This window comes from Python bivittatus, unplaced genomic scaffold, assembly GCF_059951505.1.
Source record: "Python bivittatus isolate LINGU-HERP-01145 unplaced genomic scaffold, Pbiv_v1 ctg000080_np1212, whole genome shotgun sequence".
NCBI lineage: Eukaryota > Metazoa > Chordata > Lepidosauria > Squamata > Pythonidae > Python > Python bivittatus.
Genome location: NW_028277035.1, coordinates 65190213 through 65251160, shown reverse-complemented (window position 1 = coordinate 65251160; position 60948 = coordinate 65190213). Strand labels below are relative to the sequence as shown.

The following is a 60948-nucleotide window of genomic DNA, read 5'->3' as shown; positions in this document are numbered from 1 at the left end:
GCTTAAAGGTGCTGAAAAGTTAAGATTTTAGTTTGAAATATTATATTTGTTTTTGTTTCAAGACATAAAATAATGCTGGAGTTTATGTAGTCAAACCAAACTGAGCCACTCACTCAAGATTTATAGAAAAGCAAAAATCCATTAATGGAAAATGTGGGAAAAGCCTTTTCAGAGGACCTAATGAGCAGACTAAGTGAAAATCTGACCTAAAGACTTGTTTCACACCACCTTAAAACCAAACCAACCACATTATGGCTTATCACAATGTATAAAGTCAAGTGAACAGTGAATACAAACACCATTTCATGCTACAGTATTTTATTGCAGGTCATACTTGCATACGTTAGAACCTTAACTCCACTGAAAAAATGGGGTGAAATCCACAATCAAACAGTTAAGGATCACCAATTCCTGTATTTTTAAGACTACATCTCAGATATAGTACTGCCTGGCTAATTCTAGGCCAGATTTTCTCCACCTAGATGGGTTGGGGTTCCAAGTCAGCATGGTCAAAGTTGTTAATTAAAGTCCAAGAGAATTGGAGGACACCAAATAGTGGAATGCTGTTCTAGGGAGTGTAAGAAAGAAGTACTGTATGATGAAAACTTTAATAAACAATATGAATACATTAAGGAAAGAAACATCATTTAGTTATCACATTAATAAGACTTAGAAGATCCTGGCTAGGGCAGTGTTAGGCTTCAAGGTTTGGTGACCGTAGCGTAGACAGCAGATTTCCTGACGTTTCGCTGGCAACTGTGGCTGAAGATGCCCAATAGATATCAGCTGTGAAAGCCTACACCAGTAGATCCTGGCTAGTTCCACACAATTCTCTATATCCAATCTGACTTTGATACCCTAATTTTGTCATGCAGAAACCATCTGGACAGGTATGAATTGGCACTTTTCCTTCTTGTGGAAGATTCAGAATGCAACTTCTTCCACTCCTTCTGCCTAATTTTTCCCAAAAAGTCATTGCACTTTTTTCTGCCATGCCTCATTAATTCATCTCCCAGGTTGGTATGTAATCTCTTTATGAATTACCAATAGAAGAGAATATATGTAGCTCAGGGTTGAACTGTGGAGTCCTTGGGGTTCTCTGAGCTTGGTTGTTTGCAGACATTTCATTACCCAACTAGGTAACATAATCAGTGCTAGTGAGTGTGGGGTTTGCTCCCTGTTTATGTACAGTAGCTTGTCCTGCCAGTATTGGTGGGGGTGTGGTTTTCCCTTTAATAGTTCCTTGATTAGGGATTTGTTTTCTGCTTGATAGTTTGTCCGCTTGATTGTTTGTCTCCTCAATGGTTCCTTGATGTATTGTTTTCTGTTTGATTGTTTGGTGTTAATTCCTGCTTATCTGGGTGTAAGCTGCCAGAGAGGATGTGCTCTGGTCTTTTTGTTTCCTTTTTAGCTTTCTTATTGTCTCTTTTGAACGGTGTGTAAATGTGGTTTATTTCTATGTGTCTATTGATGGCTAATGTGTTTGAGTGCCAAGTTTCTAGGAATTTCCTGGCGTTTTTGGATTTAGCTTGGCCTAGGATGATCAGTTTCCCAGTTGAAGATATGGTTGAGTCTGTCCATGTGTTGTGAGATTAAAGAGTTTTCATCATGTCTTCTGACTGCTAGTTGGTGTTCATGGATGTGCTCTGCTAGCCTTCTACCTGTCTGCCCTTCATAATGGCTGTTATGGTCCTTACACTGGATGTTCTAGATGACTCCTGTTTTTTCTTCTTGGGCTACTGGGTCTTTTAGTTTACTTAAGATGTTTTGGAGGGCTTTAGTTGGTTTGTGTGCTACGGTGATACCATGTGGTTGTAATAGCCTGTTGGTTGTTTCTGAGATGTTTCTGATGTATGGCAGTGTTATCCTTTTCATAGCTTGTGTTGGTTGTGCTGTAGTGGGTTGAGTGGTCAGGCACCTTTTGATAAAGTTGTGTGGGTATCCATTTTCTTGGAAGATCTTGTATAAGCAATCTGTCTGCTGGGAGGATGATGATGGTTTGGTCCTTCTTTAAGTTTCTGAAGGCTGCTCTGTCCTCTGCTTTAAGTTGATTCTGATTCTGTGTTCTTCTGGTCTGTGGTATGATTGTCTGCCTTATGTTTTCTTGGGTCTCTCTGGCAAGTCCTGTGGTTTTAAAAGCTGCTTCTAAGATTGCAAAGAGTTCAAGCTGACTAGCATTGTCTATGTTATAGCTGAGGCCTTTCTGGAGGATATTGTGTTCTGCAGTAGATAGTGGCCGGCTGGACAAGGTGACTACCCATTCGGGTTCAGGTACCTCTTTGCTTCTGGGGCTTAGCTTGAGCAGTTTGGTTTGGAGTTTTGTTTTCCTTTTTTCAGATTGTCTTAGGGATGTCATCTTGATGGTGGTTGTCAGCATTTTTGCGTGTTCTGGGGTCATGGTTCCAGTTGCTCCTTGAGGTTATCTTTAGTGTGCTGGTATTTGTTTAGTCTGAGGTTTAGTCTGAGGTGAGCATCCATGATCATTAGCAGTATCATTTTTCAGCTGCTTTGTTGAGCTATTTTCCATCCAGCTGTGCAGTTTATTGGAGGTTTGTATCTGACACTGGTGGGCAGGGGGTGCTATTGTAGGCATTCATGTGAAAGAATAGTTGTTCCTTGGTGGAAGTTTGCCTATCTTCAAATTTCTCCCATTTGCATACTTTCTGAAGCATTAGACACCCATATGTGGCACCAATAGAATTTTTTATGAATTCCCTGTAGATTTGTTAATAGCCTCAGCATATCTGAGATCTGCACTCCTTTATAAGTGGGAGATCTTCCAGCTGTGCTTGGAATTACATTCCCCTCAAAAGAACAGGTATCCAGTTTAGTGGCATTTCTGGATCCGTATCTCTGATCCTCCAGACCAAGTCAATTGCCAGGAGTTCCTTTATCATTTTTTAGTAACGTATAAACTTGGCCTTTCTAAAAGCCAGTGACTATACATGCTGGTAACCTCCAGCCTGATTACGGCAATGGGGCTGCATTTGTACGTAGTCCAGAAACTCTGGTTACACAGAATTCAGCAGCAATTCTGGAAGCAGTCAAGGACATCATGTTACGCCTCTGCTAAAAGCACACTGTCAGCTGGCAAGTCATTTTCAGGTGGAGCATCAAGTGCCGGTTATTGCCTCTAAGTCCCTGAACAGTTTAACCTTCTTTTATATGATTTCACACTCACACACAAACACGTGCTTGAGATCATTTGGGGATATCTGCCTATAGTTGCTGCAGGCATATTCACTGAAGAGTTGCCACCCTGGTGTCTGAAGTATAATCTTTCCTTGTTGGTATTTTAGAAGACATTAACACATGTTAATGGTCATTTACTTTCATTTTTAATGTTTACTTGTTATTTTACTACCTTTATTAACACTTTAATTGTTTTATGGTAATTTTCATGAGATTACAGTAGTTGGTGGTATAAAAATATTAATAAAATAACAGCACGGTGGGAAATATTTGAGGACATTAAGTGTGCCATTCAAGCTGGAATCCCACCATCATCTGGTTCAACTGGCTTTGGCTTAATGTGTAGGGTAGACCCAGCTACTCTGATTTGTAAATCATGAGTTATGATTTAATGTGTTGTGCAAACCAGCAAACTGTACCCTAGTCAACAAAGCATGGTTAAAACACAAAATGTGAGCCCAGCCTCAGAGTCATCTGCAGTCCAAGTGTATAATCTGGAAAGAGAATCTGTAATAGACAAAAGCATGTCAACAACTTTTAATAATATTCAACTAAAGAAGCAGCTTTATTTCAATATATACAATGCATACATCTTTCTCAGAAGATATGCTGATAGTTTCTTCCTGTACAATGCTGCTGTCCTATAAGCCCATTACAACTGGGGAGACCCTAGTTTAAAGATGGCTGCCCTAGGAGATACCGTTCTGGACCCAGACTTCATTGCTACTTCCTTCACTTGCTCAGAACATCCACCGTGCTGTTTCTTTGCTCATACTTCCTTATTTTCAATCATGCGCACCACACTGAGAGGTTTACATACGAGTGCAGTGTAAAATGGATAAACAAACAAGCTTACCCCATGCATCCCAGCAACCTTTTATTATTTATAGGGTTTGTTTTATATAGCCTGACTTTTTCATTAATTAATGTAGGTATTTATGTTTCTCACTGTTTTTGGGTTTTACTCTAATTGTGAGCCGCCCAGAGCCACCCTCTGGGGGAGATGGGCAGCGTACAAATGTAACAAACAAACAAACAAACAAATCACTCCCCAGATTGACACCCACTGTCCCCTTACCTCTCCAACCACTCTTCCCCAACTTTTTAGCCCTTCCAGTTTAACTGCCCTTCTTCTCAACATGTAATGTTGGACAGGAAAACTGAAGATTCACATCACAGTTGGAAACCACTCTACTAACTGCTACAGGGAGCTAATCCTCTCTCCTGGCCTCCTCTCTCCTACAGCAGTTACTCTTCAGTGTTTATTTCTGCTTTTTTAGAGTTTGCCTCCTCTATTAGACTGGATGTCACTAAACAAAGTACAGTATATGCTGAAAACAGTATCAGAGAAACACTGACGCTTGCATTAAGCTTAAGACAGCACAGCACCATTAAGAAATACCTTCAGACGTGCAAACATAAAGGGCAGTGATTCTGACACACATTTGCCTGCTTTGCTGGAGACACAGCAAGCGCCCGTGCGCAGGTCTTTCGGAAACTCACAATAACTGGCTTGGAAACATTATTTAATCTCGAGCACACGGGGTGCGTAAAGGCTATGATGAAGGGAGGCCACTTTACACGAGATTAAATTTGGGGAGGCATTTCTAGGTGGAAGTATCAGTAATAAGGAAACATCCGAGGGCAAGGAACTCGGCAATCCGAGTTCCTCTGACGACACTACCCAGCAGTCCCAGCCGGTTTAGCTAATGGCGAAGGTCGGGCGTCATGAGCGCTCCACAGTCCTGGCGGAAGTGGGATGAACTGAAAGCACAATTTACGCAAATCGAAGTTTTATTTACCAGGCTCATTACTAGCAGAGTGTTAGGGGTATTGAGGGGGGTGCCCACTGAATCTAACAGAAGTTATTCCTTAATTATTGCTCTAATATCATGACGTTTGTTAGATCCCCATTTACCAAGGAGCATAAACCCATGCAAAGTGGAATTTCTATCTTAGTAAATATGCTTTAGTACTGAGCAGGAGAGCAACCCATAGCTGGCTTCCAAATCGCCATGTTCCCGCTTACTTCCACTACACCGCCGTCCTGTGTTTCACTGCGCCTCCGCTTCTTGAATCCTTCAGGATCCCCACCCCTCCCCGCTTCGGATCTGCCGTCCAGTTTCACGCAGAACTAACGCTTCCTGGTTTTCCACCCCGCCGCACAGACTCGACTCCTCTCCTGTGCTCCGCGCTCCGGGTTTCTCTGATCTTTTGGCCGGCTCCGCCCCGCGGCTCCGGTTTCAGCCGCTGCTACAGGGACCCCCAAGATGGAAACGCAGGGGCTGCCTGCCGCCGCGGAAGCGGCCCAGCCCGAGTCCGGCATCCAACAACATGGCGCTGGTGCGGCCGCCGCGGACGACGGGGCTCCCTCCTCAGGGCCTGCTCGCCGACCGCCTCAGCCTCGTGACTCTGCGGGGGCGGCGGCGGGGGCCTGGGGCCTGGACGTGACATTCCCGGTGCTGTTGCTTCTCGAGGGGAAGCTGCCGGAGCCGCCTACGCAGCCGCCGCCACAGCCGCCGCCGCCGCCTCAGCAGTTGCCGCCGCCGCCGCCGCCGCCGCCGCCGCCGGGAGCTGCCACCCCCGGCGGCGCGCCTGCCTCCGCTGCGCTGACCCCGGCAGCCGGAGGCCCCGGGCAGCAGCCGGAAAGTGACGCTCTACTGCTGGTGCTGAACTTGGTGCGGGGCGGAGCCTCCGGCAGCCCCTCGCGCGGCTCCTCTCAGGACTCCCCGCCGACGCAGCGGCCGCGGGAGGGCAAGCCGGGCGGCGAGGCGGGCGGAGAAGGCCCGGCCTCGGCGCCGCTCTCGGAGGGCAGCGGGCCGCAGGAGGAGCCCGGGGGCGGCCCGGGGCACTCCTCCTTTTCGGGCACGCTGACCATCAACAACCAGAGCCTGCTGGTGCGCTTCGAAAATGGGACGCTTAGCTTCGGCGGCCCGGCGCCGGCAGCGCCGCCGCCGCCGCCTCCCGCTCAGCTGAGCGCCGCCGAGCCCCCGGCTGCACCCTCCGGCGGACCTTCGCGGGCTCCGGCGCCGTATCCTCGCCCAGACTCCCGCTGCGCGGAGACCTTTTCCCGCAAGCAGCTACTGCGGCTGCATCAGTTGTCGGCGCGCGGCGGGAGCCCGGCGGGTGCGGGGCAGGAGGCCGGGGAGGCGGCCGCGACGGCAGCTCCCGCTGCCCCGGCAGGCGCAGGTCGGGCGGCGCGCCCGTTCAGCTGTCCGGTTCCCGGCTGCGCCTGGGCTTTCGCCACCGCCTACAAGCTGCGGCGCCACCTGCACTCCCACGACAAGCTGCGGCCCTTCGCCTGCTCCGCGCCGGGCTGCACGAAGCGCTTTACCACCATCTACAACTTGCGGGCGCATAGCAGGGCCCACGAGGAAGAGGCGAGGCTCAAGTGCGAGGCTTGCGGGCAGCGCTTCCCCAGCGCTGCCCGTCTCGGGGCGCATCAGCGGCGGAGCCACTTGGAACCAGATCGGCCTTACCGCTGCGAGTATCCAGGTAACCTAGACTGAACTGGGAAAGGGAAGGGTATTTTAAATCAACTGTTTATTCTAGTTACGCTACACATCTTCGGTCTGCAAAACGTGTGCATTCCAGTTAATGCCAGAAACATACTTTTTTTCATTATAATGTTGTAAATAATGATACATTGTATGATTTCGATGCCGTAATGTTAATATAATATGATTAAAAATTATTAACATTCTATTATTTAAAAAGCTCGAAGTATTGAAAATAAAAAGAAAAGTAAAAATTCTATCAGTATTAATTGCCATTTAGAATGTCATGTTACAAGTATAAACTTATTTAACTTTTCATCCAAAATTGAGTACAGGTAGTCCTCAGGTTACAACTGCAATTGAGACCGGGATTGCTGTTGCTAAACGATACAGTGTCACATGACTGCATCACTTAGCGACAGCAGTCCTGGTTGCTGTCGTAACCCCAGGATATGTGGGTTGTTAAGTGGAAAGCGGTGGGAGCCCCAGATAAGGAGTGTGGAGGAGGGCGCAGATGTTAAGGGTAGGTTGGCAGGGGCTGATGGAGCCCATGGGAGGGCCAGCAGAGGGCGGTAGATGGCAGAGGTTCTGCGGGCGGGCGTGGACTATGGAATGTGGGCAGGGGGTGCTACAAAGTATGAGATCCCTGGGTTCTCATACTCCATAGCAAGCTCCTCAGGAGAAAAAGCAGGAGCAACTTACTGGGGCAACTTGTGACCTTCCCTGCTGGTTTCCCCATTGACTTTGCTTGTGGAAGCTGGCAGGGAAGATCACAAATGGTGATCATGTGACATGACTTGCTGCAATGTCATAATCGCAAGCCAGGCACCTGAGTGCCTGGATTGCAATCGTGATTGTGGGGACCCTGCAGTGGCCAGAACTTTGAGGACTGGTCATAAGTCCAGTTTTTCAGTACCGCCATAACTGAATGGACACTGAATAAATGGACATGAGCCAAGGACTACCTGTGTAAGATAAAAAAGAAAAAAAACACTCCAATTCACATTATTAGTAGTATTACTATAACTAGTATTAGTTATATGATAATAGTTTCAGTCTTGAACTAATTACTTAATATTAAGATCTCCATTGTATTGTTACCTAGTGTGTGTGTGTGTGTAACTAGGTAACAATACAATGGAGATCTTAATAAGTAATTAGTTCAAGACTGAAACTGTTTTGTATAACTAATACTATGGTGTGAATTGCAGTGGTTTTTTCTTTTTTCTTTTTATTTATATGTTGAACTCTGATATTATCAGAGAAAATACCCATGAATGTTTCTCTCTGTGACCTTTCATATGAACTGACATCTTTCTGAACTGTGGAGGGCCTAACAGTGCAATCCTATGCATGTTGACATAGAAAAGAATCCTTTTTTGTTGAATAGAGTTTTAAATAAAATATACTCTTTAAAATAATTAAGTGATTTAACATAGAAAGTTTAAAAAAAAAGCTTTGTGGACTACCACAGCTGAATCCATAATTAATGCAAAGAGTACTATTTGGAAAAGAAAATACAATTTTGTAAAATGTGATGTGACTATTCTGACTGTAAGAGAGGAGAACATTCGGAAGTTTCTTACCTCTCTAGATTCTTACCATAATTTTACTTATTTGAACCCAGATCTACTTGACCTGAATCCAATATACTTTCCATTGTGGTACACTGATTTTTAAAATGATGTGTAAATTTACAATTCTTTGGAATTTTTGTCACAAGTCTAATTTCTAGTTTAATGTTATAGCAGTTATCAGGAGGAAACATTTGATGGGAATTGGTAATGCATTCTTTCCCATTGTAGTGTCCTCTGCAAATCCTGGATCTCCACTTCTATCATTTCTAGGTAGCATGGTGGCCATATTGCGGTAGAACGGAAGTCAGATAATAGATTCTTATATTGTAACTTAGGTGCTTAGAGCAGAATAAGTCTGCTTGCTCTAGTATGCTGTTTTCAAAAACATTTAACTGGAAGAAGTTGTAGAAGTTGAACGTGAAGACATTCCTCTATTGGCTGTTCCCAGCATATGGTGCTAGGAAGTAATCTGCTTTTGAAAATTGTGTTTTTATTTATCTGTATTGTTTTTACTATGCATATTTACCATATTGTTTTGAGCTACCTAAGCCACTTTGTTTGCTTCTGCTTTCCTGCTGAAACACAGTTCACTTTCCCTCTCTTTCTCCAGGTTGTGAGAGGACCTTCATAACAGTGAGTGCATTATTTTCTCATAATCGAGTCCACTTCAGGGAACAAGAATTGTTTTCGTGCTCCTTCCCAGGCTGTAACAAGCAGTATGACAAAGCTTGCCGACTGAAAATCCACATGAGAAGTCACACAGGTGTGAACTAGGACACTGTTAACGTTGACATGTGGTTGACTTAAAAAACAATTATGCTGATTGGATGGATGATCATGCCATCCTTAAAAACTGGTGATCTATTTATAGATAAGGCTTTAACAGTAGCTCGTAAAGCAGTTTGATCAGTAAAATCGTCAGTATAAAGAAGTTAATGAATATGAACTCTTTAATCAGATTAGGGATTTTTTTTAAATGAATGTGCTAATTTTTGTATTTGCAATTTTTGTGTGCCTTTTTTTCAGGAGAAAGACCTTTCATCTGTGACTTTGAAGGTTGTGGCTGGTCATTCACCAGCATGTCTAAGCTATTAAGGCATAAAAGGTAAATGTTCCAACTAATTGTTTTGAAAATCATTGACTGTACACAACCTATATACAAAGAACCTGCAGTTTACATTTTGAGAAGGGGGGTTATAAATTCAGAAATAGAAAATGAACATGAATAAATGCTCTTAACTTAAACAGACTTTGTTTAAATTGAGCTGAGGCAGTCAGCTTAGCTAAAACATTATTTTTGGAGTTCCTTGAAAGTGCTTTTAAAGCAAAGTTTTAAGTGTAGTAATCTGAGGGTTTAAAATCTTATCAGTCTTCAATCTATTGATTTGTGATTTTCTCAGTTCTGTGTACTTAGTCCTTGATGTTAATGTCAGTTTAATTACTGTTGTAGGAAACATGAAGATGACAGGAGATTTACATGCTCTGTAGAAGGCTGTGGAAAATCTTTTACAAGAGCAGAACATTTGAAAGGCCATAGTATAACTCATCTTGGTACAAAACCATTTGAATGTCCTGTAGAAGGTATTACTTAAACACTTGATTCTATTTCCTCATAGATTGCTTGTTATGTATAGAAGACCAGAGTATATCCAATTACCTAGACAGATGATCAGGATTGGATTGCTACTGAATCCCATGACAGGAAGGAAGATACCTTCAAAGCACAACATAGGTGGGAAGAAGGAACTAAATCTTTCTTCCAAAGGCATGCTTTTCTTTCCAAAACTATTTAATTTCAAGACTTCTTTTTCATTTTTAGGGATTATAGATGTCCACCAGTAAAAAAACAAAAAAAAAATTGGAGCAGGGGCAGGGGGCAGGACAGAGATTTAAATTCTATGCTATATTTAAAGTTTCCACTGCATTGGTAAATATCATCTTAGTTGGGTGGTGCAGCTATTTTAGTCAGCTTGGCTCAGAGTTATATGCAGGGTTCTCAGAAGCTTCTGAAACTGGTATCCCATTTATAGCTTTTGTTCTAAGATTCATAAGATCTCATTACTTCAGGAGTCATTTTTGCTGTCAATGCTTACCTTTCTCCTTCCTGCTCCTCTGTACAGAAATGTGGCAGACCCAATACAGTGCATACAACCAACTCAAACTGGCTTTCTATCCTTAGTAGTTTCTTAGCTTTGTCATCTGGCTGGGGCTTTATCTATAAATCATTGAAAATTGGAAGTGAAAATATCTGGGGAACCAAAACACTGAGGCCTAGAAGTAAGGGATTGTGAGGTATTGGTCTGCCTGCAATCTCACAGGAGACTTTATAGTACGGTTTGCATCTATAAGTATACATTATATTCATATGATCCAGTTGTTGTATATTTCAGGTTGTTGTGCAAAGTTCTCAGCACGCAGTAGTCTATACATTCACTCCAAAAAACACCTTCAGGATGTGGACTCATTGAAGATGCGTTGCCCTGTATCCAGTTGTAGCAAATTGTTCAATTCAAAGCATAGTATGAAAACACATATGGTCAAGCAACACAACTTTAGTGCAGGTATGAACTGCTAACTATAGAAGACTCTTGAGTTATCTGTGGATTTGAATAATGTATAGAATGTGTTATATCTAAAGCCTTTGCAAAAATATTACTTGATTTATTTATTTCACTGAAGCTAGTAATTTGGGGCTATGTGACTGTTTTGTTCTTTTGTAGGTACATGATGTATGTATAAATATGAGAAGGAATGTTTACTGTTTATTGATTTATAGAAAGCATATAATAAAATGAATAGGTTTGAATTATAGAACATTTTATGTCAACATGGTGTTGATTGGTTGCTGAATGTAGTAAGAATGGTGTATGATGGAAATAAAACAGTAATAATAATAAATAATAGTAATAATAAATGGAATGCTTAGCAGATTGTTCAGAATTGAGCAGGGAATTAGCCAAGGATGAGTGATATCTCTTTGAGTATTTAAGGATAAATGAATAAAGAAGAGATTGTAGTGATGTTAAGTGGTATTGTTTGGGGAAGTACGTGTGTGTGTACTTTCATAGGCAGACAATACTGTGTGGCAATTTTATGATAAGGACTGTGGATCTGAAAATTAATGTATTGAAGACCAAATTAGTTGTATTTAACAAAGAAAATGAAGTAAATGATGGCAGGTTATACTTAAATGGCAAAAATAAGAGCAAGTAAATGAATACTTGAACCTTGATAAAATGTTTATGAAAGATAGGAATATGAGTGTAGAGTTTTAAGTAGTCTGTTGCAAGGAATGAATGCCTATCAAAAGCAAAGTTGATTCTGACACTTTGTTATATGGGAGCAAGAACTGGGTATACTAGGAGAAACATAAAAGCTGAATGCAGTAAAAATGGGTTACTTAAGCGTGTGCAGTGAAACAATCATTTGTTTGGGTTGTTGCTCAAGAGTTTTCTCAGTTGGTACTACTACAAATGCCTTATTTGTTACTGGAAATGTCTTCTGAATAATTCATGTAGAAACTCTGTGTAACTATTACTCTGCGTGAATTGATTTTCTAGTTTAGCAAGCTGAGAATGACAAAAGCAGTGTTACATTTTGCCCTTTCATATGTAGTATAATATCACAATGCACATACAGAAGGGGTGGGGCTTATACCATAGCACTGCTAAGGTCTGCCCTTTTATATGTAGTGTGAGATCATAACACACATACAGAAGGGTGGGGCTTACACCATAATGCCTCCCCTCACTGCTGTGTAAACACTGCTGGCATGTTGACAGCTGTGTGAAAATCATTTTTAGCACCAACTATATTGCTAGGGATGTATAGCACATTGTTGAGATCTGAATGTTTACTAACAGGAAGTAAAGATGATCTGAAATCCTAGCAAATTAAAACTATAACTACCACAGCATAGTAGCATTGAGTTCTGGCACCACTGTTTTCTGCCAAATTTGTTGAAGGTAATGTTGGCTGCTTAGATTAGAAGAGGGAGTTATAGGTGCTTGGGATGAGTTTATGTAGCCAAGTTAGAGGGAAAGGAAACAGGTAAGACTTTCGGGATATCTGTCATATTAACTAGTTAGACTTATAAAATAAGTATGCCTATTTTGTTTTGTTTCAGATCTATTAAATCAGATGGAAACCATTGGTTCCCTCACACCCAGCAGTGAACTTGCCAGTTCAGGCCAAAGCGACCTCAGCAATGTAGATCTGGTGTCCCTTTTTTCTAGTGTATCTGGGAACTCCTCTGGAATTTCAGCTGATATGGCTCTAATAAACTCTGGAATTCTCACTATAGATGTTGCTTCAGTAGGTTCTACACTTGGAGGCAGTCTTTCTGTCAGTAGCAATTCCCTTGCTCAAACAGTTGACCCATTGATTTTAGTGGCTAGTAGTGACATTCCACACAGCCTGGATAGCTCTCTTTTATTGGGAACCACCACCACAGTTTTACAGCAAAGCACTTTAAATTTGGATGAAGTACAGACTGTGAATGCAGAAGCCTTAGGCTCATTAGCATCTTTGGCAACAAGAAGTTCCAGTCAAGACTTGCATGGTTTGACCTCTAGCAGTAACTTATCAGTAGACACAGCCACTTTAACCCCTTCCAGCAGCCTTGGTGGAAACAATACATCTGAATTATTAGCTCCAAGTAAAGCAGAGCAAACTTTGCTTCCTAGCCTGGATGTTGTGGAACAACAAGAAGGCAGTAAAGTGGTCACTCAGTTTGTGTTCTCCAATCCTTCAGGAAGTTACAGTGCACAGAAAGAAACTGATCTGAGCACGGTGACTGGCAGCTGTTTTCTGGTATGCAATAACTCTAAATAACTAGTTTTCATTAGTATCTTAGTTTTGAGGATATTGTCATGTGTGAGTCACTCTACCAGATCAAAAAAGGTATATGGAATGTTTGTATAATGTAAGTGGCATAAATTGTTTCTGCCTGTGAAAGTGATTCAGTGCTGTTACACGTTGTCCATCATATGAAGTGAAAGAGGATAGTCTTCTCCATAGCAGAAGCTTTGAAGCCAAAGCTTAGTGTTATTCGTTACTCCCTTCCCAAGCTGTTGTAGATATTTAAAACTCTAGGTAATGTTTTGGGATTGAATGAGGAAAGAGTATACTATATTCCATGCTTGTAGAAAAAGAAGAGAATTTGATTTTAAGACATTTTTTAAAGTGTTGCCATTGTTAGTCCTCATTTTCTCCCTCTTGCTATTGAAATACACTTTTGATTGTATTATTATCTTATTAAAATACACACTGATTAACATAGATAAAGGACTGTATGCAAAGACAGCTTGCACAATGGAGTGTTTTGCTTTTTTCTGCAGCCCCCTTTGAAAAATAGTCTGTTCTGGAGAGTTTTACATCACCAAGCAGATTTTGGTATTCTACGAAAGGAAGGGGAATTCATTCTGTCTGTGGACTTAACCAGTTGGATGCAACACAGAATTCAATATAAGCAGGGAAACTATTAGGGATTAGGCCATGCTGTTTGGGGAAAATAGTATTCATAATAAAAAGCTGCATATCTAACAGTCTGCCTGGATTTAGTGATGTGAACATACCTTTTTATCTCATCAGGAGAGTGGTGGGTCTGCAAGAACAGATTATCGAGCTATTCAGCTTGCCAAGAAAAGAAAACAAAAAGGAAATGGGAATGACATAGGTGAGTATTAACTATTTCAGTACAGTATATTATGTCTGCTACTGGACTGGATCTAAGGATAGTATCATGGTTAAATTTGGAATCCTAAGTTGAATAGGAGAGAGCCAGTTTGGTGTAGTGGTGAAGGCATCAGGCTAGAAACCAGGGGACTGTGAGTTCTAGTCCTGCCTTAGACATGAAGCCAGCTTGAGCCAATCATTCTTTTTCAGCCCTAGAAGGAGGCAAGGGTAAACCACTTCTGAAAAACCTTGCCAAGAAAACTGCAGGGAGTTTTTATTGAGAGTTTTTACATAATTAAAATACTCCAAGTCAAACTCTTTTGTGACAGGTATACACTCTTAATTTCTGTGTTTGAGAAGTTGTATTCAGGAAGTTTGAGAAGGGATCATACTCCCTGAAAATAACAGCTTTCTATCACTGAGTTTGCCTCGGAAGCTGCAGCTAGTGCAAAACAGGTCCCCCCTCCCCCCAAAAAACCCTATGTAGCAGGAACAGTGTTATGAAAATGCTGCACATTTGCTATTGATAAGCCCATGAAATGCTGTGATTTTTTAATTCTTGCAGGTATTTCCTGCAATGGCCAATTAGGTATATATATAATGGATTTGGGGATAAACATGTTTATTGCTGAAGATACTATTTTTGGTTTTTATATGCTGTTAGATGGTCATAGTCACTATGGTCAGATGGGCAGCCTTATAAATATGTACAAAATATGTACAGTACTGTGCAAAAGTTTTAGGCAGGTATGAAAAAATGCTGTAAAGTAAGAATGCTTTCAAAAATATATATTGTAATTGTTTATGTTAATCAATTTACAAAATGCAAAGTGAGCAAACAAGAAAAACCCAAATCAATATTTGGTGGGACCACCCTTTGCCTTTAAAACAGCATAAATTCTTCTAGGTACACTTGCACACAGTTTTTGAAGGAACTCAGCAGGTAGGTTGTTCCAAACATCTTGGAGAACTAACCACAGATCTCCTGTGGATGTAGGCTGCCTCAAATCCTTCTGACTCTTTGTGTAATCCCAGACAGACTCGATGATGTTGAGATCAGGGCTCTGTGGGGGCGAAACCATCACTTCCAGGACTCCTTGTTCTTCTTTACGCTGAAGAAAGTTCTTAATGACATTGGCTGTATGTTTGGGGTTGTTGTCCTGCTGCAGAATAAATTTGGGGCCAATCACATGCCTCCCTGATGGTATGACATGATGGATAAGTATCTGCCTGTATTTCTCAGCATTGAGGACACCATTGGTCCTGACCAAATTTTCAACTCCATTTGCAAAAATGCAGCCCCAAACCTGCAAGGAACCTCCACCATGCTTCACTGTTGCCTGCAAACACTCATTATTGTACCGCTTTCCAGCACTTTGGCAAACAGACTGCCTCCTGCTATAGCCAAATATTTTAAATTTTGACTCATCAGTCCAGAGCACCTGCTGCCATTTTTCTGAACCCCAGTTCCTATGTTTTTGTGCATAGTTGAGTCACTTAGCCTTGTTTCCACATCAGAGGTATGGCTTTTTGGGTGCAGTTCTTCCATGAAGGCCACTTCTGGCCAGACCTCTCTGGACAGTAGATGGATGTAGCTGGGTCCCACTGCTTTCCACCAGTTCTGTGCTGATGGCACTGCTGGACATCTTCCAATGTCAAAGGGAAGAAAGCATGTGTCTTCCATCTTCTGCATTAAGTTTGGCCAACCATTGCATCTACAGTCCTCAGTGTTGCCCATTTCTTTGTGCTTCTTCAAAAGAGCTTGAATAGCACATCTTGAAACCCCAGTCTGCTTTGCAATTTTTGCCTGGGAGAGATCTTGCTGATGTAGTATAACTACCTTGTGTCTTGTTGCTGTGCTCAGTCTTGCCATGGTGTATGACTTGTGACATGAAACTGTCTTCCACAATCTCACCTTAGTAGCAGAGTTTGGCTGTTCCTCACCCAGTTTTAAGCCTCCTACACAGCTGTTTCTGTTTCAGTTAATGACTGTGTTTCAACCTACATATGAAATTGGTGATTATCACCTGCTTGGTATAATTGGTTAATCATACACCTGACTCTAATCCTACAAGATCCCTGACTTTGTGCAAGTGTACAAAGTGTGCAAGTGTAAGAATTGATGCTGTTTTGAAGGCAAAGGGTAGTCCCACCAAATATTGATTTGATTTGGGTTTTTCTTCTGTTTGCTCACTTTGCATTTTGTAAATTGATAAACATAAACAATTACAATATATATTTTTGAAAGCATTCTTACTTTACAGCATTTTTTCACACCTGCCTAAAACTTTTGCACAGTACTGTATGTACTGTACCAATACCAGAATCGGTTGAAATTGATTGGGAGCATAAGAATACATAGCACATTACATAACAAAAAACAATATTCCAGTTTGCTCTGAAGGGGAGTATTCTTTAATAATATTTTATTAAGATTTTAAAGATACATATTTAAAAGTTAGAAATGAAAAAGAAAATTTGAAATATAAAGAAAAGGAAAAGAAAAAGTGAGGTAAAGTAAAAGGAAAAAAGATATGAAAAACAGATAACTTCCAATCTATCTCTGTTCTTAGAAATAATAAGGTTATCATAAGTGCTAGTTTTTAGTACATTAAATAGGAATAATTCTTTGTCTAAATATATCCCATTACATTTATAATCTAATCTTCAAATCCCCATATAAGCTTCATCCCACCTGCATTTTGCAAATAGTCCATCAGCGGTTTCCATTCTTTAAGGTAGTAGTTGTTTGAGTTTTCTTTTAATAAGCAAGTCAGTTTATCATTTTCTGCCATATCCATCAGTTTTAACAACCATTCTTGTATTGTTGGTAGTGTCTGGGTTTTCCAAAATTGTGCATAAAGAAATCTTGCTGCGGTAATCATGTATTGAGTAATTCTAATAAGATGTTTTTCTATTTGAAAGTCCATTATCCCCAACAGGAATAGTTCTAGTTTAAATGGGATCTGTATCTGTAGTATGCTCTGCATCAACGTTTGTATTTGAGTCCAAAATTTCTTTGCAATTTTACATGTCCACCACATATGGTAAAACGACCCCTCTTGTTGGTTACATTTCCAACAAACGTTGGAAATTGTCCCGTACATCTTTGATAATCTTTGGGGTGTCATATACCATCGATACATCATTTTATAGAATTTTTCTTTCATTTTTCTTTCTTTTCATAACATAAAGTAAATTTTAATCCTTTAGACCACATATTTTTCCCATTGCTGCATATGTATATTATGTCCAATATTTTTTGCCCATTTAATCATGCATTCTTTGACTTGTTCTTCAACCATTTCTTCTCTCAGAAATAATTTGTACATTTTTGCTATTAAATGTTCATCTCTTTCACATAATTGGATTTCAAATTCTGATTTATTCTATTCAAATCCAAATTCTTTTTTATCAATTTTAAATTTTTCTTTGTATTGCATATAAGAAAGCCATTGAAAGGTATATCCTTCTAAAACCAGTTGTTCTTTTGATTTAATTTTATATTCTCCTTGTTCTTTTTCTAATAAGTCTTGATATCTCATCCATTTATTTTTATCTCTTGTTTCAGTTCTATAAAAGGCTTCTTGTGTAGAGGTCCACATCAGCATCTTAGGGCATAAAAGTGGTCTACATTTAATCCAAACTTTTAATAGAGATCTTCTAATATAGTAATTTTTAAAGTCCACATTAACTTTATCATACCACAAATATCCATGCCATCCAAATCTCAAATTGTGATCTTCCAAGTTTAATAATTTTTCATTTCTCAAAGTGATCCATTCTTTAAGCCATACTAAACAGCAAGCTACATAGTACAATTTCAAATCGGGAAGACCCAAACCACCTCTTTCTTTCACATCTTGTAAAACTTTATATTTTATTCTTGGGTTTTTCCCTTGCCATATGAACTTAGAGATGTCACATTGCCATTGTTTAAAGGGTGCTTCTGAAGTCAATATTGGGATTGTCTGGAAAAGATATAAAATTCGCGGCAAAATATTCATTTTAATCACCGATATTCTTCCTAGTAACGACAATTGTAACTTTTCCCATCGGTCTAAGTCTTTTTTAATATCTGTCCAAAGTGGAACATAATTACTCGGAAATAAACCAGCATTCTTCGATGTCAAATATACTCCCAGATATTTTATTTTTTTCTCTATTGTAAATCCAGTTAATTCATTCAGTTTCTTCTGTTGGTAAAAATCCATATTTTTAGTTAAAACCGTTGTTTTTCGTATGTTTACTTTGAACCCTGCTAGCGACCCAAAGTCTCTCAATTTTTGCATTAACGATTCAATCCCATCCAATGGGTTTTCTAAGGAAATGACCAGGTCGTCAGCAAAAGCTCTTAACTTATATTCTTCTTTTTTAACTCTTATTCCCAAAATGCTGTCATCTTGTCTAATATCTCTAAGTAATACTTCTGAAATCAATATGAATAATAATGGAGACAAGGGACATCCTTGTCTCGTACCTTTTTGAATTTCACATGGTTTAGTAAAATCTCCATTAACAATTATTTTTGTGGTTTGTGGTATGTATATTGATTTAATCCATTTAACAAAGTTTTCCCCAAGTTTCATAAAATCCAAAACTTTAAACATAAAAGGCCAATTTAAATTATCAAAGGCTTTTCCAGCATCCAAAGATATCAAAGCTGCTTGTTTTTCATAATGTTGTTCCAGGTACTCTAATATATCCAGAACATTTCAAATGTTATCTCTGATTTGTCTTTTTGGTAAAAATCCTGCTTGATCCTGATGGATAAATTTTACAAGAATATTCTTCATTCTTTCCGCTAGAATTGTTGTGAATATCTTATAATCATTGTTCAATAAAGATATTGGTCTATAATTCTTTGTCAAAGTCAAATCCTGTTGGTCTTTTGGAATCAAGGTAATATGGGCTTCTTTCCAAGTTTCTGGCATTACACCTGTGTCCAAAATTGAATTCATAGTCATTTGTAAAGGAAGACAAAAGGCAGTTGACATTTCCTCTAATGTTATGGGATCATTAAGTAATTTTCTCTGTTGATCAGTAAGAATAGGTAATTTTTGTTTAGACAGATATCAATATCATCTAGATGAACATCTTTTTTATATAATGATGAGTAATAACAAAAAAAGGCCTCTTAAATGCCTGCATTGTCCATTGAAGTCTTCCCGTCGTGTTGTATTTTAGAAATTAATCTTTTCTGTCTTTGTTTACCCAATTTGTAAACTAGCCATCTGCCTGGTTTATTTGCAAATTCAAAATATTTCTGTTTCATAAATTTCAATTGAGTTTCTAATTCCTGTACCATTAACATTGACATTTGTTTTTGTAAAAATTTAATTTGTGTATTCAAAGTCTCATTCAATGGATTATTTCTCATCTCAGTCTCTTTATTTTTAATTTCATCTAAAATCAAATGCATCTTCTCTTGTTTTTTCCTCTTCAACTGGGCATTATATTGAATGAAATAACCTCTCATGTAAGCCTTACTAGCATCCCAAACAGTCTGTGTATTAGTGCCTTTGTTCATATTCAATTGAAAAAACTCTCATCTTTTTTTTTACAAGTATCAACTATTTCATTTTTCCATAAAATTGTCTCATTTAATCTCCATCGAAATGTACTCTTTTTCCCTTTAATAGTCAACAGGGTTATGATTTGAAAAGGTCTTAGGTAATATTTCAGCTTTAGTAACATCCATCATCAGAGTTTTAGAAATCAAAAACATATCTATTCAAGAAAAGGATTTAAATCTCTCAGAAAAATATGTGTATTCCTTAGAATTTCCATTTAAAAATCTCCAAATATCTTGTAAGTCCAACATGTCTTTCAGATCAAAAAATGTTTGGGGTAGTTTTCCTTGTTTAAGTCTCAGCCCCTTTGGGGACTGTTTGTCTTCCATTGGAGAAATCACCCCATTCCAATCACCCATAAGGCACCAATTCTCATATCGTAAGTCCATCAATTTGTCCATTAAGTTTTTATAAAATATCCCTTTATCCACATTTGGGGCATACAGTCCAACAACTAGTGTTTTAACCCCGTGTATACTAATTTCAACTGCCACATATCTTCCTCCGTCATCAGTCAAGATCAATTGTGGATTCAATTTTGATTGTATATACAAAACAACTCCTTTAGTCTTTTTTGGTCCAGCTGATATGAATTCTTCTCCAGTTTGTTTCTGAACCAAGTACTTAATGTCTTTTTTACAAATATGAGTCTCTTGCAAACAGATTATATTCAAGTTCCATTTCTTTAAAAGGTGAAAAATTTTCTTTCTTTTTTGAGGAGTATTTGCTCCATTTATATTCCAGGTTAAATATTTGTAATCCATAAGTATATTTGTATTAAAGTCTTTTATAATCCACTCCAGAAGCCCCAAGCTTTGTTAAATCCACACTAGTTTTGATATCTTTTGTAGTCTTTTCTTTTTCTTTTTCTTCTAATTCTTATGGGTATCGTGAAAGTCTACCTTATATTTTTCCAAAAAGGCTTCTGCCTTTAAAGTAGAGTTTATTCTAAATATTTGCTCTTTATACATAAAAGATACTCCTTCTAGTCTCTCCCATCTGAAAGAAATACCATGTTGCTTTAATTTATCTGTGAAGAAGGAGTAATCCTTTCTTTTTCTCAAAATTCTTAAAGGTATTTCTTTTAGAACAATCACCCTTTTGCCTGCGATACTCAGTCCATCATTATAGTGTTTTTTCACAATTTGTTCTCTTGTAACCTTCCGTACAAAATGAATCAATATGTGTCTTGGGACCTTTTTTTCTCTAGCAAAACGTGAATTGACTCTATAAATTTTGTCTATTTCAGAATCTAGATCTTGTTCCTCCATCTCCAAAAATTGTGCTAATGCGGTAATGATGAATTTTCTTACATCTTCCCTGGGATTTTCCATTACTGACTTCAATCTCAATATAAATTCTTTCTCCCTCATTTCTGCTAATGCAATAGCATCCAAATTTCCATCAATATCTTTAGTGGCTGCTTCTGACTTAATTTCTAACAACTGTACCTGTCCTTGAGTATTCCTGAGGTCAGTTGACAAATTATCAACCACATCCTTCACTTTCTGGACCTCATTTCTAAATTCTTGAATCAATTCCTTTTTTAAGTTGTCTATTTTTTCATTCATTTTTGTGTCTCTTTGGTCCATTTGGTAGCTTAAGGCAGCAATTGCATCTAATACTTTTTTCATGTCTCCACCCCCCTCAACCAGTTCTATAGAAGTTCTTGTTGATTCTCTTTCCTTTTCCTTATCCTTCTTCCCTCTTGAAGCCATTGTAGACAGTGCAAAATTCAATATCTTCAAAGAACAACAATTATAACCCAATAGCAACAGCTTTCTTCCAAGTTCTCTAACAACACAGCAGTTATAATCCCAGCTATAGAAAGCTGTTTCTTATTGTTCCCAAATATAGATAATAAAATATATAAACAATTCTCAATTCTCAAGCTTTTAAGTTCGACATGAAGAAAAAAAGAAAAAAAGGAAAACTCAACTATAGAAATCCAACAGCAGATTCATAGTCCAATATAAGTTTATAAGCAAGGAAAAGCAAAAGGAAAAAAAAAAAATTGTAATCCCATAAAAAGGCAAACCATTAACAGTTTGTAGAATCCTCTATTTAAATTCCATAAAAAGTTTCCATATCATAGCAAGGTCCATTTGTTAATTTCCACACATTACATTCCATGACAGAGAATAAAAAAGTAACTCACCAGCATCTGAAAGTGTAGTCCAGAGATAGATCTTAGATATTAATAAAACAAGAAAAAAAAAGTAATCCAAAGAGGAGGAGAGTAGAAAAAAAAAAAATTCCCCCTTCCTCTTCTAAAGTGATCTAAGACGCCGGACTGCAGCGCTAATGTTTCTCATTCGTGAGGCTCTCTGCATTTGTAAAGCACGATGTTTCCCAGCCGCCTTCGCTATTCTACTCACCGGCTTTCCCGTGGTGGAAGCCAGGAAAGGCAGGAGGAACAACATCCGCGGCTCTGTGGTTGATCTTCCGAACTCCCCCTCTCCAGGGGAGTATTTCAGTGGTCTTCTGTCCTCTAGACCCACTGCTGATCAAATGCAGCTCAGGTGCCCTGGAGCTCCGAGAAACGCGTCAGCGCGCTGCCCTGTCCGGGCGGAAGTTGAAGGGAAGTATTCTTATGCTCATGTAAAGGAAAAATAAGAGAAATGGGACATTGGCAGTCCAAAATGACTTCCTAGAAGACAGTTTTCTGAATAACATAGCAAGTCTCCCCCCCCCCCACTGCTTTGAAGGTACATGACATAGATCTAATTAATAGGAATGCAAAGCAGAATATCTGACTTTTGCATTAGTTAGAATGGAAGTTAAAGAAGTTGAAATAATTTACTGTGAAACTGTAGGATCAAAGAATGAGAAGAAACATGATAGATACCCCTTGATGCTGAAGGAAATGTCCCAGCTTATATCTTATGGAAGGAGGAAGAAAGGTGATTCTCTGTAATTCTTCCTTTCCAAGGCAGGTGAATGAGTATGGAAAGGAATGAGTATATATAATCTATCCTCATGTTCTCAAGGTCCTCCAGTTCTGTAGAGCTATTTTTAGAGGATGAAGGGAAGTGAATAGGTATGGAAATCACCCTTTCTTTTTCTGTGAACAGAACTCTTTGTATGCAGCCCCATCTATTAATATGCTTGACAAAATATTTAAATAATCTGCTCCGTACATGGTAAGAAGCGCATGTTTTATTCAAAATTGTTTACAGAAAATATTTTCAGATATCTAATGAAACTCACTTCAGAATACAGGTTTATATTATACAAATGCCATCTCTTATTTCAGGTTCGACTGACTCTGGCATAAGAAAAAACAAAAGTGATAAAGTGAACTGTTTTAGTCATGGAAATCGGTTATGCAACAGTATTTTGCCAAATGGAAGTCTAACAGTAAGAGACCCTTCAGCTGGCACGCAGTTTGTTCAAATTCAGTTGCTTCAGGTAAAAATTGGCGACTTAACTTATCTGCTTTTTTCAGGAACATGTAGCTGGGATATAATCAAAGTAAACTTACTTTATTATACAATATATTGGTAGAGATAGATGCTGGCTGGCTGGCTGGCTGGCTGGCTGGCTGGCTGGCTGGCTGGCTGGCTGGCTGGCTGGCTGGCTGGCTGATAGAACAAGCATAATATGGTTTGGTGCAGCAAACCCAAATTCTGCTTAGGAAATAATTGCAAAGTTTAAGTTTCCAGCCCCTCTCTTTTTCTGTTTTTTATCACATGACTAAATCAGTTTTACTATTCTTGTGTTTTTGGAAGTAAATATTTCTAATAAATATTTCTTTGAATTATTTCTTTGAAGGATACTGGTAATAAAGAACAGAAATATAAAAAGATGTATTTAGCAGTTGATAAAGTCAGGGAAAAGGGGAAAATGAGTTCAGGTACAATTTTGTGCTCCTTTGGAGAGGAACTGAGGGGCTGTAGGATTTCTCTACCTGTGAAGAGGGAAGTGTGCTACTAAAAATTTCTCTGGTACATTGCTGCAGTAATAAATGTACCATTGGTACATGGAATGTTAGAACCATGAACCAAGACAAATTTGATGTCAGATTAGAAATATCAAGATTCAGTATTGACATTATGGGAACCAGCAAACTTAAATGGGCTGGAATGAGTCACTTCACATCAGAGAAGCATCAGATTTTCTACTACAGAGAAGAAAATCATAGATGAAATGGAGTACCATCATTACTAATAGATGGGTGTCAGAGTGCTCAAGTGAAACTCCCTAAACAATAGAATGGTCTCAGTTTAAATCCAGGCCAAACCAATCAGTATTACAATGATCTGAGTCTTTGTTCCAACTCCAGATGCAGACGAAGCTATGAGGATTTGTAGTACCTTATTGACATAACACCAAATAATATGTCATATGGATTATTTGAGACTAGAATGCTAAAGTTGAAAGTAAGATAGCATTTGGAATACAGGTAGTTCTCACTTAACAACTGCCCTGTTTAGTGATAGTTTGAAGTTACAACGGCACTGAAAAAGTAACTTTATGATCAGTCTTCACACTTACAGTTGTTGTGTCCCTGAGGTCAGGTGATTGAGATTTAGGTGCTTTGCAACTGGTGGACGTTTATGACCCTTGCAGCATCCTGCGGTCATGTGATTGCCATTTGTGCACTTTACAGCTGACTTCTGACAATGGAGAATCTGGCAGTAAAATCACAAGTTGCAGTCATGTGACGTCTCGCTTAACCATCACAGGTGATTTGCTTAATGACCATGGTGGAAGTGAGGTCGTAAGTCCATCACGGTCATGTGTGTCTCGCTTAACTACCGCATTGCTTAGCAACGGAATTGCCGGTCCCAAATGTGGTGGTTAAGTGAGGACTGTAATAGAAAAAAATGGCTTTAACGTACAGGGATCAGACTCTGCCAAGAAAATTCAATGTTTATAGCAAATCATTTTATCCCATCTTATTTATATATAACTCAAGGCAGCAAACATACCTAATCCTCCTGCATATTTTTCCCCTGCAACAACTCTGTGAGGTGGTTTGGGCTGAGAGAGCGTGACTGGCCCAAAGTCACCCAGCCAGCTTTCATGCCTAAGGCAAGTCTAGAACTCACAGACTCCTGGTTTCTAGGCCAGTATCTTAGCCACTACACCAGACTGACTCTCCGGGTTCTTTTTTTTATTTCCAACAACCTCAGAGATGACCCCATGCATGGATATCACCAAATGGACAACACTAAAATCAAATTGACTGTATGCTTACTCTGCAAACAAAGATGGAGAAGCTCCGGAATGGACTCCCTTTGGCAGTTCATTTAGCTCTAACAATTTTTCCCTTCTGGAAGAAGTTGATTGCAGCAGGATAGAAATTTGATTAATAAAAATTAAGATGTAGTATTAAGTCAGTATTAGGTAGTGTTATAAATTGTGTGGCCTCAGTGAAAGTAGTTAGGACTCCTAATTGGAGTTATTAAAATGCTTCATTAAGTATAACGTGTTGCTGCTTCTAAGCATGTCCGTATGTTAGTAAAAAATGACCCGGTGGTTGCTGGGTGGGAGAATGCTGTTTGTAGATAGAAATTCACTTTCTCTCCTTTGTTGTTAGGATGATTCTCCAGGAGAAGGAGATCTACCCTTCCAGCTCAGTTCTCAGTCTTCCTCTTCACACTCTCAGCTGACAGTGGATTTACCTGTTCATATTCTTCAGGTACAAAACTTTCAAGGTGCAAATTGGATAAATGCAGCTTCAGCTCATTCGTTATAATAAAATTAACAGCTACTATAACTTTACAATAAGGTGCCTTCTATGCTTGGTTGTGTCTTTTAAATTTGGTAGGTTAGTATAAAGGAGAAGCAGACAGTACAAACATGTTGCAGGCTTTTTTAGTGAGAGGTCTTGCCAGTTCAGAAAAATTAGAAGTTTATTCCAATATACATAAAGTTAATGGATGTTGGAGAGTGCAGGGTTTGTGTAATCTAAGGAATATAGTTGATCAGTTGCTGTGAAATTCTGAACTTTTTAAAAACATTTTGCATTAAACAGGAGCCACACAATTCTGCTGAAGAAGATGCCAATTCTGATAATTCCCAGTTTACAGGAAGCACCATTAATCTACAAGACCTTGAATGATTGTATTGGAGACAGAAGCACTGGAACATTTGGATACAGAAGCATCCTGAGAAATAAGAGTCTGTTCCTGCTCTTAAAGAAAAAAGTGAAAATTGGAAGCATGATCACCTGTGCTGGCATGCTTGATGGTTATCGTGCAATGGAAAACTTGTTCAGTAAATTTTATTTGATAAGGTGTTTGGAGATCTTGGTATGTTCTGTCTTACAGTCAGGAAAACATACATATGGGGGAATTAGAGCCCTTCATTAGAGCGAATGTGCAGTGGTGATAGTCCACACTGATTTTAAGAATAATGATCAGAATACTACATAACAGTTAAGCTTAGCACTTTTTTCTTGATACAAGAAATGAACCCCTAATTACCTTTTGGGTTAAAATGAAGGAATAAACAGGAAAACCAATTATCTTTATTTTTGCAAACTGACATTTTAAAGAGATAAGAACATAAAAAATAGTACCATACTCAGGGATAGTAAAGGTTGAATTAGTAGAGCAATATGATTTCTTGCTCTTGCTATCTCTAATTTAGCATTGTACACTGAACTTTAGAAAGCTGCCTAGCAGATGTTAATTCTTATCACTTTGGTTATGTTTACAATAATATAAAACAGTATTGCCAATTTGTACGAAGTCACTTTTATTACATATACCCATCATGTGCATTTTTGCTCAAAAATAAGTCTTGCCAATTTCAGTAGAGCTTACTCCCAAATAAATGTGGAAATGATTACACTGATGGTCTGTTTACCATTTACATACAGACTATCTAATTGAGGAAAGAGCTTCCAGCTAGTGTCAGTTGCATGTAAGTAACATCTTGACTGAAATGAAAAGAACATCTTTAAATATATGTTTAAAAAAACCCTTTTATTATATATAATAGGAAATAATTCATACAGCCTTTTAAGAACAAATACTAAGATTTCAGCTAAGCAGAGAAAAATGTCAGTATTTTACAAAAAATTTAAGTCTGGAACTTAAACACTCTATTCATGAGATGCCTACATGGCATTAAAATTATGCCTATGTACAGCTTAGTTAAAAAGTTGTGTGAGCACTGCTGTTTTTTATACAAAGATATCCCACAGAGGAACACTTGTGAATTTGCATATTTATTTACAGTTAGGAGATGCACTAAAATTAAGGTCAGTTGTTTTGAATGTATGGAGAGTCAGCAACAAATTTCTCTAGATTGACCCTTCTCCCATCTCATTCTAAATTGGGTTCATATTCCTGAAACTCTTGCTTAAGTAAAACTACCTTCGCCCTATTGCCACTGAAACGTTTGGCAGCACTGACCGAGAGGAAGACTGATAAACAGCCTTCTCTGGACCTTAAACTATTACTGTGCAACATTTGGTGTAGTAAGGGACCTGCCATCCCTGCTTTGGAAGTCAGGAGCTTTAGGAAATATATTTCTTAGAGCTGTTGAAATCTGGAGGGAGGTGCTTGGGCCTGGTCTCTCTTCATATTATATCACCAGAAGGATAATACAGCTAGAATGGCTTTGGAAATACTATTTTCTACTGTGTTATTAAACCATGAATCATTTCTGTCTTAGATTATCCCTAATAGTAATTCCAAATTAAGATTTACCCATAAATAGAAATATACTTATTAATGCTGTGCCTTTTGAACTTCATTTTCAGAAGAATGTAGTTTGGAAGCATTTTATACAGATCACATTAAGATTTTGATTTGTGAATGTTTTTTAGAAAAAAAATCTTGACTGGATATTTTTCATTGTCTGTGTAAAACATTTACCTGACTAGCTTGACCTATTACTATACATTTACATTATCAAAACATAAATTATTTTTATTTCTGAGATAAAACCTTTAAGTGAAAAAGTGAACAAACTGCTTATTTCTAAAGCATTTTGTCTTTTCTTTCTATCACTGAGGTTCAGTTTTAAAGAAAAATGGGGGCATTTTGTCCTCAAAAATTGTCACCTCAAATAGAAACTCAGTGGAATAGTTCACACACTTACTGCGATAGTGATCCTCTGCAAGGTGAGATGCAAGCACACCTGGCCTTTATCAAGCGCCAGAGGCAGGTTTAGGTTAAGTAGGTGGGCCACAAGAAGCCTGCTCACCCCCCCCTTTCCCTTTCTTTGAGTAGAAATAGCTTTTTATGGTTTTCATAGGAGGTGTGGCCTATGTTTCCTTAAAAGCATGTCTGGGGCAGACCACTCAGTTCTTTTTAACCAAAAGAGGATCCCTAACTGGGTAAGAATGTGAACTGTATCCATCTAACGTGGTGCTTCTGTTTTACGGAGTCTTGCTTATTGAAGAATAAGCCATTGCTTCTGTTGGACAGGCAAATGTGTTCTTTTATGAAGTTTATATACTCAGTTTTAACTACCGTTGTAAATTCCTAATTGCTTGAGAGCAAGCCTCAGATTTATTCTGGCAAAGTCCATTGCTGGCAGTGGATATTTATAATCACAGTTAAAAGGACTAATAAAACCAATTAATGTCCAGTTTCTCCATTTCAACCTTTTTTGGGGGGGGGTTATGTCCATACAGTCTGCTTAATTACAAGAAATTTAAATCTGATTTTGAAGATTGAAACTTTTTAAAAGAAATTCATACATGTCACTGGTACATCCATTTTTCTAGCTGCAAGACTAGACTAGTCTGATTATGATATTTTGGTTCACTTTGGTAGACATTGTTTTCTATTACTCTTAATTTACAGGCAATAAAAACTGAGCAAAATTTGGATTTCTGGTTTACAGCTATGAACAGATTTCATCTATATTCTGATCTGCTGTGTGTCACTATATATAGGATAGAATAGCTTTCTCCTCAAATTTGCAGACTATCCACTGAAGCATTTTCTGTTAGTTTGTCACTTGCTTCGAAACTTCTTACAGCTTTCAACTGCTAAGTAAAGTAGTACAGCAGCTCTTCTTTTTCTTTATCAATCAGCCCCTGATCCTGATCTTCTTTCTCCTTGAATGCAGGAGGCTCAGAACGAAAAATTAATCTTCTGCCAGTCTAAAAAACGATCAGAGGGACACTTAAGAACAACTCTGCACATTTTATACTGAAATATGCAAATAAATTCATTTTGAACTAAGTATACATCAGTAAAAGCAAGACCAACTTCTCCTGACCGCCTTTTTTCTTGAGTACTGTTTTATCTCTTCCTTCCACAAAGAAGTTTCTAACTATGCTTCTTCCCTTCTGTCATTATTTTATACAATTTGACTACAGCAGAAAGAAACAAAGTATTTTCTTCCAGCAAGGAGTATTTACTACTTACTTAAAAATTTAAAGTATTTTTACCTGACTTTCCTAGCAGAAGATACTCAGCTAACAGTAAAAACAATTATACAGGTGAAACTCGAAAAATTAGAATATCGTGCAAATGTTCATTTATGTCAGTAAGGCAACTCAAAAGGTGAAACCAATATATAAGATAGACGCATTACATGCAAAGCGAGATATGTCAAGCCTTACTTTGGTATAATTGTGATGATTATGGCGTACAGCTTATGAAAACCCCAAATTCACAATCTCAGAAAATTAGAATAGTGTGAAAAGGTTCAATATTCTAGGCTCAAAGTGTCCCACTCTAATCAGCTAATGAATCCATAACACCTGCAAAGGGTTCCTGAGCCTTTAAATGGTCTCTCAGGCTGGTTCAGTAGGAATCACAAGCATGGGAAAGGCTGCTGACCTGACAGTTGTGCAGAAAACCATCATTGACATCCTCCATAAGGAGGGAAAGCCCCAAAAGGTAATTGCAAAAGAAGTTGGATGTTCCCAAAGTGCTGTATCAAAGCACATCAATAGGAGGTTATGTGGAAGGGAAAAGTGTGGTAAAAAAGGTGCACAAGCAGCAGGGATGACCGCAGCCAGGAGAGGATTGTCAAGAAAAGGGCATTCAAAAGTGTTGGGGACTTTCACAAGGAGTGGACTGAGGCTGGAGTTAGTGCATCAAGAGCCACCACACACAGACGGATCCTGGACATGGGCTTCAAATGTCGTATTCCTCTTGTCAAGCCGCTCCTGAACAACAAACAACGGCAGAAGCGTATTACCTGGGCTACAGAAAAAAAGAACTGGTCTGTTGCCCAGTGGTCCAAAGTCCTCTTTTCTGATGAGAGCAACTTTTGCATCTCATTTGGGAACCAAGGACCCAGAGTCTGGAGGAAGAATGGAGAGGCACACAATGCACGATGCTTGAAGTCCAGTGTGAAGTTTCCACTGTCTGTGTTGATTTGGGGAGTCATGTCATCTGCTGGTGTTGGTCCACTGTGCTTCATTAAGTCCAGGGTCAACGCAGCCGTCTACCAGGAGGTTTTGGAGCACTTCATGCTTCCTTCCGCAGACGAGCTTTATGGGGATGCTGACTTCATTTTCCAGCAGGACTTGGCACCTGCCCACACTGGCAAAAGTACCAAAACCTGGTTCAATGGCCATGGGATTACTGTGCTTGATTGGCCAGCAAACTCGCCTGATCTGAACCCCATAGAGAATCTATGGGGCATTGCCAAGAGAAAGATGAGGGACATGGAACCGAACAATGCAGCGGAGCTGAAGGCCGCTATTGAAGCATCCTGGTCTTCCATAACACCTCAGCAGTGCCACAGGCTGATAGCATCCATGCCACGCCGCATTGCGGCAGTCATTGCTGCAAAAGGGGCCCAAACCAAGTACTGAGTACATATGCATGCTTATACTTTGCAGAGGTCCGATATTGTTCTATTTCCAATCCTTGTGCTATTGATGTCATGTAATATTCTAATTTTCTGAGATTGTGAATTTGGGGTTTTCATAAGCTGTACGCCATAATCATCACAATTATACCAAAGTAAGGCTTGACATATCTCGCTTTGCATGTAATGTGTCTATCTCATATATTGGTTTCACCTTTTGAGTTGCCTTACTGACATAAATGAACATTTGCACAATATTCTAATTTTTCGAGTTTCACCTGTAGTTGCTTTTGCTATTTGCCAAACTAAAACTATGTAGAACAGCAGTAATAATTTCTGTACTACTTCATTCAAATACCTGATTTAATGTAAGTGAGCCTTGCCCTAGTCCTTGCTCCGGAAGGTTTGTAGTTTACCACTTTCTATGGTTTGTGATTTCTGTTCTAACTCTCAAATCACAGTTAGGTCCAGTATGTGACCTCAAGAGGCTGCTGCTTATGGAAGGCATGTGTGACCAAAAAAATCCCTAGAAAATCAGCTCAAAATGTTGTATTTTGGGAAGTACAGTGCTTCCCAAAATACAAAGTAAGATGTTAGAACTGATCTATTGTGTAGGTGTAAAGTTCTGTCTTGATAACCAGGGAGGACTAGTCTGCCATTGCTGGAATCTTCACAGCAGCTAAACTTGCATCATACCTATCGGATAGTAGCCTATCAGGGCTACTGTCCTGGTGCTGCTTAATAGGTGTGGTATTATTTATATATAAAAATAATTCTGCCTTTCTGGAACTTAGTGTCACTGACAGTGGCTAACAGTAGTTAAGATCAATACAAAGGGTCATTAAAGCAGTGAGACACATTATGAAGTAGTAAAAACCGAAAAAAAAGGTAAGTTCCTGTAGAGTGAAATCTTAACCAAGGTTAAGTTCCAACCTGGCCTCCCAAATTATGGAGTTCTAAAATTCAGGTGTACCTCTGATAGATTCCTTTGCTGAGCAACAACCAGTTAGTTTCTTTGCCTTATCAATCACATATTTGGTATAGTTGTGATATGGAAAATGATGAGTAGCCTCATATGGGCAATCCCTATGGTATTCTGGATATAAGTTGTTTAGGGCTTTAAAGGTCATAAATGCTTCAGATTGTGCCAGGAGGGAGCGTGCTAAGTGATAGACTGTATTTTCATAACGTGGTTTTACTTGCAAACCAGCTTCCCCCCTGCTACTTTCTACTGTGGCTCTGGTTTCGGAAGGCTCCAAAGATAGTCTCACATGGAGCACATTGCAGTTACCCAACCTAGATGTAACTAAAGTGTGTCATCATAGTGGCCCTGTCTGACTTTGTCAGGAGCTGACCCAGGTGGCATACTTGCTTTGGCTGGAAAAACCCTGATTCTTTGGAGAAAAATGATCTTATCCAAAATCAGTTGTATTATTACTCCAAATTTTATCTTCATATTCAGGCTTCTCTGTCTTGTGTGGATTAAGTCTCCTTTTACAGGATTGTTTTTCATTTAGTCCATTGTTGTCAACCCCAAGTATTGAGTCAGAACATCAACAACTTCCCTGACACCTGTACTGTTACTATCTGCATATTGATCACTATAGACCTCAAATCTAAATGATCATTCTCAGAAGATTTATGTAGATGTTGAATGACATGGGAGAAAATCAAAAGAACATGTTAAAGGTTATTTTTAATGCAAAGTTAGGTTTTAATAAACAAGCATAAGGGCCATCAAGTTGACAGTGTACTACTATGGTTTACTGGATTGCCTGCATCTCTTAATACAACTAATCCTGTGTCTGGCCTTGTGGTGTGTGAATGAATTGGTGCTGCTTGTGGAATTGCCAGACAGATCTGATTAGTCAACGTAAAGCTAGATAGGAGGGGTTTTCTTCCCCCTTTGCAGCAGCCAAATAGAAAATCTCCCAGTGAGAGGACAGGAAAAAGGCCTCTAGTGAGTGATCTGTATTTACAAGAGCTCTTCAGTTTAGGTGTTGGGTGTTAGAGGTTAGAGGTTCTGCATCAAGAGCAAAAACAAAAGTAACTTATGCTCTAAAGAGTGATCATTCATGTCCACCTCAGTTGCTTGCAATCTCAGAATTCCATAAATAACTTGAAAATGAAGTTGATATTTTCTAAAATAAAAATATTTCCTTCTCAGGCTTGCCAAACTTATAATCTACAAGCTCATTCGTTAGTTGCTGAAATAGTTGTTTTTGAATGTTGAGTGGCATATAAATTAGTAGTAGTAGTAGTTATCCCTTACAATTTTCATTATATGTGATAGTAAACTGTAGAAAGGGGAAAGCCTGAGCTAGGCTTTCACTTTTTAACAAGAGATGTCATTGATCAAAAAACCCTTTTGGATTTGGAAAGTATGATCTTAGAAACAATGCACAGATGTAGATACCGTATCCAGTCAGACCTTACTCTTGTGTATGTGTAGACACAGTTCAGAAGTAGAGCTACAAAAGACTTTTGATGGAAGAATTCATACAACAGTCTGAACTACTGAAATCACAAAAAGATGCAAGAGCAGATGCTCAGAAGTTACTCAACTTACCTTCTTCTTAACATCAGCTTGTGCTCTTGCCAGGGCCCGTTGCAACCTCTCTTCCTGCAACAGCCTCTGCTGCCTGATCTTTTCTTCTCTCATCCTGGCCAAATAAAAGAGCAGATTAAAAGTTAGAGTTGCAAGCCACATAGCCCAAATTTGTTTTGGAGAATTCTACTAGTCTGCGTCACAGGGCCTTGGATCCACAAAGACCTTTTCTCTTCACATAATGCTACGTTGAAAGTCTCTGCCAGGATCAAAAGCTGGTTCCAAAACGTCTAAACGCTTCCTATGTGTATACTATCTGCGATCCTGATTCATTGTTTTATCTAGATCTGGGATTTGTATCATATATTGACAAACTATTTACAGCATGCACTCTGCAAAATGGAGTTAATTGTACTTTCTGTGACACTTCATTTTATTACTCCCATCAGAACCTTTATTGAAAGTGCTGGTGCAGTTCAAACTGTCGGTTTAGTGTGTCCTTATTAAACCTGTATGATTGACAACAAGCAAACATCCAGGGGATGCTTGCAAAACCAGATGTTTTTATGCATGTAACAAAGGAACACTAAATCCATCCATATCAAACGATTACTTCTGGTTTGCAATCGAAGCTAGATAGTGGCTTTCATATGATGCTCTTAACATGCCCACAAAGCAGTTTTGATGGCAACAAGCATCATGGCATCAATAAGATTAACCAGAGGATGCATAAGAGGATGGGGAGGAGGAATATCACCTTCATCCTGTTGAAAGCACTATTGTATATTGGAGACAACTCTTTGAATAGGATTTTTATCTTACCTCATCCTTCGTTCTTTCTCTTTGGCTTTCTCAGCTTGTTCTATCTTTGCTGGAGATACCCTTTCAAGGCATTCTAGTAAATCATCTAACTGGTGTTCTATAACAGTGAGCATCTGCAAGGTTCCTAGGTTTGCCTCATTCTCCCCAATGCAGCGACGATAGACTTCCAGCACCTTTCGATGCAAATTCACCAACATTTTATCCTGCAAATTAAGAATCAATTGTAAACTTTCAGGCTCCATAAATCTAGGTTCTGGGAATCTAACATTAGCTTACAGTTATATTCATAACATCTCCTCAAAAGCCCTCCCATCTTTATTGTCTTTAAGGAACCTAGCTGTTAGGTGGGCTCTTGATAGCAGGAGAGAAGCAAAAATGCACAGACGTTTGACATTCCAGGCAGGGAGAACTACAGAAGGTAAAACATTACAATGCATCATGCACACACCTGCATGCGTGCGCGCACATGCACACACACACACACTAAATAAAAGATGAGCTCAGATCTGATCTCAGTTTTCCCCTAGGTTGAGGTTGTGGCTTCAACAGCAACAGCATGCCACCTAAATCTTCACCATGTCTCTTTTTACCTTTTCCTGGGATCTGAGTAAAGAGTGGCAGAGGAAGAGCATGAGGTGAAGATTTCCAATATCAATTTGCCCCGTACAAGATCACAGCACTGTTTCTGCCATCACAGTGGAGAATCCAAATTACCTTGTGGACTCTGGAACATGGTCTCATGATCTTGTAACATTTTATTTTCCCCCTGGGGAAAAGTATCATCCCCCATTTGCACCATTCTGTGGGCATGGTCTATAAGTACTGTATGTATCTTCTGATCTTCAGGTTCAAGCTTTGTCCATTGACTTGATTTATATACATACCTGAACATCTGCTTTGTATTCCCCAAAAGAAAAGACACGTGCTTTAAGTTCAAGGTCTGCTGCTGTCTCCTCCTCTTTAATAATGTTGGCTTGCAGAGTGACAGCAAGCAGTTTCAACTGTTCTATTTCACGGTCCCTAGTCCAGAAGAGATGAAGTCATTTTTGGAAGAGCTTTGACATGATTGATTTTATACCATACAATTACAGGAGCAAATGTCACATGGAGTCCATTGAAGCGGCCCAACATATATCTGGTAAAAGGTACTTGGCCATCTAGATTTAGTTCTGTAAGACTTCTCCATATACACAATGACAGAGGTGCTTCCTTGTGGAACTTGGAAAAGTGAGCTAATTCAGTATCTGCTCAGTTCTTACTCTACTAAACAGTTTTGCAGCATTTTCTTTGGAGCTGCAGCTTTCCATTGGCAAGAACATCTGCTCCTTCCCACCTCCCAGGTCCTGGACTTTCCCAAAGTTCTGGCAAAGTTTTGTGATGCCTTGCCAGCATCCCTCCATTTGTTCCAAGGGATTAGTTTTTTGTGCTTTCCTCTTGCACAAATGCTGGTTGGCTCCATGGGGGAACTGGGTGCAACAGTGGAGAGATTAGTGGGGCTGTTGGATACTGCTACTGAGGATATTAAGGTGTGGGGAGTTGGTCCATGTCCTTTTCAGTGATAGACCCCAGTCCTTTTCAGAAGGGAGCACAGTGTCTCTGAATTTGCCAAACTATTTAACACTTGGGAAAAAATTCTGAGTAAACTCACTGGTCACCTGATCATAGTCTTCCCTGAGATGCATTGTACTAATATTTAAATCATAGTAATTACTGCTAATTTGATGTTTTATCATGTAAATTAGCATGTGCACATTTTACCTAAAGCTGCTACTCTTACCATTTATGGCAATACAAACTATTTAGAATATTTCAGGTTGTGGAAACCATGCAGCTGTTGCATTAGGGTAAGTCTGTACCCTAATGCAACAGCTGGCAGAAATAGATGAATGAAGGTGGCATGTCTTGACACCTCCTGATCCTTCACTCTCAAAAATGGAATGGAAACTGATTGCAAACCTTACAAATGTGTCTTTAGTCTTCCATTTTTGTTTCTCACAAAAGATGCTAATATGCCTTGAGCTATAGGGGGATGTATGGCACAACATTTTCTATCAGCAGGACTAAAAAGCAATACTGTAATGGTGGATGGTACAGAAATAGTGTCTGAGTCTATTCATTGCTCATATTTGGAAAGAAACAGAACATCCTTGTGATGTAGGGGATTATTATGGGCAATCGCTTGTAATTACTTACATTTTATAGCGTGTGTTAACCAAAGTATGTCGAAGCTCATCCAAGGTTTCCTCTGTCTCCTGAGAATTCTGAATCAGAGACAAGTTCTGTTCTTCCAGCTCTGTGAAAAGGTGCAGCAGTTGGTATGGATCTGTAAAGTATAATTCAGGTTCCTGCCAAGGAAAATGTTAACATGAAGGAGTCTTATATTGTTAATGAACCTTACAGGTTAAGAGAGAAAGCAATCCAGGATAAACATTACTAATCATTCCTCCACAGCACTGATAGTTAAATTACAGCTAATCTTCCAGAGTGACAAGAAAATAGCAAAAGAGAGAAAAACAATTTAGCCTCTCCCCCCCCCCCCCCCCAGCTCAGCATCTTGATGTACTTTTTCTTAGCTAGAGTCAATGAGATATAGGGGTTAAGTGGACTAGGACTCTGAAAATCCACATCCCTATTTAATCACAGAGTTCCCTGGGCCACTATTTCTTCTCCCAAACTACTTCACAGGATTGTTGGTGTAAAATGAAATGAGGAAAGATCCCCTCCACATGTGACCACCTTGAGCAGGGTGGGCAACTCAAAATCTGTATGGAGCCCAGCCATGTTTTCTGCAACTTCAGGATTGTGCCATCAAAATTCAAGAGGAAAATTATAATTTTTAGTGGTGCAATTGTCCTCCATTTCTCTCTCAGTTTATTTAAACTGTTCAATATCTATCAAGCTCCTAAAATTTTTCAACACTGTATCTCACCTTAAGAATTCCAGCTTAAAAATGAGCAATTAACTGCTCAACCCTATCAATGGTGCAGTTATATGCTAAAAATGTTGAATTACTAACCTCATCATCATCTTCATCAGATAATTCTGGAGTAAATTTTTCTTCTGATGTGGCAATCTGAACGCTCCTATAGAAGTTATTCCTGAGTTAGTTGTTTACCCAGACTATAATGCAACATTTATTTAATACAGTATCTTGCTGATCCCCCAACATGTATTTTGAACTGGAATTGAAAATGGATTGGAAGCCACTGTTTTCCATTTTGTGGAAAATTGGGAGAGATGACATCATGTCCATAGATGAAAATTATTAAACTGACTCATTCATTTGTCCTCGTTCTCAGGAACTCTAGGAATTATAGTTTTGTGTGGGAAACATCCACACACCTTTCTAACAGAGTATTCTAAAGAAGCCCTTATTCTGGACACAACCAGACAGTTTTCTTGGCCACACTATGAAAGTAGTTCGTCATTACTTTCTTTTGGGGTGTTTTTCAATTTTCCTATCTAGCCAACAACTTGAATACTCTCTGGTGGTCTCTTATGCAATGTTAACTAGATCTACCTCAGTTTAGCTTTTTCTAGATTTGCTAAGTTCAGCTAGATGTTGCTATCTGTTTCCTCATAGTAAAGGGTTGGATTTTTTTTCTCTCCTGCATACTTCCATTTTTTTTCCTGGAAGGATGACAACACTTCATGGTAAATTTTCAAAATGGAGATATGGAGGGGAGAAAAGGGAAGTCCCATTAGAAAAGCAGAGATTGACTTGTACAACAATGGCTACATAATTTTGAGTGGGAGGAGGAAAGGGGGCATTGAAGATGCAAAGTCAGTTACAAATTTATGTAAACTAACATGTAAATTCATAGCATAAACAAAGCTTGACTTCCATAAGCCACCAGCATTTGTGTGTAATGCTCCACATATCCTGCACCTTTGCATTAATTCTCATTTGAGAGGCCAAACTGAAGGCATAATTTGAAAGATGCACTACTGGAAGGTAGTATACTGTAGTATTTTCCTGTGACACCAATACCCAATTTTGGTGACTTTATTCCTTCCTGTCTCTCACCCACTCACCTCCCCAACATACTTACGGTCTTCTGCTGTGTTGAGACCTCAGAGTCTGCCTAGAAGATACTCGGCTTAATCTGAAAGACTCTCTTCTAGACAAAATTTGGCTTGGAGTTCTGGAAGAGCTAAGGTCTGTGTTAGACAAGTCAAAACTAGAATGTTTTGTTATGCTTGGTACTTGACGTCGGCTCTTGTCTCGAAGATCTCGAGCATCCTTCCCTGAACATGAATACAGAAGAGAGCATTAATTGTGTCATTACATGCATCCCCATTTGAATGTTACTGTTGAGAGAGAGAGAGAGAGAGAGAGAGAGAGAGAGAAAGAGAGAAAGACAACTATTGATGAGTCATGATAAGGCTAGAGATGAGTGTGATTGTCAGTTTTGCTCACTTTATTGACTAAAAGTTTGGTTCTACATCAGTTTATTAATTCAGCCGAAAAAAGAGAACCCCCTTCTCCATGTACATCTCTGTGAAGATATCCTCTAAAGTATGCATTTTTACGTAAATCCCTTAATAATATGTGTTTTGGTACATATTTGGAGTTGTGAGCTAAGCATGAAAAGTGTGAATTTTGTCATGAGTACATGCTCTAGTTTTTTTTTAATTAATAATTTATTTGTTTAAAACATTTAAAGAGCAGAATAAATAACTACATACAAGGAAAAAAAGAAAATGAAAAAAACATAGTGGATGAAGAATAAAATATTAGTAATAAACAAGGCATTTACAATTAACATAACATTTAAAATTCATTATTTTGTTAATTAATTAAACATATAGAACTAGATTCATTATATCATCTTAAGGAATAACTAAACATCTCTATAAAATTCTAAACATTAATATTAATATTGATAACACCACTATTTGTCATTCTTCCAAAAATAAATGCACATAATCATGTAAAGGGAAGGGAAGGGAAGAGAAGGGAAGGGAAAGGAAGGGAAGGGAAGGGAAGGGAAGGGAAGGGAAGGGAAGGGAAGGGAAGGGAAGGGAAGGGAAGGGAAGGGAAGGGAAGGGAAAGGAAAGGAAGGGAAGGGAAGGGAAGGTCCTTTCCTTTTCTTTAATGCTGATGAACATCCTTGTATTTAGATCAACTGATCAGAAGGGAAAATCATATAATGAAAATCTGTGGTGGACATGGATTTTCCTCAGGGTCACTCACTATTTTCAACAATAAACTGCTGTGGAATAAGCTTATCTTTCCTGACACTGAAGACTGAAAAAGACCAAAGTCTTGCAAGTTGCAGACCTTATTTAGGATCATCAGTTCCCTTTCAAATATAAGGAGGTAATGCAATGAAAATGGAAATTAGAGCAAGTTAAGTTATAGTTAACAAAATAATCATGGTGAGAAATAGTATCTGAAGCATTTTAAGTAATGACAGTGTTTTGTTTGCTTTCTAACCTCTTGAGAAATTCATAGCAACCAAGATCAGAAGGCTGAGCCTTTTATTAATTCTCACATTACAGAAACGTCTGGCATAATAAGATGTATTCTGACATAATCAAAATTGCCCTAACTTGATATATCCTCTCAAGGGTAAAACTGTCCTAAACAAATACATCAAGCTAAGACAATTCTGGACTGAACACTTGTGATTAAACAAAGGCAGATAGTAATAATCATAAGTATACACATCAAACACATTCAGCAAAGATACCCATTACCTATTAGATCATAACGAAACCAAAAAAAAATGGTATATTGATTTGCCCATGTTCTGTGGCAAATCTGTTTACTCATCACCCTCTAGATAAACTGAATAATAATAATAATAATAATAACCTGTAGTAGTATGATATAAATGACCAGTAATTTTCTTCTCCTGGTCCCAGGGTGAATTCATAGAATTAATGGACAAGCCATTCATATTAGAAAACACGTATTCACACTGTAATTAAATTGAATTGACAAAAGTTACCTCAAAATTGAGTTGCTTTATTTCAGCTGTGTGGATGGGTGTGTGTGAAGCAGAATGCTTTTAGGAGGAGAAGGAAAGAAAATGAAGTATCATTTCATTTTTCCTAGGAAATACTGTTGTGAAATGCTTTCTGAATCAAGAAATTTAAAATGTCTGCAGTCATAAAAAGTTAGCTCAAATGCTTTCATTTTTTAAAATGTAAAAATATCTCTATATTGATTTTTCCTCAGAATGGACTCCACAGCTTCTTTTAATAATATAAAAGAAAGAACAAACACAAAAGTGGGATAAAACGAATTTACGGAGTATAATTTGAACAATGATAGCTAAATGGAATCTCCTTTAATACCGAGTAACTGCACTGTAATTTGACAACATAGTAAGGCTTACCTGTTTAATACTGCTGTTATCTATACTGTTATTTTTATTTTCTGCCATCATATCGTGTGGCTTTGCTTCTGGTTGGTTTCTTCTGAAGATGGATGAGTCCAGTAATGGCCCCTGAAGACCTGTTATTTGTAGACAGATCTGAGCATCACATGCAGTCTTGGGATTGTGAAAGTACTTACCTTTTGATAGTTGTGATGTAATTTTTTCATCTTTAATGTCAGAACTGTGTTTATTCGCCTTTCCTTTCATCCGTCGTCTTTCATAATCATCCCGCCATTCTTTGGGAGACAGTTGGTAGAGGAAATCCCTGAACACCACATACTCCTGCAAAGTGTCCTCAAACCGGGCTATCTCACTGGAGAAAAGAAACAGTCATTGCATCAAGAGCAAGTGGAGATGACCCTCAGGCACCTCCAAAGGATTCTGTTGTGGAAAATGGTGATAAGTATGGGGTGTAAAACTCCCCTCTCCAAAAGTAAACGGATAGCCATAAAACATTTAGATCTAAAGAATATTGGATAGGACATCAGGAGACAGTGATAGTGCTGGGAAGCGAAACTGCAAGGAGATAATGCCTAGAAAAAATATATGCATCAACTTTAACTTTTGTGTCAAAGAAGACAGTCCTGATCCAGCTCAACAAGCGATTGTTTTATAGTGCCTTCCTCATTACTTCACCATCACAGACTGCATACGCTACTATAACCAATCAACTAATTTACTAATTATATGCACACACAAGCACACATATTAACATAAATCAATATAACAGGGTTGCAGCCCCACTCCTCTTTAGGTTAGCCTTTGCGGCTTCCAATATTGTAATAAATAATCTGCCTTTCAATGAAAGAGTGTCTGATGCGAATTATCAAAGAACTCTTTGGAGAAATTTCTCCTGTAATATAATTTCCACTCCCCAATCCCTCCAAATGATTTTGAAGCTGGCACTCTGTCTTTCCCACTGCAGATTTCAGAATGCAGAGAATTGCTCCAGATGACCAGAAAGGGGATGCAAAAGTCATTCATGTTATGCCTGTCCCAAGCTACTGCTCAAATACATCTCAATCCATGGAAAAAGGAATAAATTGCTTCCCTGCTCTGTATTTACAGAACCTATTGAGTGTACATTGTCTCTCTACACAAACATCTGAGCAGGTGCTATAAAATGTAGCTGCAAAGCCACCAAGCCACCGTTTCTCTGCTGCATTTAAAAACCTCTTGCTAACTGTGATGGTGAAAGTGTAGCATACTGGCAATTTTGCAACCAGATGCTTTTTTGGTAGCTGCAACCATGACTTCATGTTGTCACAATGGCTGGGGTGGAAAAGGAAGAGAGATTTTAAACAATGCCTAAGGTACCAGGAACAGAATGCTGAAGGCTGCTGGGACAGGCCAACAAAAATCCTTCCAACCTTACCTCCTACAAAAGGGGGAAAAAAAAACAGCTAGCAACCCCAACAACCAGAAGACAATCACTCAAAGGAAACAGTTCCCCAAGCAACAACTTTCTTCCTTACCAAAGAAAAGGAAGAAGCAGACAAAACCTTCATGATCTGCAGAGAGCACTAGCTATCATAGCTACAGGTGGCAGATACCAGGATGTCATTCAGCAACACCTGGAGTGTTCTCCTTCCCAGAAATATGAAGGCCTTCTCCCCAGCCCCTCAAGTGGCTAATTTATAGTTTCAGACTATAAGAGCTTTATAAGGACAGCTCAGGTGAAATATTGAACTGTATTTACAGAATCAAGCTGTTTTGTTGTGATACTCAAGACCAGCACCATTTGACAAACATTTTTAAAAAGCAGATGGCAATTCAGGATCTGAAGCCCTAAGTCTGAAATTGGTTGGCAAATAATGTATAGCTTGGCCTAACTATACATTAGGGTTATATCTGTCCCAATAAATGGTTGTTTGGGACACTGATCTACCTGGGAAACCATTTGGATGTAGAGAAAGAAGTGCAAACTAGACATTGTTGCTTAGGAAGAAAGGCAAAATCTTAAAGTTTAGCTTGACTCCTGGTGACATGATGGACACATCCAAGCAACAATTTAAAAATGCAATATCCTTTCTCCAGGATGCTTTTCAACTTCCTGGTCTAGCCTGCAGCTTTGATCTTCTGTGGTAGCCTCTCATCCATGTAACTGCCAGGGCTGACCTGCTGAGTTTCTAACCCAGAGAAGGTCAGCCAGGCACTGCTGCCACTGCTGAGGCTTGCTGAGCACCACTCCTTCATTATTTGGGGAGGGGTTCAGGGAAAGAGGAAGCCCCAAAAATGTCCCTTAATTTTACTGTCCATATGCCCGAGTCCTTTGGTGGAAGATGAACAAGTAGTTTTATATTGCCTGATGTAAGGACATCTTCACACTAAGAGCATGGCATATTGATGGGTGATTATCTTTGTGGGCTGGTCATGAAAAGAATCTGGTCCTTCCAGAGCCCCATCTCCCCATCTCTTTCCTTGTGCCATTTATGGGCCCATGCAGCTACCACAATTCTGATTCCTCTGGTGCGACTCCACTGGCTCCCTTTTCTTCTGCCTTCAGACAAGTGATTCAGACAAAGCCAAATGAAATCTGTCCCAGCAGGTGGCAGCATTTAGCTGACCTTGGCAGGTAAGCAAGGTCAGATTTGGTTAGTTCTTAGATGGGAGGCTATCATTAAATCCCAGAGCAGTAGTAAAAATGCATTCTGGAAAAAACATTATGGAAAACCAGTTTCATATTCTTGCCAAGAAAACAACATTGTTATATCTAGGTAATCACCCAAAGTCAAACTCAACTCAAGGAAGTTTTTATCTTTTAAATGAAATTTTAATTGATCCCCCCCCCCCCCCGGGCCATCATTTCCAGGCAGAAAATCTGGGGGTAGAGACACCATTGGTTTAAAAATAATTCCTGAAGCAGGGCTAATTCCTTATTTCTGATACTGGGGTAGAAGAGTAATAGCAACTTTTTTTTTTCATTTCAGTGCATCTCAAACAAGGTATTTCTTTACATCTTCCCAAATGTTTTATAGGCAGGGTCATTCCATTGCACTCTTGGGGGAAATAACAACGGAGATTGTTATCTTTGGAGACATCAATGTTTTTAGCAATCTATGAGAGTAAAGTTCATTGGAGAGGGAAATCAATGGAAACCTATGGAACCTTGTTACCCATAATTTAGGCATATAATTCATAAGATTAAACATTTAGCATGTTATAAAGATCTACAGAACATTTGACTGCATTGGGACATCCAGGTGAGGGAAACAGGGAGGAAGGAAAATATACCCTGGATTATATCTTCTGTAACTGCTACCTTTGGATGTTCATCATTTGTGCTGTCAGCTCTCGGATCTCAATTATTTTCTCCAGTTTTGCTTTGGTTTCTTTTTCAGCACTAAGAAAAAAAGAAATAAAGAGAGAAATTAGCTGCAGAACATGACAGGAGATAAGCGACATTAGAATTAAGACAGACCTCAAAGTTTCAGGCCACCATGGAAGCCAGAGGCAATTGCTAGAGAGACATAAACTTCTTCCTGATGTTGTTCCATTTCTCTCCTTCCCACAGTCTTGTCTTTCTTGTCTCTACTCATATATTGGTTGGAAATTTGGCTGAAGGATATGTAGAAAGTAATACTTCTCAATCTCAGGTTGGTTTGACTCACTGTACTAGATGACACAACAGTGGGTTCTTTTTTTCATGGTCAACAGTGGGGTGACCATGTAACTATCATCTACCTGTATATTTCTTTTAGACCTTATAGGTGACTCCTGTCTGGTAAACACTGTCTTTAGGGAGTATCTACAGCCTACATGCTATTCAGAGACCAGATAAGGTAGCTTTCCTAATCTGTCAACATAGATTCAATTCTAGAACTTCAGTATGAGCTTTTTTTTAATAGTTGAAAAAATGTTTCTGTTGGTCTGGGTTGGAAGAGGAAGATATGCCTGTAAAAAACCCTAACTAGCTGCAGGAAACTTACTGCCTGCTGTTAGATTACTTAGCAGTTTTGTAATCCTTTAAAAATATCAGTAGGTGGTTTTGCTTCTCTTTGTTAAATAAGAAAAAGAATAGTATAGAAATAGATAAATATACTCATGAATTATTTGGCATCTGACTCCCTGAAATGGGGTAGTAGAAAAGGTTTGACAAATAAATTCTCTATTATGAATTCAATGAAGAATTTAATTAACTCTGAATGCGTTTCTTAAAGCAGCCGTATCTTTTTTCAGAGTTGGGCAGAAGCTTGAGAAACCTTTGAGCTCTTTAAGGGATAGCTGAGAAATGCTGCACTTGGATGAGATCTAAAGCCCAGGGGTCTGCAGGAGAGGCAAGGTGAATAACTCTGAGTCATGATGCAAAACCCATGACATACATACCTGTGTTAAACATTGGGATGCACGTATGCAAGGCTGGTGTTTGTGTCATGAGATCACTGTGTGTTTTCCCTTTGACACAGGCTGAGTTTGCTGCAGGCACGTATGGTCTGAAGCACTTCTGAATCATTTTCAAAGCATGCAGAACCCTAGCAGTTATCATCTCCAATGAAACCATTAGAGGCAGAATTGCTCAAAGATATGATTTGGCTGTCCTCAATATGTTGATGACCCATAACCCTGTCCCTCTCTTTGGAGATGTAAGCTGATATGAGTGTTCTGTTGAAACTAAAAAATCAGGATGTCATTTTTGAAATAAATCATTTGTTCTCCAGCTTTTAGACAGAAGGTGAGCATCACTTAAGCCACTCCTTGAGCCCACCAAGCATCTCTGGCCACCCCTTTCAGACCAGTTAGGAAAACAATATGCCAGATATGGTCTGCAGCTGGGCAAGCTGAATTCCTTGGGAATTTTGAATGGCCAAGTCTACACACTCTGCAGAAAGAGATGATGAAAGACTAAGCATGGTTAAGTGGAAGTTGCCACTTTCAGACTACATTAAAATGGCATCTTTGAATTTTCCACACATTAATAAAACACACCTGAAAGTTAAATTGAAACAAAGTTTCCCTGGGAGTGACTGTCTTGTGCTAGAATTGCTTTGCTCCATTTTAACTTTCATTGGCAGGGGTGGACGGGGGCCAAGGGGTGAGTGTGTGTGGATTTTTATTTATTTATTTGCATGAAGCCATACAAAAAGTCTCTTTGCAGCCTCTGAATTCAACCTTTTCATTCCAATCACTCACTCTCCTAGTGAGTGCCATTGTTGCAGGAAACAAAGGAATTACAAAATCCTGATTAAAGAGGAGATGGGACTGGGAATCCCCAAACTATCTCAAGAGGACTAAGTGCTATGGGGTGAATGCAGTACAGTGACTAGACCAGTGTTTCTCAAGGTCAGCAACGTTAAGAGGTATGGACTTCAACTCCCAGAATTCCCCACCCATGCAAATGGCTGGGTGGGGAACTCCGGGAGTTGAAGTCCATACCTCTTAACGTTGCTGACACTGAGAAACACTGGACTAAACTCCTGCATAGCTGCCATCTGTCCTTGCCTTCTTCAGGCATTCCTGACCAAATGCACTGAATTCATTTACTGCTTTCATTTGTGCCCTGCAATGAAGCCAGGGCTGGAGATTTCATTTCAAGAAGAAACTTGATAGTGCAGGGTTCCTGCTTGTAGGGAAGCCAGTACAGCTCCATCTGTATGTATGAAAGTCTCATTGTTATGTAGACATTCACACAACATGCAGAAACATCAGTGAAAGAGCACCATTGCACATGAATTGCTGAAGGTGGGCTATAGGGTGTGCTTCTATCCCTGCTTCTACCCCTCGCTCCTTTTTCTAACTTCCAGAGCATCCCATATATGGATGGCAAGAGGGTCACATTTATTGAATGTGATTTTCTGTTCCCCCTCCGCTGCAAGATAATGAAGAAAACAGGTACCTGTATGTAAAATCTCCACTTACTTGTCCTATGTACCTATTCTACTTAGTGTCTGTGGCATCCCACAGCGATGACTTTATCATGATGGCATTGTCACATACATGCAGTGATGATGTAGTTGCAGACTGACATCTGACACTAATACATAAGTCACTACATTTGCATGATGATGTCATTGCACACATTTCATTGTCTGCCTGCCTGTGCATGCCCATGATTTTATTTTTGTAGAAAGTTAAATCCTACAGAAAGTAGAGGAAAAAACCCAAGGCAAATATTGCAATTCCTCCACCTCTGATGTCATGCCCTGTTACTGCCATGACCTCTGTGGCCCTGGAAGACCCCAAAAGAAAGCTATCAAGTGCCCCTTTAGTCAATATGATTGCAGAAATGCTCATAGGGAGCTACCGCAACACTTGGTGGCAGATTCTGTGTCTCCTTCTACTACAAACTGTCGCCTCCCCAGGACTTGAGATTTTTATGAATGCTACAGCATCGAACTTGCAGTTGAGTGTTACATTTTCAGGGCTTGTGCAGAGTTTCGGTCATTCTCTTTCAGGAACTCATCAAACATGGCAGCGTCCCTTTCCAGGTCTTCCTCAGCTTTTTCCAGCTTTGCTTCTTCTTCCACTGCCAGATTTTCCAGTTTCTGAATTTCATCTTTTTTCACAGTTACAGCATACTGAAATGTAAGCCAAAGGTGTTTGAGAAGGGAAGGGAGGCACAGAAACGTTTCTTTTCAGTTAATTGACTTCTAGTGCTATTACTCAAAAGCTATCCAATTATTTCTTTCTCTTTTTAACAGATATATCTATGGTAAGATGTATCTGTATCTGTATTTATATATCTACACACATACACATATACATGCACACAAACACACACATTCCTAGACATAGGAAAACATCCCATGGCTACAAATGGGACATCAGTGTCTTTCCCCACCAGAACCTATACAAGCAGAGAAGCCCATGGCATAAGTCAACAAGCATCTTCCACCAGGCAGCTCACTGAAATAATTCCTCACATTAAAAGCTACCATCAAGTTGCAATGAAGCAACTCCACTTACTGCTGCATTTGTAATCAGCCCTTCTCTTTTCAAAACATTCAGTCAGGCTGGTGCTGTTTCCTCCCATTTTATCCTCACAATAATTTGGTTGGAAGCAGCAGCCTCCCCAAGGCCCTCCAGTGAACTTGATGGCCAAATGGGATTTGACCCCAGATTTCCCTAGTTCAAATCCCATACTCCTCTCTACGATCTCAAACTGATGTACAGGCAATGCCACCAGAACTAAATTAAATACCTGTAGCAAGAACATCTGTCGTTTCTGATTGATGTAGTCATACATGGTCTCTCTCTCTACAACCTGGTCTGGGGGAAAAAGAAAGAAAAGAAAGAAGGAAGGAAGGAAAGAAGGAAAAAAGAGGCAGTTGTGCAAGCTACAACATCCAAATACAGCATGCAACAGTGAGGTGAGAGAGCAACACTTTTCGCAGGGCTTCCAAAATCTCTTTCAGTTGATTGAACTGGTTGAGAGCAGCCTACCACCAACAATTTAATCAGCTCCATGGCTTACAGATTGACTGTTCCATTACTGCAAAGGGTCCTGCTTTTCTGTGAAGCTGCTCTTCATCCCTTCTACTCAAATTTGCTCTATTTATTTCACTTAACCTCATTTTCTGAGCACTTGTAAATAAAAGTTTGATCTTTTTATTTTGGACATCTTAAATGTGCAGGTGACTAGTATGCATTATAGCAGCAGATACCATTTCTGGAGACAGCAGGAATTTGTAGAATTTGGTGCCCATAGAAACTCTTTCATATGATCTCATGGCATATGATAAGAGCCCTTTAGAAATGTTCAGCTCTGGTGAATCGCATCTACATTACAGAAGCATTTTAGAAATATTTTGGAAGCACTTAAGAAAATTGTGTTCATCTCATCCTCCAACTTATGGTCAAGATGTAAAGCAAATTTAAGCTGATCCTGTAAAAGAGAGTCCATACTTTTCCCTTTATGGTAAATTCTTTCCTGAAATTATTTGCATATATGTTTCCTTAATGACTTGTTTGAAAAATCCCAAACAGCAAATGAAAGATTATAGAAAGACTGATAAGCGTTCAGAGGCCTGCTGCTTTGGCCATTTTCCTATTCAAAATAATCCTCCCACTCCAACTGCTTTTCTCTTGAAGGCTTGGAGCAGATAACCCTGAATGTGTTTTACTTTGAAGTTATAGTGCTAACAAAAGATAGGAAGAGAATGGCTAACCTAAAGCAAGTCTGCACCCTCTCCTAGATCAGACCTTCGGGAAACCATATCTGAAATTGTAATTTCAGTCTGAATGTGGAAAGCAAGAATTTGAAGCTGGAATCTTATGCGGTGTATGTTTTGATACCAAGCATTTATCCTGCTTCATTGTATCCTAGGATCTGGTTACTTTCCTCAGCTACCTTTAGTAATTGCTATCTTCCAAGAGATGCTTTCTCGGAGAGCTTTGAGTCGTTCAGCTTCTGCTGCTAACTCGTTGTCCTCAGCTTCTTCTTCCATCTGGATCTCTTTCTTGAACCCCGACTGTTTGGCACTCTGCAAAGTGGAGCACGTCATCTTCTCATGGACCTTCAGAGTCTTCCGTCGTTCTCGCTCCTAGAGGTAAAGGAAGAACAGGTTGACCAACAGCTCCATCCAGCTATCAGAGGTCTCACAAGATGACTGCACCATCAAAAGCATATCTCCAGTGTAAAGGACTGTATAAGAAAATGCAGTTGCCCAGGAGATAAGAATGGAATTGTATTTTGTAACATTAGAACCAATTATCCACACTCTATGAGATCATTTATACATGAAATATACTTGCTGTGAAATTAGTTTTGATGCTGCTATCACACATTTGTTTAATCCAGTTCTGAGCAAGACTATGCGAGGGAAACAAAGATTAAGCTTCCCTAACCTGCTGGCCCTCCAGTTGGATTGAGTTCCAGTTACCATCATCTCCAGCTAGCATGGCCAAAGGCTATAAGACTGATTCCAATCTTATGAATCCTAAAGAAAGAAGATTCTCTCTATCCAGGCTGTCTGAACGGTCAATCCTCTGCTATCATGTGTAGTCTTTGTAAAAAATAAGTTCTCCCCACTTCAGCTTAGGTTGCACTTTTGACTCATTTCCAGAACTATCGGTACATCTTATTTGTAGCATAGAGTTTTTCCAAAAGTCTCAGAGATTCTCCTTGACCCATGCAAAATAATATTGCATGAATAATGGCATTGTTTATGCCATGAAACCTCTTAACTCAGTGAGACAGTACACTAGTTCAGTGGGAAGAGGGCACATCACATAGTCAGCACCCTGACTGGCCATGGCTGGGAAGAATTTCTTTCAGAAATGTCCTGTATTTTCTACATACCATCCTGGCTTTTTCTTTCTGTTTGTCCCGCAGCAAGAAAATATCAATATCTGCTGGGATTTTAAATGGGTTTTGTTCCAAGAGCAAGTCTGTGTCTTGACGAGAGCCTGAAAAAAAACAGAATATTAGGAAAGCAGTAGCTGAGGATTATTATGTCTTCCAAATATAATGAGGAAATTAAAATTAATAATAACTGGAATGTGTCCAACTGAGTAAAGAAGAACGAAAGAATGTTGGTGAACTTCATCACAAATGAAATACCACTTAAGCAAATATTATAGAAAATAAGTTCTTATGCCTCCAAGTGATTTTTTTTTTTTTTTTTTTGCTGTTCATATTTGACATACCATAACTTATTGGGAAGTACAACCCAGTGAAGGCATAATTGCAGATGAAAGCACAGCTTGATTGGTAATTTTTATAGATCTTTTGGAATCCTTGCAATATATCATACTGGAAAAGAGATTTGGGCAGAGTAGTGCTGTGTTCACACTTAAGTGGGATCCAAAGCACTTATTCCAAATAATTTCCAAAATGTGAACAGCCCTATATTTACCTTCATTTAAAATCAGGTCAATTTATGATTTACCACATGATAAATATTAGTTTTGCAAACAGCTGCTCACTGGCTATTTTTATCTCCTCTTCTTTCCTTTATCTCCCAATGTGACCACAAGAGCTACTGAAAAAGATTTTAAAGATATGGCAGGGACTGCAGAGGGAAAGGTTTTTTTGTTCATGAACACATATAATTGGATTTCAGAAACAAGAGAACATTGAACATTGAGGTATGTTGGCGCCATGTCATTTGAAATATTCTCTGATCCTGAAAGATCCTATTGTCAAGGAAGTTCAAAACACAAGAATGCAAGAATGGTAATTACCTTGTGTGATATGGGCAGCTATATAAATATGATAAATAAATAAATAAATAAATCTGCTTATAGCTGGTAAAATGGCAATGGCTTCCTCTGTTGTCTGATAGTTATAAAAAACTGATCTACTGTGCTCCAAATTGCTCAGTGATCTATTGATGACTGTTTGCAGAATGGGATTTGGGAGCTGACAGTAAACAATTAAAAAGTGTGACTTACCTGACTTGGTGTCTGGTCTAGAGCTGGACTTAGCAGAGGGTATTGTAAACACATCTCCTGTTTGCTGAGATAACAGCCGTGTCCCTGGTCCAATAAGGATCAAACTTCACTTAGTTATCCAGAAATAATTAAGTTATGTTATAGGAAAGGTTGCTAGGACTTAAGTGTCAGCATCATAGAACCTCTGATACTTCAGTGTTTGAAGACCAATCTGTATGGGATGCTTTAGGGGTGTATATGTATAACTGGGAATAAAATCACACTCATTAATACCAACCCCTTCCAACAGACTTAAGAAGATTAAGAAACAAGTCTTGCTGATAGTACAATCATGAGTAACACACACACACAGTGCTGTATGAACATAAATCTGCAATAAGCAACCTGGTGCCTATGAACATCACCATACCAACAGATACTTTTCTTGCCCACCTGCAAGAAGTATTCATTTCAGTCCAGGAGAAGTTTATGCCCCAGGTATTAAACACCAAAGAAACCAAGCATTAGTGAAGGGGGCTGCTAAGGAAAAACCTTTATGTATAATAAGGATATTTCTGCATTCTGTTTCAGGAGCTGCCCACTCCCTGTCATGAATTTTAAAACTGCCAAAAGGAGGAAGGGAGGGAGGATTAAAGTTCTAGGAAATAAAACAAAATGATCTTACTGTAAATTTCTTCAGAGGCCTCTGAGCCCACAGATACATTTGAAGGTGCAAATGAGATTCCAGACATCTTAACAAGAACAGCTTAACAAGAAGGGTGATAAATTCCCACTTGGTGAACAGACGCCTTGAGATGGAACACTGGATTTTGGCCTATGAGATGTGTACAAGGAATCCTTCGTTAAATGTGACTTTGTTCATTGTGAAGATCAGCTAAACCTTAATTATATAGAAACTAATTTACAACTGCCAACATTTGGGTCAGAAATCAAAATGGTAATGAAAAGGATTTTTGAGAAACCTAATAACTAGAATTATTTGAGACTGGAGCAAACACTTGCAAATGTTGGTGGTCTTTGACTCACTGGACATCCATTTTCTTCTTGAGAAGGAGGTTAGTTTGGATGATTTTTAATTTCCTTTCCAACATTAAAAGTCTACAATTTTATGACATGGAGAATGAAAAGGAATCGAGCAGGTGCAGTTTTTCCCAGCATAGAAAAGCATGAACTACTCCCAACCTTTGAGTCACTATTGCCATATCTTTTTAAATGTAAAGGGCTTTTATCACAGAATGGATGACATGTTCTTTTTTCTTTTTTAATCTAAAAAAGTTGGGAAACATGCACATAAAATAGGCATGAGGTCAAATAAAATGCTGCTAATCAGAACAAAAGGCTTGTAGAAATCATCATCATTTTAAATGACTTAATGGCATGCTTTAAAGGGGTCTGGAAAACTGTAGCTGGAAATTGTTTTCCAATTGTTAACATTCATTCAGCCATGACCTGTAATGGATGGAAGGATCACTATAACATTAATGGTTACCAATTCTGTTATGAGGCCCTTTCTCAATGTTGCAAACTATCAGTTGGTTCGCTTTGAAGCAATTATTTTCAAGAAAACCACTTCACATAATACATACTCATTTCAGTAGCTTCTAACAGATTAATCTGATGTACAATGGAGTTGGCAGCATGCCACCAACCTTATCTCAGCTTGGAAGATAAGCAGGGCTGGGTTAGTTTGCTACATGGAAGGTAAACCACAATGAAATTCTAAGGCTGTAGGCTAGACTGGGAAGTTGAGAAAAAGATCCTGAAAGAAAGTGATGGAAAACAGTTCTGTACTGATGCCTAGATAAGTGCATGGCTGTGACCACGAAGTCACCAAGAGTCAAGCTTGGTTCAAAGGCTTGACTTTAGTATAAGCATTCAGAAAAATCCTCCCTGTTTGATGAAATGTTCTTTGACGCTCTAGAGCAGTGTTTCTCAACCTTGGCCACTTTAAGATGTGTGGACTTCAACTCCCAGAATTCCCTAGCCAGCTATTCACTCATTCAGGAGTAGCAGGTCTCATCTTTCAGAATTATCTAAACTGCTTTGCCAAGTGAGTAAAAATGCTCAAAGTGTCTCATTGCCATGTCACATAAAAAAGCAAGCTGCCAGCTTCCTTTGAAGGGTGGGCGGGCGAGGAAACCACCCTTATTCCATATTCAATTCCGTTTGAAACTGAAGACTGAAAGACTCTTTCCCTTGAAGCCTGCCATCATGCAAGAGCTGCTGCACAATTACACTTTAACAATCTGTTTAATATGATCCTGCTGACGCTCAAACAGAGCCTCGGGCTATCATTGTTTCTCTTTCCCACTGCCTCTCCCAGAAAGGTTACATACAGAAAACCGAAGCATAAAATATCAGCGCTTGAATGAGTATATCGCACTTGAAAGCACAAATATATAAATCAACTGTCAAAAGAGAGAGAGAGAAAAGCAACTGAGCTGAGAATGTACTAAAAATATTTTTAAACCTCCTGATAGAAATGTAAGATGAATTACCACAGATGTAAATATTTTGCAGGGCGAGCTCACTCCAGAGACATCTAGATTGTCTCTCGGTGTATATATATGGATCGGGGTGAGCAGGAATGTTGCTGCTAAATCCACGAGGTTGGCTGGCTGGCTGGCTGGCTTGTTCGAGGATGTAAAAAGCTTTCAGATTATTCGTTCTAATTCTTTCTCACAAAAACATGGGTTTAATTTCAATATTTAGTTTTTTCTGTAGATTTTCCTGCTTTCAAAGAACCCGACCGTAGCTTTTTCATCCACGCTGGAAGCTCAAGAAAGCATATCGCGCTCACCCTGAATTCTCTCCCGACTGGAGAAAAGTATGACTGTCTATAGAAGGAAAGCACAGTTCAGTGATTATTGTATGTTATTTGCCAGTCTGGTCGCTTCACCTCCCAATAAAACGCTTCTCTTTGAATTGCTTCGGTGCGGCGAACATTCGTCGAGGAGGTCTTGAGAGTCCGTCTGGCCAATTTAATTCAAGCCCACGGCGCTTTCGGACAAGAGGCAGGCTTCGGTGTTCTCGACATTCCGCCTCTTCCATTGTTCTCCTCTCTTGTTTACGTTGCCGAGGAAACCATTTTCTCCTGTTGCCAGGAGGTGCTGACGTCATAATGAAAAGAAGCGCTGGTGGACGCAACGTGGATGTGGAGACTGCAGCAAGTTAGAATTAGGGGTGCATTACGTCAAGTTCTAACAATTTGCAAACTAAATGAAACAAGATAGTAACAAAAGAATTCATGATCACTCAGTAAGTGGAGAGTATTATCAGATTCAAGAGGGAAAAGAAGCAAGACACCTTTTTATACTCTTAAGTTAATTACATAAAACGTTAATTGCCGCAGGAGATAGAGATGTCCAGCAGTTTGGATATTTCTGTTTTATGGGAAATCAGTTTTTCATTTGGTATTTCCTATAACAGATGTCTGCGTCCAGAGATAGTGCATGGGGGATTATTTTGAGGCACAAGACAGGCTATCATCCAGAAAAAGCCATCAAAATTCATCAGGCCTAGCTTACTACATTTTGAAGTAAATGAAATAATGCACATCCAGTCTAAAGAGTTCTCATCACAACAGTACTAATACCATAGGGATAGGCACCTAAGACAGTTAAGTTCAGAACCTAAAATTTCTTTGCTTGCCATTATGTCTTTAACAGTTATTTAATCTGCAGCTATCAGCTGTGTAGTCATAATGCTTAGCTCCATCTCATAGAAAGCATGTGTTTGTGTGTAACACACTCACACACACACACACACACACACACACACACAGAGAGATACATATATATCCATATCCATATCCATATCCAAAAGCATCCTTTTCCCTTAGTGCCAATCATTCCAGTATTGGAGTCACTTAATGAAGCAAAGCAAGAAGTGAAAGAGCGTTACTGGGAAAAATTAAGGATCAGAAACATGCCAAACATCTGTTTAGGCTGGACAAACCCCCACAACATTCATCAGGAAGAGTAAACAGATTCTTCCAAGTGCATGTTTTTTGTCATAAATTTCCAGAGCAGAAGTTCAAATTACATACATGTAAAAGACACAGATGTTGAAGATGGTGCGAGAGTAACTTTTCCTGTCCAGACCTTAAGAAAAAATGTCTGCTTTCCCCTGTATAGTTAAATTCATTTGACAGAAGCATGATAAACCTCATTACAGGCTGCTACATTTATGAGGAATGACAATAAAGTACCCATAAAGTTAACAGCAAACACACACACACACACACACAAACACAATTGCTGAGTGCTACAGAAGAAATTGGGGAAGTTGCAAAGTGCCTAGGCAATACCCTAATACAATGTTTCTCAACCTTGGCAACTTTAAGATATGTGGAATTCTGGGAGTTGAAGTAAAAATAGTATAAAACAGCAAGAAGTATAAAAGTATAAAATAGCAAGAAAAACATTAGCATATCATTTCCATATATTTGATGCATTACGCAGAGCAGGAGTTGAAGTCCACACATCTGTTGCCAAGGTTGAGAAACACTGCCCTAATAAAATAGCAAGAAAAATATTAGCATGTCATGTCCATACTTTTGATGTATTATCCAGAGCAGGAGAGATGAATGTGAAGAGCCAGAAATACAGAAGGTATCTGGGAGCAAGGTGTGAAAGTGAGCGTAGATATCATTTCACCTGAAATGCAATGCTGTTCAGACCAGGTCACCCACGCATTGTGCTAACCAAGGGTGCATCTAAATTAGGCAATCCCTTGGCTGTCTAGGTGGGAGTGCAGTGCCCTTTTTCTTTATTAGTGCTTCTAGATTAATACTGCCAGGTGTCTTTGGCAGGGGCTGGGCAATTGCCCATCTGTCTTTCTAAGGGCGGCACCTGTTATGACCTGCCAAAGGCTGAGTAGAAAGATATCTCATTTCCCAAGCAAGAAAATGGCCAATTCATAAAACCAGGAAAGTCAGTTCTGGTTATAAGAGATTCTAGAGTGCCGAAGAAAGGATCAAGAAATGTTACTGTGTCTTTTTGCCCTGGCATCTGATCCTTCAGACTTCAGGTCAAAAGCCATGCGTGGTTGGCCATGTTTTCACTCTATGTCCTTAAAATGTCAGCAGAAGTGTGTTGCAAGAAGGGCCACTCATTGCAGCTGTTTTGTTATGAAAATGTCTAGTAGTTTTTCCATCCTTAAGACATGTACTACCCAGATATGCCACAGGGTGTCATTCCATGTTGGGGTTTATTTTCTTTCTAGGACTGACACAGATGCACATTTTTAACTCTTGTCTTTTCCTTGTGTGCATGCCACAGATTTATGGCCACTATTCTTAGATACCCTTTCAGTTATGCATGTAAAATATAAAATGAGGAGCTGTTTTACATCTAATCATTTCCTCTACTTCCTGCTCTGTTGCATTATGGAAGCCTCCCAAGTTTGCTGTCACTGGTCTGAGCTCCCTCTGACCAGAATCCAACTCACAGGATGCTCCATCAGTGGTGCTGGTGGGTAACTTCCATTGCTTCCCTCTTTCCTTTGCAGCTTGTGTCCTCTTAAAATACAGTTCAAGGGGAATGGGGCCCTGCTAGAATAATCATGGGGCTATAGGGAAGAAGGGAGAAATGTTAGAAACGGCTTCCTTCTTGTACTGTTGGGATCTTGTAAGATCAGAAACAGCTCTTCTGTTAACAAATGGAAGAAGCACATTTACCATAGTAAACAAAGTTGGGTTTTAAGCCACTGTTGTGTGATAAATAAGTATATAGGTTTGGATAAGTAAATTGGATGGATTCAGATTTAGTCACGTGTAGAACAGATCCATTGAAATTAATGGGACTTAAAAATGGTAAGTTCTGGATCAAATCCAGTGTATATGATAAAGAGGTCCTCTTTTGTAAGCATACCTTTTGAGCTAGTGAAGTGAGATAAAAATTTTAGAAGAATTAAATACTTGCATACCTTGTTCCATTCAAATATGACCATTTCTAAATTGTTCATCTTCTAGTACTTTGAATTACCTAAGGCACCTCCAATTTTTAGAATGCTGATCTTCAAGAAGTAGTGATTTTAAAGGAGCTAGATTCCTTCCAACATATTACAAATTGAAAAAAAAAAAAAGAGGAAAATATCAACAGACATGAAGGCTTTTGATCATGCCTAATACACCTCCTTCTGAAACAAATCTGAACCCACTCCACCTCTGATGTATCAGCCTTGACCACTTTGATGACATCACTGTCTTGTCTACTGTGGTCCTTGGCTGTCCATTAAAAAAAAAAACTGCAGCCAAAGGCCACATGTCTGGGAAATCTGAAAGTTGCACCACCAAATAGATCTGGAGGGTGCTAAGTTGCAGAAGTCTATCTACTGTTTGGCTATTTCACTTTTGCTAGCTGTCGTTCTTTCTCTCCTTCTTTTTCTAAATGAGTGGCATTTTCACCTGAAGGTGGCCATTATTAAACTATACAAGGGAATCCTGAAGAGTTTATTTTTCCAGCCATGTTCCTTGGGAGTTAAAATAAGCAAGGAGCAAACTGAGCTGAAAAGGCTACCAACTGCACTCATCTAAACATAGTTGTCCATTCTAGAGGTTACTTGGGGTACTTTCATTCCTATGAGGTTCAAGCCAGGTCAAGTTAATTTGAGCTATAAGCTAATTTATTGAAAAGGGCATACCTATATGGGCAGGGCTGCCACTGAATGCCATGGGCTGTTATTTACAGCTGTAGAAAGTGCATTCCTTTGGATGCAACAGTAGATATGGGCTGGTCAGAGCCATATAGTAAGATTGTACCCAGTGTAAACTCTCAAGTGGGTTATGTGCATCTGGCTTGGCAGTCCTGGGAGTTGTAGTCTCAACTCATTGGAAGGCTACAGATTGGCCAAGGCTGATTTAAAACACAGTTGCCCTTGCTATTATTATTCTCTAGGTTGCAAATGGCAAAACCAGTTATGCTGATTCACTTCTGAGACTCTATCTATGCCAGTAGATTTCTTACTAGGCTGGGGAGAAGGAGAGGCATATCTTGTAGTCCATAAGCTCTTTTTTTGCATATACAAAGTTGTTTGTGAACTTCAAGATGCTGCACAATGGAGAGATTACTTATAATATATCCACTAGCAAGGAGGGCTCTGGCTAATCTGCTGCTGGACACTTTTGACACACAATCCTATTCATCTAACCTGAGAAATATTGTTTTTAAGCATAAGTAGTAGAGGGTGCCAGCCCAGAGGTTCCACAGCATCCACAGCTTTTGTCAAAATGAAGAAAGCACCATCCTGGAATCACAGGGCAAGTTCAGCCCTTTTATATGTGCATTTAACTTTGCAATAAAGGTACAAAAGAGGTGGCGCCTGGGTCATCATGGTCCAATACTGCTTTTATCATTTGCCTCTCTTCATCCCCACCCCTCCCCCAGTAGATGCCACTGAGCCAATCTAAACTGTTCTCCACATATATAGAAAATTAACTAAAAGAACCTAATGAACTCAGTTAGACTGCATATTGCTTGCCAGAATTTCAGATTTAAAGTATTGAGGCCTTCTGTTGACACGGATTCTCTTACAATAAAGCCAGAGTCCTACTTGAATTGGTAGGACAGGATGATGATTGTACAATACAAGTATTAGAAACCTCACAGGCATTGAATCAACACACTCCTAGACAAGTTATATTTATTGCAAGAACTACAAAAGCCATTTAAAAAATCCAGAAAATGCCAAGTCATATTTATGCAATTATATATTTATATATAATTATTTATGCATACACACACACATATACATATATACACATTATTTATATGCATATTTATATATTGCATTTATGCAATGCAAGCCATTTTTATAGAAGGTTCAGTCTTCATATCTCTTCTCCTGCCTGTGTAAAAAGGCTGAGAGCCTGATCCTTCTGGGCAAAAGGGATGGTTGATAATTTTGCACTTGCTACTATAATGGACCAGCCTGATCTCAGGCCATTTGCTTCTGACCTTCCAAGCTCTGGCCCTAAATTGGATTAATTCAAGATTAAATGCCCAGGACCACCAGCAAAAGCAGCAAACGCATTTCAGAGAAGAGCATCTCAATATGCTACATATCAAAACATTTTCTGCAACAAACAGGAAAAAAGAATCCCTCCGAACCAGGGGTAGAGAACAGAATCCTCCTGATGTGGTTGAATTCTGATCCTCATTAACCCCAGCCATGGTTACTAAAGGCCAGGATGAGGAGCATTATAATCTGAAAAGTTTTGGAAGGACACCATTCTCTCCTTCCATATTAAACAAACAACTTAGTTTAGAATATAAAATACTCACTAAATTCGGAGTTATTGCGATCAGCTAGAGATTTTGGAAGAGCAGTATTGCTAGATTTTTAAAATAATGTACATAACAAACATATTTAATCAAATTATTGGTTTAGATCAGTGTTTCTTAACCTTGGCCATTTTAAGACGTGTGGACTTCAACTCCCAGAATTCCCCAGCCAGTATGAGCTGAAATCCACACATCTTAAAATGGCCAGCGTTGAGAAATACTGGTTTAGACTGATGATAATAAAATATATAAAAATAATTTTGTCCCTTGGAAAATTCCTAGAGTATATGGAGAGGAAAGACCTAACTTTTTAATGTCTCTTCCTGAGATATCCAGTTGGAGGCAGGATTGTGAGGTTGTACAATGATTATTAGGCCAGATTTGGGATTTGAGTTCTTCTCTCAAGTCCAGACTTCCCTTCCTGAGCGGCTCCTGTAAATCATCTTCTGCACTCCTTCAATGGATTTTTTTTTATACAGAGGGTGGTGACCGTTTATGGGACAGACTTTGTGTTGAGTGTTCAGATCATGAGGTATACAAAAATGATCCCCATTTTTAAAACAATCAGACCCCCATCAATGTATGAATCAGTAAGAACCAAGCAACTTATAGGTCATCCTTGTTATTTCAAGCACTTATAAAGATCACAATTAATGCTGTTCAGTTGGGAATGCATAGTTCAATCCAGAAAGTAAGCATTTCTCTTGAAGTGTTTATATACACTAATCACCTTGCTTTGCCAATTGATTACCAAGTTGCGTCCACACTGAGCATTGCAGAGCCATCGTTTTTCTAGAATTAGCTGGATATGGAACTCCAACTGTAGTTCCATTCAGCATTAAAATTGCCCTTCCCAGATGAAAACCTTTGCTCCCTTCTCTCACATTAAGAGAAAAATATCAGTGACAGCATTGGGATTCCCCCCTAATATTTTTAGCAATGCAGAGGGAAGGAAGCTTTAGGCTGGCTGGATTGATACAACATACTTAACTTGGTTATTGAAGTAACCCCTTTTCCAAGCTCATACATTACTTTAAATCCTACAGTAACCAAATGAGTAGGGATAACACCTCATGCTATCTGACAACTTGCTAAATTCACCACATGCAAGTCACAGACATCCTAACTAATCCTTGTATTTTGTGCCACTAGATTTTTCCTGTGTTAAATATGTTGTGTGTAATTCATATGTATTAAGTATCACATGTTGTATGTACTGTAGCCATAGAGAAAGTGGTGCTGCAAAGTTCCATTTCAAAATAGCCATTTAGGGAGGACAAGGAGGGAAATATTTGAATAATATGTGATTATTTTTCAGGAAGACTCCCACTCAGTTACAATTATTCAGTCCTGGATGTTCAAGTATCTGCAGATAATAATGTATCTCTATATTGATGCAGCAAGCTGCTAATTTTTGCAGATCAAGTAGCTGTTAAGAGACATAGAACCTGATTAGACCAGCTTTTCTCAGATTATCTGGCAACTCTAGTGACCAAAGTAGGGGTTTCAACTTTCTTTCTCTGGAAGCTCTAAGCAGCCAAAATCCTTGATTTGATTCCGATCAACACTCAGCTGGAAGGATCCAGTGCAATGACCAATCATTTTATCTCTCCAAGGTCACACCTTCACAAAGTTCCATGAACCAGGATGTCAGCAGATCCTGGAGTCTGTTTTGCAGCTAAAGGGCCACTTATGTCAATATTGCATTTAATTGCTTTCCCTGAGTTTTCCCATCCACGGTTTGTACCACAGGTCAGTGTCCTGCATGATGATAAGATTAATTGTTATTAGGGATGGTTGCTATTATAATCCATCCCCCACCTTAACATATGGGAAGATGACATAGTGGCCTTTTCTTCCTCTTCTTCCAATTTAATAGGGTCCTAAACTAACCCCATTCAGGTTGACGGGGTGGGGTGGTTTTTTTGTCAGAAAGATCTTCTGAAAGAAAACTTTTTCTCCCTTTGTCACATCAGGGTTTAACAAGACCTTTTGTCAGGCTTAGGGTGAGCAGATACAATTCTTAAAAAAAAAAAAAAGTTGAATAATGTCTCTGCTAAGGTTTAAAATCAGGCTTGAGCATCACTACAAAGAATTACAAATCATACACTGTGTTGCTGTAATCCCACTTTTTTATATATAACATAAGAATCTTTCTGAATCAGACAAAGGCTTATCTTAGTCCTGCACCCTATTTCTGATAACAAACAATAAGATGCTAATGGGAGCCCCAATAACCAGACATGAGGCCAATAACCCTCTCCTGTTATTTTTCTCCATGTTGGTTCTGATTTTAGAGGTACCATATAACTATTTG

General features: G+C 39.1%; 2 protein-coding genes across 5 annotated transcripts; one reads left to right on the top strand and one right to left on the bottom strand.

The window, feature by feature from the left end:
• Window positions 1-5410: 5410 nt before the first annotated feature.
• Window positions 5411-28700, top strand: ZXDC (ZXD family zinc finger C). Of its 3 annotated transcripts, none has more exons than XM_088134274.1 (10): window positions 5411-6687; window positions 8877-9029; window positions 9293-9371; window positions 9883-9998; window positions 10657-10827; window positions 12393-13078; window positions 13859-13943; window positions 22772-22926; window positions 25061-25162; window positions 25499-28700. In XM_088134274.1, the coding sequence occupies exons 1-10, from the start codon at window positions 5463-5465 to the stop codon at window positions 25583-25585; spliced, it is 2859 nt and encodes a 952-aa protein (XP_087990400.1). In that variant the 5' UTR covers window positions 5411-5462; the 3' UTR covers window positions 25586-28700. The 3 variants fall into 3 exon arrangements, with proteins under 3 accessions (XP_087990400.1, XP_087990399.1, XP_087990401.1); XM_088134273.1 differs by lacking the exon at window positions 9883-9998 and adding an exon at window positions 9717-9847; XM_088134275.1 differs by lacking the exons at window positions 9883-9998; window positions 22772-22926; window positions 25061-25162; window positions 25499-28700 and adding exons at window positions 9717-9847; window positions 22590-22757.
• Window positions 28451-53399, bottom strand: CFAP100 (cilia and flagella associated protein 100). Of its 2 annotated transcripts, none has more exons than XM_025172913.2 (16): window positions 52845-53399; window positions 51011-51160; window positions 50347-50430; window positions 49253-49359; window positions 48302-48494; window positions 47153-47220; window positions 46366-46529; window positions 43277-43357; window positions 40152-40327; window positions 37678-37873; window positions 36642-36708; window positions 35819-35970; window positions 34510-34645; window positions 33626-33828; window positions 32825-32918; window positions 28451-28588 (listed from the first exon to the last, which is right to left on the bottom strand). In XM_025172913.2, the coding sequence occupies exons 2-16, from the start codon at window positions 51075-51077 to the stop codon at window positions 28475-28477; spliced, it is 1902 nt and encodes a 633-aa protein (XP_025028681.1). In that variant the 5' UTR covers window positions 51078-51160; window positions 52845-53399; the 3' UTR covers window positions 28451-28474. The 2 variants fall into 2 exon arrangements, with proteins under 2 accessions (XP_025028681.1, XP_087990402.1); XM_088134276.1 differs by having other exon boundaries at window positions 53147-53399.
• Between the last annotated feature and the right edge of the window lie 7549 nt (window positions 53400-60948).

Excerpts from the sequence above, each read along its gene's own strand:
- ZXDC (XM_088134273.1), top strand. The coding sequence starts at position 5,463 with ATGGAAACGCAGGGGCTGCCTGCCGCCGCGGAAGCGGCCCAGCCCGAG. Across the intron at positions 13,079-13,858 it reads TGACTGGCAGCTGTTTTCTG|GAGAGTGGTGGGTCTGCAAG; the intron begins GTATGCAATAAC and ends TTATCTCATCAG. Across the intron at positions 25,163-25,498 it reads TACCTGTTCATATTCTTCAG|GAGCCACACAATTCTGCTGA; the intron begins GTACAAAACTTT and ends TGCATTAAACAG.
- CFAP100 (XM_025172913.2), bottom strand. The coding sequence starts at position 51,077 with ATGTCTGGAATCTCATTTGCACCTTCAAATGTATCTGTGGGCTCAGAG. Across the intron at positions 50,431-51,010 it reads GGCCTCTGAAGAAATTTACA|GGACACGGCTGTTATCTCAG; the intron begins GTAAGATCATTT and ends TTATTGGACCAG. Across the intron at positions 46,530-47,152 it reads GACAGATGTTCTTGCTACAG|TATGCTGTAACTGTGAAAAA; the intron begins GTATTTAATTTA and ends CTTACATTTCAG.